Source organism: Hibiscus syriacus, unplaced genomic scaffold, assembly GCF_006381635.1.
Source record: "Hibiscus syriacus cultivar Baekdansim isolate YM2019G1 unplaced genomic scaffold, ASM638163v2 tig00013386_pilon, whole genome shotgun sequence".
NCBI classification, from domain to species: domain Eukaryota; kingdom Viridiplantae; phylum Streptophyta; class Magnoliopsida; order Malvales; family Malvaceae; genus Hibiscus; species Hibiscus syriacus.
This window is the reverse complement of record NW_024062302.1, coordinates 172937-245025: the sequence shown is the minus strand read 5'-3', so window position 1 is coordinate 245025 and position 72089 is coordinate 172937. Positions and strand designations below refer to the sequence as shown.

The following is a 72089-nucleotide window of genomic DNA, read 5'->3' as shown; positions in this document are numbered from 1 at the left end:
CAAAGCAACTGAACTCCACCTTGTTGAACACCAAACTCCTTCACTAAACCAGTAAGCCATAAAGCTTCTTTTGCAGCTTCAGCCGCTGCCATGTACTCAGCTTCAGTTGCAGATAGAGCCACAACAGATTGAATAGTAGACTTCCAACAAATAGGCCCTCTACCAAGAGTAAAGAAATACCATGTCGTAGATCTTCTATTATCCAAGTCACCTGCATAGTCTGAATCCACATATCCTACAACCAAAGGATTATCCCGCTGACTCCCAAAAACAATTCCATGTCCCACAGTACCCTTTAAGTACCGAAAGATCCACTTGACTGCTTCCCAATGTTGCTTACCAGGTTTAGACATGTACTTACAAACTTGACTAACAGCATGAGCTAAATCAGGACGAGTACATACCATCGCATACATCAAGCAGCCAACAACATTAGAATACGGAACCTTTGCCATATCTTCAGCTTCCTTATCTGTCTTAGGGCACTGTTCTGATGAGAGTTTAAAGTGATTCGCCAATGGAGTGCTAACTGGTTTCGCGCTGCTCATCGCAAACCTTTCTAGCATTTTCTCAACATAACCCCGTTGAGATAGCCGCAGTTTCCTTGAGTCTCTGTCCCTGTAAATTTGCATTCCAAGAATTTTCTTTGCAGCAACTAAATCTTTCATATCAAATTCTTGACTCAATAAAGTTTTCAAACCGATAACATCATCCATGTTCTTCGCAGCAATCAACATATCATCAACATACAGTAATAGAAAAATAAAAGAACCATCATCAAGGCTCTTAACATAGACACAACAATCATACTCACATCGGTTGTAGCCAATCTTGATCATATAGGAGTCAAACCGTTTATACCACTGTCTCGGAGACTGTTTCAACCCGTACAAAGATTTCTTCAATCTGCAAACTAAATGCTCGTTTCCAGGTTGAGTGAAACCTTCAGGTTGCCGCATGTAGATCTGCTCCTCTAAATCACCATACAAAAAAGCAGTTTTAACATCCATATGCTCTAAATGCAAATCCCAACTAGCCACCAATGCAAGTACTGCTCGGATTGAAGTGTGCCTGACCACAGGAGAAAAGATTTCATCATAATAAACTCCTTTCTGCTGTGAAAAACCCTTCGCTACCAAACGAGCCTTGAACTTCTCCCCCTCTTTTTCTGTTACTGCTGGTTTCTTCTTATACACCCATTTGCAACCAATCGACTTCTTACCCTCAGGAAGGGGAACTAACTCCCATGTGCGATTGTGATTCAAAGACTCCATCTCCTCAACCATGGTTGCCATCCACTTGTCGTTTTCCTGTGTAACACCCCCAACCCATACCCGACCCGGATATGAGTCAGAGATACTACATTGACTTTAAAACACAACTCTTAACAAGTAATAGTAAAATATTTGTACTTATATTAAGAAAATACAATAATATACATACGGTAATATAAGTTTACCAAAATATTCAGAGCATACACAACTTAACTCTTTAATTACATGCCAACTGCCATTTACATAACAAAATGACCTACTGATTAAGTTGCTTCTGATCTGATGATTGCAGGAGTAATACTGTCAAGCTGCTTCACCTGTCTCGTCTATTTCCTCGGATCCTACGTGTGAAACACTCACACGCTAAGTCATCGACTTAGTGAGGCAATAATAATAAGGCAATTGTAATGAAAATGTCATGATCATATGAGATGAAATGCAAACATGTACTTAATCAATGTAGTATACATCATCAATACCCATACCTGTAAGCGTATGACTGTAACATTTATAAATCTGTATTAATAAGTTTATTGGCCCATGATAGCATATTGAGAACCTAAGGTATTTGAGTAATGTGAGGTTGTGCACTATGCTGTCACCACAGCTCGTATAAATGCACCGAAGTGCCTCGTAGAATTGCACCGAAGTGCCCGTAGAATTGCACCGTAGTGCCATATAATGATGTCCATAAGGACCACATAGAATTCCTTAAGAATCATATACATATACTATGGATCAAGTATGTGTCTTTCAAGACTTCACACAGGTTCCAAAGGATATACATATGTCCTAAAGAACCGAGTATACCCTCTACCCTTGGCATGCCAACTATACCTATAGTTCTCATCTACATAACATGGGCTTTTACATTTCAAGTAGTCTATAACGCGTAGACATGTAAATTCTTACCTTTTCACATAGCTCATAACTTTTCCCACATAGTCAGGTCATATAATGCAATTTTTATGAATTCATATCATGTCTCATAATACCGACTATGCTCATGTACCAAGATATGAAATCTAGACTTATCACAAGTCTAGAATGGAGTATATTTCTATAATCATGCTATGCATATGCACTCACCTATACTTCCTTGCCTTTTCCTCGATCGATTCTACTTGTAGATTGTTCCCGAACTCGAGTAGGCTCGGTATCTACATAAACATAATTTTCAAGATGATCATCAGATGTCTATGTCTTGAAATTAAGCTTTAATAGCTTATTAATTTAAGGAAATTATAGCTTAGTCTTTCTTTCTTTTCTTTCTCTTTTTTTTTCATGGGGGAATCGGTTCCCCCCCTGGGGTATCGATTCCCCACTAACATTCTGGAATTCATATTCGTTGAGGGGGTATCGGTTCCCCCCTGGGGGTATCGATTCCCCTCTAGCATTCTGGAAATCATATTCGTTGAGGGGGTATCGGTTCCCCTTGAATGGGTACCGATTCCCCTAGCCCGAAAATCCTAATTTGAGCTCAGAAATCATCCCCATTTCAGCTCAAACTTACATATTTCACTCTCTTTACTACTCTTAGCTTTCATACACTTACTTTAACTAATTATTATCCATTAAATACCTCTAAAACTTAGAAATCTAATTCTCCATATAGAATTTAAGAATCCAACCCAAATTCCAACTTGTTCTAATTTCAATTCCATGACTTCCTACTTCTTAATTAGCTTATTGACAAGTCAAAAATCTTATTCAAACATCAAAAACTCATCCATATCAAAATTTCATCTAAAAACTCATTTTCCAAATCTATCTCTAAAACACTTATCTTGTTGTTTTAATGTCATATAAGCTTTCCTTTAGCTTATATAACATCCAAACTTTCAATTCCAATCTTAAAAATCAAAGAAACTACCAAGGTTCAGTTTCTTACCTTTACTTGCAAGCTTCACGTTGGAAGAAGGAAGAGAAGAAAAATAAGGAAGAAGGAAGAAGAAAGAAGAAATGAGAGAATTCTGGAACGTGGTTCTAATATAATCCCCAAAGAATATTTAATTAATTCATTTACTCAATTACTCTTTTACCCTCTTAATTCCCCTTCTTTATAATTAAATCCTACACCAAATAATTCAAATAAATCATTACACTCTTCCATCATATTACTTAAATCACCAAATGTTGAAACTTTGCAAATTAATCACTCACCCGACATGGAGGATGTTACAAATCTCTCCCCCTTAAGAAAATTCGTCCTCGAATTTTCATTGCACGAACAAATGAGGGTATTGATGTCGCATATCTTCTTCACGCTCCCATGTTGCTTCTTCTACTTTGTGATTTCTCCATAATACTTTGACCAAAGGAATAATCTTGTTCCTCAATTGTTTAACTTCATGTGCTAAAATTTGAATCGGTTCTTCCTCATAAGTCAAGTCAGGACGAACCTCAATCTCTTCTGGTGTCACGATATGAGAAGGGTCAGATCTATATCTTCGAAGCATTGAAACGTGAAAAACATCATGTATCTTTTCCATCTCAGGTGGTAAAGCTAGTTGATATGCTACAGGTCCTACTCTCTTTACAATCTCATATGGTCCAATAAACCGAGGACTCAATTTTCCTTTCCGACCAAATCTCAACACCTTCTTCCATGGAGACACTTTTAAAAACACTTTATCTCCAACTTGAAATTCAATTTCTTTCCTTTTAAGATCAGAATAGGACTTTTGCCGATCAGAGGCCACTTTGAGGTTATACTGAATTTCTCGAACTTTCTGTTCTACATCTTGAATTAAATCCGGACCAAGAACACTTCGATCTTTGAGTTCATACCAATTTAATGGAGTACGACATTTTCTTCCATATAATGCTTCATAGGGGGCCATCTTTATACTAGACTGATAACTATTGTTGTAAGCGAACTCTGCCAGCGGTAAATACTTTTCCCATGATCCTTTAAATTCCATTATGCACGCTCTCAACATATCTTCCAATATCTGAATAGTTCTCTCTGATTGCCCATCAGTCTGAGGATGAAAAGACGTACTAAAGTTTAAACGAGTCCCCAACGCTCCATGCAAAGATTTCCAGAATCTAGAAGTGAATCGAGGGTCTCGATCAGAGACTATGGAAACAGGTACTCCATGCAATCTAATAACTTCTCTAATATACAACTCTGCATATCTTTCCATAGAGAAATCTGTTCTAACCGGAAGAAAATGCGCAGACTTAGTTAATCGATCAACAATTACCCAGATTGATTCTCTTTTGTTCGGGGTCAAGGGTAACCCCGAAACAAAATCCATCGTAACATTTTCCCATTTCCATTGAGGAATGAAAAGCGGTTGCAATAATCCTGATGGAACTTGATGCTCGGCTTGGACTTGTTGACATATCAAACACTTAGACACAAATTCTGTGATGCTTCGCTTCATCCCTGACCACCAAAATCGATCCTTCAAATCCATATACATCTTGGTTCCACCCGGGTGCATCGTCAATGGACTACAATGAGCCTCTGTCAATATTTCTTTCTTCAAATCTTCATTGTCAGGTATTACAATTCTTCATTTACAATATAGATTTCCATCTGACCTAATCTCAAAGTCTTTAATCTCTTTGTTCTTTACTTGATCAATTCTTTTCAAACACATTTCATCTTTACCTTGCAATTCTCCTATTCGTTCCAACCATGCTGGTTTAAGGGTTACTTCTGCACAAAGACCACCGTCTCCCGTTAAAGATAATCTTGCATCCATAGCTCGTAAAGCTGCAAACGTCTTTCTACTCAAAGCATCTGCTACCACATTAGCCTTTCCGGGATGATAGTCAATTATCACATCATAATCCTTTAAGAACTCTACCCATCTACGTTGCCTCAAATTCAATTATTTTTGAGTCATCAGGTACTTCAGGCTCTTATGATCCGTATATAAGTAACAACGCTCCCCATAAAGATAATGACGCCAAATCCTGAGAGCGAATACTACAGCAGCCATTTCTAGATCATGAGTGGGGTAATTCCTTTCATGTGGTTTCAACTGTCTCGATGCGTACGCTACCACTTTTCCTTCTTGCATTAATACACACCCCAACCCGTTATGGGATGCGTCACTGTATACTACAAAATTCTTGCCAGATTCCGGTTGAACCAATATCGGAGTTTCCGTCAGAATTCTCTTTAAAGCTTCGAAACTTTCTTGACATTCAGAAGTCCAAAAAAATGGTACATTCTTTCTCATTAGCTTTGTTAGAGGCAGCACAATCATCGAAAAATTCTTAACGAATCTTCGATAGTAACCAGCAAGTCCCAGAAAACTCCGAACTTCAGACACATTCTTAGGAACTTCCCAATCCATTATAGCTTTAACCTTTTGAGGGTCTACTCTAATCCCAACTGCCGAGATCACATGCCCCAAGAAAATTACTTCCTTTAACCAGAACTCACATTTGGACAATTTGGCATACAACTTCTTATCTCTTAAAATTTGCAAGACGATCCTCAGATGTGTGCTATGCTCTTCATGGGATTTCGAGTACACCAGTATGTCATCAATAAAGACAACAACAAACTGGTCCAAGTAGGGCTGAAAAATCCTGTTCATAAGATCCATGAAAGCAGCAGGTGCATTCGTTACTCCGAATGGCATTACGATGAATTCATAATGACCATATCTCGTTCTGAAAGCCGTCTTCGGAATATCTTTCTCCTGGATCTTCAATTGATGATAACCCGAACGTAGATCGATCTTCGAAAATACCGAAGCTCCTTTTAGTTGATCAAACAAATCATCAATACGCGGAAGAGGATACTTGTTCTTGATGGTCACCTTATTGAGCTGTCGATAGTCAATGCAAAGGCGCATTGATCCATCCTTCTTTTTAACAAATAACACCGGAGCTCCCCAAGGCGATACACTTGGTTGGATAAATCCTTTCTCTAGCAATTCTTGTAATTGATTCTTTAACTCTTGCAATTCTTTCGGAGCCATTCGATAAGGTGCCATTGCAATCGGAGCTGTTCCCGGCATTATTTCAATTTGGAATTCTACCTCTCTATCCGGAGGTAATCTTGGCAATTCAGCAGGAAAAACATCAGGGAGCTCTCGAACTATTGGAATTTCCTCTAACCTTTTCTCTTGAGCTCTTGAATCAATCACATTTGCAAGAAAACCCTGACATCCTTGTAGCAATAATTTCTTGGCAGACATCACTGATATTACATTTGCTAAAGGATTAAACTTTTCACTGCTCACACTTATCTCTGTTCCTTCTGGACTTTTCAGAGTTACCTTTTTCAATCTGCAACTAACATCTCCATAATAACGGAACAACCAATCCATTCCCAGAATCACTTCAAACTCGTCAAAGGGTAATTCCATCAGATTAGCAGGGAATTCAATTCCCTGAACCTTTATGGGACACCCCTTACAGACTTTATTCACCCGGGCACTATGGCCTAACGGAGTTGTTACTATAATCTCATTACTCGTAGCTTCTAAGGGAATCCCCAACTCCTTTACTAACTTACTTGTAATATAAGAATAATTAGAACCCGGATTAATCAGTACCAATACTAATTTATCATACAACTGAAAAGTACCTGCTATAATATCAGGGTCATCACGATCTTCACTTGTCTTTAGGTTGCATACTCGAGCAGTGGATCGAACTTCAAGTTGAGTAGAGAATTCAGACGGGTTCCTTCCTCTGCCTCTTCCTCGTCCTCTTTGTGAGAAAGAACCCGCTCTTCCAGATGGTGCCGGCTCACCAACAATCAAGGGACAATCCCGGACAAAATGTCCGGCATCTCCGCATCGAAAACAAGTCCCAGCAGCCATACGACAAGCCCCATAATGGTTTTTCCCACAGTGCTCACACTGTTTCCCTTGACCCGGAGTAGATCTCCCAGCACCGGATTCCACTGACTGCGTCTGTCTAGGTCTTGCCTGACTTGCTCCCCTAGCAGACGATGCAACTGATTCTGATCTAGTTTGTGATCGAAATCCCGAGTCTCTTCCCCTTTTTGTTGGTGTTGAACCAGAATAAGTAGTCGTCCTCTTTGATGTCTGAACTCTTGAGTCCCCAAATCTTTCATTCTGAGCCCTTTCAAGAGCTTTTGCACGATTGATCACCTCCTGGAACGAGGACAAGTTTAATACTATCAACATTTCTTTAAGTTTAGGGCGCAAGCCCTCCACGAACCACTCGCAAGCATCTTTTTCAGTAGGTATAAGCTCAGCTGCAAACCTGCTCAGCTTATTAAACTCACATTCATACTCATACACAGAGCGGCTCATCTGCTTCAAATTCATAAATTCCTGCTTCATTTGGCGGATAAACTGATCTCCAATATACTTGTTTTTAAATTCTTTTAAAAACAAAGACCAAGTCAACTGGTCGGTTGACATTCTCATGGTGACGTTCGTCCACCATATCCTCGCCTGACCCCTCAATAAAGATACAGCTCCATCTAATTTCTCCACTTCGGAACAGTAGAGACCATCTAACATGATTTTCAAATCATTCAACCACATCCGCTGACACTGGACCTTCCTCAGCTTCTCCCTTAAATTCGGGAGCTCCTAAACTTCTCAATTCTTTTGCTACATTAATTCTTTGAGTTAGTGGAGTAGGAGGTTGAAGACGCGTCAGAATAGCGTCTAACGTTCTGAAGAACGTATCTTGATCTTGCACAGGCACTCCTTGAGATGCCTGTTCTTCACCTTGCCTGGCCAGGGCAGGTGAATTACTGCTTTCAGCATGCCTATCTTCTCCCGCTTCACTTCGGGAGCTATTATGTCCGGACATCTAATAAGAATAAACACATTGTTCTATTAGCAAAACAGCATATTCATACTATACCAGATCAGAAGTTCTCACTATTTGTTGGCATGTATTCCATTTAAAGACTCTATAGACTCTGGTTTATGCCTAGAATCGGCTAAACCATAGTTCTGATACCATTAAATGTAACACCCCCAACCCATACCCGACCCGGATATGAGTCAGAGATACTACATTGACTTTAAAACACAACTCTTAACAAGTAATAGTAAAATATTTGTACTTATATTAAGAAAATACAATAATATACATACTGTAATATAAGTTTACCAAAATATTCAGAGCATACACAACTTAACTCTTTAATTACATGCCAACTGCCATTTACATAACAAAATGACCTACTGATTAAGTTGCTTCTGATCTGATGATTGCAGGAGTAATACTGTCAAGCTGCTTCACCTGTCTCGTCTATTTCCTCGGATCCTACGTGTGAAACACTCACACGCTAAGTCATCGACTTAGTGAGGCAATAATAATAAGGCAATTGTAATGAAAATGTCATGATCATATGAGATGAAATGCAAACATGTACTTAATCAATGTAGTATACATCATCAATACCCATACCTGTAAGCGTATGACTGTAACATTTATAAATCTGTATTAATAAGTTTATTGGCCCATGATAGCATATTGAGAACCTAAGGTATTTGAGTAATGTGAGGTTGTGCACTATGCTGTCACCACAGCTCGTATAAATGCACCGAAGTGCCCCGTTGAATTGCACCGAAGTGCCCGTAGAATTGCACCGTAGTGCCATATAATGATGTCCATAAGGACCACATAGAATTCCTTAAGAATCATATACATATACTATGGATCAAGTATGTGTCTTTCAAGACTTCACACAGGTTCCAAAGGATATACATATGTCCTAAAGAACCGAGTATACCCTCTACCCTTGGCATGCCAACTATACCTATAGTTCTCATCTACATAACATGGGCTTTTACATTTCAAGTAGTCTATAACGCGTAGACATGTAAATTCTTACCTTTTCACATAGCTCATAACTTTTCCCACATAGTCAGGTCATATAATGCAATTTTTATGAATTCATATCATGTCTCATAATACCGACTATGCTCATGTACCAAGATATGAAATCTAGACTTATCACAAGTCTAGAATGGAGTATATTTCTATAATCATGCTATGCATATGCACTCACCTATACTTCCTTGCCTTTTCCTCGATCGATTCTACTTGTAGATTGTTCCCGAACTCGAGTAGGCTCGGTATCTACATAAACATAATTTTCAAGATGATCATCAGATGTCTATGTCTTGAAATTAAGCTTTAATAGCTTATTAATTTAAGGAAATTATAGCTTAGTCTTTCTTTCTTTTCTTTCTCTTTTTTTTCATGGGGGAATCGGTTCCCCCCCTGGGGTATCGATTCCCCACTAACATTCTGGAATTCATATTCGTTGAGGGGGTATCGGTTCCCCCCTGGGGGTATCGATTCCCCTCTAGCATTCTGGAAATCATATTCGTTGAGGGGGTATCGATTCCCCTTGAATGGGTACCGATTCCCCTAGCCCGAAAATCCTAATTTGAGCTCGGAAATCATCCCATTTCAGCTCAAACTTACATATTTCACTCTCTTTACTACTCTTAGCTTTCATACACTTACTTTAACTAATTATTATCCATTAAATACCTCTAAAACTTAGAAATCTAATTCTCCATATAGAATTTAAGAATCCAACCCAAATTCCAACTTGTTCTAATTTCAATTCCATGACTTCCTACTTCTTAATTAGCTTATTGACAAGTCAAAAATCTTATTCAAACATCAAAAACTCATCCATATCAAAATTTCATCTAAAAACTCATTTTCCAAATCTATCTCTAAAACACTTATCTTGTTGTTTTAATGTCATATAAGCTTTCCTTTAGCTTATATAACATCCAAACTTTCAATTCCAATCTTAAAAATCAAAGAAACTACCAAGGTTCAGTTTCTTACCTTTACTTGCAAGCTTCACGTTGGAAGAAGGAAGAGAAGAAAATAAGGAAGAAGGAAGAAGAAATGAGAGAATTCTGGAACGTGGTTCTAATATAATCCCCAAAGAATATTTAATTAATTCATTTACTCAATTACTCTTTTACCCTCTTAATTCCCCTTCTTTATAATTAAATCCTACACCAAATAATTCAAATAAATCATTACACTCTTCCATCATATTACTTAAATCACCAAATGTTGAAACTTTGCAAATTAATCACTCACCCGACATGGAGGATGTTACATCCTGACTAGTAACGGCATCATGAAAAGTAACCGGATCATCACTGCTAACAATAAGTGCAAAAGATACCAAGTCTTCAAAACCCAATCTGTTCGGAGGCTTTATATTCGTCCGTCTCACCCTGTCTTTGGCGAGACTATAATCCTGCAAATCATCCGTAGTGGAACCACCAGAAGTCGGCTGAGAAGTTTCTGGTTTCTCAACTGGAAACTGCTCGAAATCCACCACTGTCGTGTCTTGCTTCTGCTGCAACATGGACTGTTCATCAAAAACGACATCTCTACTAATCACAACTTTCTTCGCAACTGGATCCCAGAACTTGAATCCTTTGACACCTTTCTTGTAACCCAGAAAAATGCACTCCTTCGATTTTGCATCAAGTTTGGATCTCTCATCAGCAGGTACATGCACATAAGCAGGACAACCAAAAATCCGTAAGTTATCAAAACTAACATCATGACCAGTCCATACCTCTTATGCAACTTTCCCAGCCAGCGATGCCCTTGGCGATCTGTTGATAAGGTAACACGCCATGTTAACAGCCTCAGTCCAGAAGTGTTTGGGAAGCCCCGCATTCAACCGCAAACATCTGGCTCTTTCATTCAACGACCTGTTCATTCGTTTCGCAACACCATTCTGTTGTGGTGTCTTGCGCACTGTAAAATGCCTCTGAATCCCATTCTCCTTATAGAATTGTAGGAACTGTGAATCTGTGTACTCCGTACCATTTTCAGACCGCAAACACTTGATTTTTCGTCCTGTTTGGTTTTCTACCTCAGCTTTCCACAGCTTGAACTTCTCAAAAACTTCAGATTTCTATTTCAAAAAATACACCCAAACTTTCCGTGAAAATCATCAATAAAAGTAACATATTACCTAGATCCACCCAAAGACGATGTCGTGGAAGGCCCCCATACATCAGAATGCACATAATCAAGAATCCCTTGAGTTGTGTGCTTCGCAGTCTTAAAACGGACTTTAGTTTGTTTACCAAGAACACAATGCTTGCAAAAATCGAGCTTACAGCTTTTGACACCATGCAACAAGTTTCTCTTGTGTAATTCTGCCATACCACGTTCACTAAGATGAGCAAGGCGCATATGCCACAATTTTGTCGTATCATCACAGGACTCAACAGAGTGAACTCCACCTGCAACGGTACTCCCTAACAATCTGTAGATATTCCCTGCAGTCATCTTGCCTTTTATCACAGTCAATGCTCCTTTAGCAATCCGAATGGTTTCCCTATCCTCGTCAGCCTTAGGGATAAAATCATTCTTGTGCAAAGTGCCCAAGGAAATCAAATTCTTCTTCAAGTCTGGGATATGTCGAACACCACTCAACGTCCGAACGGAGCCATCGTGCATCTTAATTCTGACAACACCAATACCAACAATATTGCAACATCGATCATCACCCAAATAAACCGAACCAGAATTAACCGTCCTGTATGTCGAAAACCATTCCCTATTTGGCGTGATGTGATAAGAACATCCATAATCAAGAATCCAAGCATCCGACAATTGTGTCGTTGAAATAGAAAGCATATCACCCTCACTGCAATCAGAATTATCATCCTCGACCACGTTCACAGACTTGGATGAGCCATCACGCTTCTCATCAGTCTCTGCTTTTTCAACTTCGGACAGTCTCGCTTCATATGTCCCGCCTCCTTGCACTTGTAACAGTGAATCGTCTTCTTATCCCTGGATTTGGATCTGGAATTCCGCTTCCCGGACCCTGCATTCTCTGGCTTCCGTCCACGATCTCGATTACCCTTGACATATAAGCTATCGGCTTGAGAGCTTTCCCCTGCATTTTTGCTTCCGCTGGTTGTGAGCCAACAAGGCTGCAGTAATCTCCTCAACGTTGATAGTCTCTTTCCCATATGTAAGAGTAGTCACCATGTGTTCGTAAGAGGGAGGCAACGAACACAACATAATCATCGCTCTGTCTTCATCCTCAATTTTTACATCAAGCCGAGCCAGATCAGAAACGATTTGATTGAAGACATTCACGTGTTGCGCCAAATCGTGATCGTCCTGCATCTTCAGCCCATACAGCCGTTGCTTCAGATACAGTTTTGTTGTTAAGGATTTGGACATAAACTGACTTTCCAACTTCCTCCAAATTTCGTCTAGAGACGATAGATGCATGACGTGATACATGACCTCGTCCGCCAAGCATAATCGTATGGTTCCTGCCGCTCGCTGCTGCAATTCTTCCCAATCTTCCTCATCCATCGACGCCGGCTTTGTAGATCGCAAAGCCTTCAAGATCCCTTGTTGCGCCAATAGATCCTTCACCCTCGTTTGCCATAATCCGAAGTTACCATGACCATCGAATTTCGCGACTTCGAATTTTGCTCCTGACATCTGATACCAATTGTTGACGAAAACGGGTAAAGAAAACAAAAGAACACGAGAATTTTACGAGGTTCGACAATGTGCTTACGTCCTCGGTGCCTAGGCGGCGCTAGAAGTTTTATTCAATGATATTTTAGGTCTAGGTTACATCTCTATTTATAATAGAAAACACTGGTACATAATTACAAAATCAACCCTGTACCGTACCACGGGGGCTGCGCCCCTGCACCCCCAACCCACATAATTCGTAACCCCACAACGAGACCTTCTTTATAAGGACAGTTGATGTTCGCTTCGCTCACTCCGCTCCATCTCCTGTCCTCTTTACTGGTATATTTATGAGCCATACCTAACAGTAATTATTGAGATGGAAATATGGGATACATGGAGCAGTATTGTTCAAATAAATCTAGGCAAGTTTCGAGGTCAAAGAGTCCAATTCATGCTCAATATCATGCAATCGTTGAACTAAAACACCGTGAAAAGCTTAGCCAGAGTTACATTTCCCTTTCAGCACGTATTCATGGCCTCAAAAAGGTATATACCATCTTTTATTTTATTTATATATTTATTTATAATCATATATTCCTATTTTCAAAATTAAAAAACATGTTTTGGACTATGTTATCATGCAGACAGACAGGGTTTCAGTTCTTGGAGATGTTATCAAGTACTTGAAACAACTTCAAGATCGAATTAATGTGATTGAGAAACAAGTTGCTAATAAAATGACGTAATCAACCATCTTTGTAAGGAAAAGACAAATTTGTCGAATGAATAGAAAATAAAAAAAGGGAAAAAGACAAATGAGATTAGGGTTTATAATTTTAATTAACGGGAGCAACATATCATAGGAGTAATGTCATCCAACGACGGACGATGACAGAAGGAGTTTAGATTCAAAAAGTTGAAGGTTTCTTGAGTTAGATCTATCACTAGTAGTATGACTTTAAAAAAGAAAAAGAAAAACTCAAATATGTGATTGAAAAGTAAAAAAGGTACATCCCACATTTTTGGTTCGGGATGATTGTCGTCGACGTTAGTCAATGATTAGTTTTCAAAGACGAAGATTCTACTTCAAAGTACATGTTTTGAGTAGTGAAGGAACCATGATATCAACTTAAGGGATAAAATGTAATTAACATTAAAATAAAATATAAGAGAATAAAATCAAAATAAATTAAAATTTAAAGTTTAAGTAGGCTAGTATTTACCCTATATATTTTTTAATTATAAAAAAATTGTGGCCCCGTGGGATGAATCATAGAGTATGAGTGTATGGAAAAGTCGCAAGATGAAAAATGATCCTTAAGAAAATTATATTTCCAATTATAATAAAAAGAATTTTATAGCTAAAGACCTAGGTTTCGTATTGGGGGACGAACTAATAAATAAAAGATTTCATTAGGATAAAAAATATCCATCTCTAATTATCCTTTTAATCCGTATTTCCAGAAGTGGACCATGTCGAACCCAATGCTGAATGTGTTGGTAATGATCTTTCCAAGCAATGCATCCATTTCCCTCGTCGGGGACTCGACCTTTACGTTCGTAAATTCATCGTCACAACAGAGTGCATTTTCCACATTGGCGCCTAGCTCCGTGCTCAATTGCACATGGTTACGATTATCGATGGCTTCAATGGATCTCTGATCACTCTCAAGAATGGCATTGTAGACCTCGGTGCATTTCTCAAGGACGGGAAGAATATGTGTGGGATCCGATGAGAGCTTTGCAATCACTGCCAACGCCTCTTTGGTCTGGTTATCCATTGCTTGAATTCCCGCTTTAAGAACCGAAGAGGTTCGATTGGAGCTTTCTCGTCTAGGAAAGGGGTGGTTATCGTTATGCATTCGACCGGGTCACAGATTTGGTGAAGAGCATGGTTGATGCATCCGTATAACACACTTAATAAATTATCGATACTTCCCAATGTCACGTCGTCGGATGACAACAGACACATCAATTCGGACATGATATCGACCATTTGTTTAAGGACTGGAAAAGTAGGGCTAGAGGCTCGTGGAAGAGATGAAGCGGTATTGATGGAGGTAGAGAAAGAAAAGAGACAAGATATGGAGATGAGGGAAACAATGAAATGGTTGTTCCCCATAGTCTCTTTTTCTTCTCTTGGATGAAGGCAACACAAAAGGAAAGGATCCGCACGAGACGGGTTGAGAAATTAGAACTAATGAATCACTTACAGTATTTTGATTGTGCCTAAAATTAACGTACGGTTAACCCATGAGTTATGTTCGCGCAATCTAATTTTAGCATTTGATTAATTAATTTTATTTTTATTATCACAATTTACTGTGGAGATATCGTACATATGTAACAAGAAAAATGACAAATTAATGGTTATATCCATGAAATATCGTATATTTTTACATATCATAATTTCTATCTCAGTGGTTAAAGAAACGATTATTATTTTCAATGATCTTAAGTTTGAGCACCGACGATTGTATGATTTTTGACCTTATAATTTTCTTGTATTAATTTAAAAAAAAATATATTACTCAACCACCTACCATATTTAATTTATTTTTAACTTAATTTTAACATTAATCAAATTACTTAAAAATTAATTAAATTTGATGATAAATTTACAGTTAAAAGGCATTATTTTTACTTCTCCCATTGTATTAAAGCAGATATACCATGTATAAGACAAATGCATGAAATTGCTGCAATAAAATTGGATTTGAGTTTGAAGCAAAGATTTCAAACAACAATGGTTTCTAATAGTATTTTCATCTCTCTTAATTTTATTTAATATTTGCATTTAAATAATTGGATTACCGTTGAATTTAAGCTAAAAGGTAAATTAGAAAGGATGGGTGAGTAGAATTATATATCCATTCAGATTTCAATAGATGATTAAGTTAAATTTTATTATAATCTAATGATTAAAAATTATTTAATGATTAAATTGAATTAATTAAGAATTATTGTGGGTAAAGATTTTTTTTATTTATCTAGAGTGTATACAATGTGATATATGTTCGAAGACTTTTTATCATTTAATAATGAAAACTCATACTCCTCGCATACGTGGTGCTTAAATCTAAGACTTTAAGGGATAACAACAAGTCCATTAACCATTGAGATCGCTTGATTCGTACATCGATAAAAAAATTTAGTGATCAATTTTATTTTTTCTATAAATATAGACTAGATCTTAATCTTTAAAATTAGGCTTAACGTAAAAATAAATGTCTGAATTATAACATTTATTAACTGAGGTGTCTAAAGAACTTTTTGTTTAAAATATATGTCTAACGTTTTGATGTTACATTTTTAGGTGTCCAAATTGATTGAATTTATAAATAATAAGAGCCAAATGTATAAATATATATCGTTTAAATTTCCACATCATCTCTTCTATCAAATGTTAATGACAAATGATCATATTAACCACGTTTACATAATTAAATGGGTTGATTGACAAAATTGAAAGAAAAAAATAATTAAGTGTTCGTAGGTATAGTTTACCCAAAAAATAAGCCAGAAAACATTTTCGAAAATCATTTTCAGTAAAAATAAAACCAAGTTCAATTGCTTTAATTGGTTGATTTCCAGCGCGCAACTCTTGTTTCGTCTCCATACGATTTCAATTGGATTATCCAGATTCCAGAGTTACCAACACAAGGTAGTATTAGTAGTAGTCTTCAATTTCAAACCCTAAAAAGTCCCCTGCGGCGTTAGGGCTTTTTTTCCCAAGGGACGAAAAAAAAATTCAAACATGTCGAAACGCAAATTCGGATTCGAAGGGTTTGGAATAAACCGTCAAGCTACTTACAACTTCGAGCGATCGCAAGCTCCTCAACGCCTCTACGTTCCTCCCTCCTCTCGTCATGGCCACGACAACTACGAAGATACCGACCTCGACAATATCGATTACGCCGATAATGATACCTTCAAGGAAGCTGATAATAATAACTCAAACAGCAATGCTAACGGAGCTGAAGATGAGGAAGTTGACCCTCTTGACGCGTTTATGCAAGGTATTCAGGAGGATTTGAAAGCGGCGCCACCTCCGGACCCGGAGGTCAAGGCAGATAGGTATAGAGATGATGAAGATGAGGATGATCCTGTGGAGAGCTTTTTGAGGGCGAAGAAGGATGTTGGGTTGACGTTGGCCGCGGATGCTTTACGTGCTGGTTATGATTCGGATGAGGAGGTTTATGCAGCGGCGAAGGCTGTAGATGCGGGTGCATTGGAGTATGATTCCGATGATAATCCAGTGGTTGTGGACAAGAAGAAGATAGAGCCGATTCCGGCTCTTGATCACAGTTCCATTGAGTATGAGCCGTTTAATAAAGATTTTTATGAGGAGAAGGAATCGATTTCAGGTAATTGAAAACCAAATATCAGATGCTTATAAGTTCTAAGCAGCATCCATTCTTTTAGAAAAGAGAATCTACTGGATAAGGTTATCTGAAAATGCTGGGTTGTCCTTGGGTTATTGATTATATTGTGTGGACATAAGATTAGTTGGATACTTATGATCACTTCAGATAAAATATGACTTAGTTGATTACAATATATGCTTAACTATCATAGGCAGCAATTTGTACTTCTATCTATATGCAGCTATTACCTAAGCAACTTCTAAAGTCTAGAAAAATCTGGAATTGAGTATGAAGATTATGTGTTTTAGTTAATTCCTTGGAAGATCATTTTCATAATGTGGAAATAATATACATCATGGCTTGTTTATTCAGTATTGCTTGCTTCTAGTGTGGGACTTTTTCCTTGATAAAGAAAGGGCATATTCTTCATTGAGATGGCTGTGTCTGAAATCTATTTCCATTATCAACTTTTATAGGAATGAGTGAGCAAGAAGCAGCTGAATATCGGAAGAGCTTGGCTATCCGTGTTTCTGGTTTTGATGTCCCAAGACCAATCAAGACATTTGAAGAATGTGGTTTTGCACCAGAATTACTGCGAGCTATTGCAAAACAAGCCTATGAAAAGCCTACCCCTATTCAGTGCCAAGCCTTATCTATTGTTCTTTCTGGGAGAGACATTATTGGTATAGCAAAAACTGGGTCTGGTAAGACTGCTTCTTTTGTGCTTCCTATGATTGTCCACATTATGGATCAGCCTGAACTTCAGAAAGAGGAGGGGCCCATTGGAGTGATATGTGCACCTACCCGTGAACTAGCACACCAAATATACTTGGAAACAAAGAAATTTGCAAAAGCCTATGGATTACGTGCCTGTGCTGTTTATGGTGGAATGTCCAAACTTGATCAATTCAAGGAACTCAAGGCAGGATGTGAGATAGTTGTTGTTACGCCTGGAAGATTGATCGACATGATTAAAATGAAGGCCCTGACAATGGTGAGAACAACTTATTTGGTACTTGATGAGGCTGATCGAATGTTTGACCTTGGTTTTGAACCGCAAATAAGGTCAATTGTTGGCCAAATCAGACCTGATCGCCAGACCTTACTATTTTCTGCAACAATGCCCCGGAAAGTTGAGAAATTGGCGAGGGAGATTCTCAGTGACCCTGTCAGAGTCACAGTTGGTGAGGTGGGAATGGCTAATGAAGATATTACTCAGGTTGTTCATGTAATTCCTTCTGATTCTGAGAAGTTACCTTGGCTTCTAGAGAAGCTACCTGGCATGATTGATGAGGGTGATGTTTTGGTGTTTGCGTCCAAGAAAGCTGCTGTTGATGAGATTGATTCACAGCTCTCTCAGAAGGGTTTTAAGGTTGCCGCCCTTCATGGTGATAAGGTTCAGGCTTCTCGAATGGAAATTTACAAAAGTTTAAATCATCTACCATGTTCTTGTAGCGACTGATGTTGCTGCCCGTGGTCTTGATATCAAGTCAATTAAGTCAGTTGTGAACTTTGATATTGCGAAAGACATGGATATGCATGTGCACCGTATTGGCAGGACAGGTCGTGCTGGCGATAAAGATGGCACTGCATATACTTTGATAACTCAGAAGGAGGCACGATTTGCTGGTGAATTGGTTAATAGTATGATAGCTGCTGGTCAAAATGTTTCGATGGAACTCATGGATCTTGCTATGAAGGTAATTCAATTACTTCAACTAATTTGTTTTGTAGTTAATGGCATTCACTAAAGTTATTAGAAACCAAAAAGACATCTTTTTGGGTGATCTACATTGCTCGCTAACTACAATATCTACTGACGGAAGTATCTTATAAACTTCCATAGTTTTCCTTTATTCTTGAAACTGTAGCTACTGGATATGATATACATGTACTTTAACGTAGTGACATTTACCTTGTCCATAAGTAGGATGGGAGATTCCGGTCCAAGCGTGATGCAAGAAAAGGAGGTATGATTTCTTATGACATGCGAATGCAACTATATGCATATGCTTTTTTGTATGCATCTACAACTCTGTTTAAACTATCATAGTATGTAAATCATCTGATAAAGGGTTTCAATAACCAGTTGTTTACATGCTTTTCCAGAATCTTGATGTTTTCTGTACTTATGGGCGTGTCTTGAACTTACAACAATTGATGTGTGCTATAACATGCAGGTGGGAAGAAAGGCAGAGGAAGGGGTGGTGGGAGTGGTCGAGGTGTTCGCGGTGTTGATTATGGTCTGGGTATTGGATATAATTCAGAATCCAGTAATGCTACATCTCAGCCTGTTCAAAGTCGAAATGCTGCAGTAAATTCTCTGAAAACTGGCATGATGGCACAATTTAGGAATAACTTCGTAGCTGCCTCATCAAACTCTCAAAATCAAGGCTCAAGTAACAGCACAAGCGTCAGGAGACCAACTTTGGCTGGATTTGTATCTGGTGGTACCATAGGTGGAGATGCGAATAGGTCTCAGATGGCCAATTCATTCAGCACCACTCTGTCATCAGGATCAAGTACTTCACAAAATACTGGACAAAACACCAGCCAAAGAAACTCTGAGAGGTTCCTTTTCTTAGTTGATTTTATGCTAGCATTCTGCAGTGTTTCTCTTCTTTTTAATTTTACCATTCCATGCTCAATTAAGCTCATTCCTGGCTTTGTTTTTGCAGTTCAAGAGATAGGCCTAGAGAAAGACGGAGGCCATCTGGATGGGACCGTTAGGCTTTATAATCCATGGCCGATGCTATTTACATAAACAAAAAATTTATGTTCATGTCTTTGAATTAACCTTGTCTGTATTCTTATCATGCTTAGTAAGTCCTGTTTCTGTTGTCTGTTCAATCCATCCATCCATCCATTGTCTGTTCAGTATTCAGTTCAATTTCTGATATTTCCATCCATCCATAATTTTTTGTGTCAAGCATAACTTTGACATCCTACAAACAATTTTTTACTTGTATCCCGTTGGCAATTAAGGGGGGTAATTGTAGACAGCTGTTGCCCATATGGTATAGAGAGATCCTCGTATAAAATTATGGCCGACTGTATCTCCTCTCTTTTATCTGAAATGCATGATTAACAACTCGTACAATATGGGAACCTGTTAGAAAACTGGAGAATAATTCAATAAACTTACAATCAATGGTAGCTTACCAATAATATTTGAAAATTCCAGACCACAAGCAACTTCGAGAGATCTTTTTCCTCACAAATCTAACCAAGAATATTCAAGTAAATCTTGCCATGTGTTTCCTTCTTTCTAATAAATAACCCGAAGTAACCGTTAGTCCTTACAGAGGTTACAATAAGGGATATACATTAACGGGTAAACTATACTAGTTATCATTGAACTTTAGATGGTGTATAGTTTATATCACTGAATTTCAATTGCTTTAATTATGATATTAATGTTCATTTTAATTTATATCAATGAACCGTAAACTCAATAACGATGCAATGACAAGGTTGAAGATTTTGTCAACATCAACACTGCACCAAAACAACGTCATTCTCAACTTCTATATTGGAGTTGCGCATGTAAATTACATCTCCTCCACTTTATTCTACTTTCTAAATTACAAATACAGTGTCCACTACCATATCAAAATAGATTCGGAAACAGAAAATAAAGGAAAATGCTAGAGGGTTAGATAGGTGGAAAAAAGGACTGCCGAACCAGACAAATAAACAAGGAGCTTGGCCAATATACCACTACCATGACATGAAATCTGAAGCTCAAACGAAGAATGCACCATATCTTCTGAACCATTTTAATGATGGTGTGATAGAAACTCTGTTCGCATAATTTCCTTATGTTTGATTTTAGATGCTTTGTTTCAGAGTTGCACTGCGGATCTCTATAGAAGATTTAGGTCGATAATGCTCATCTGTGTCCACCTCTTCAATTTCCTGGGCAAAATTAGAACACATTCGATATAACTTTAACAGATAACCAGGTTGAAAATAGGATCATGTGGGAACATTTTAAATGCATCCAACTATGAGTAATGATTACCAAATTTAGGAAAAAAATAAACAACTTTGCTTGTTCCCCTTAATGACCTTCCTGAAGACAATAAGCTTCTCGTTTAGATCTGGGATTGGTGCAGTTGTAATGAAAAGCTCAAATCCTTTATCAATATGCGTTGCCTTAGAAGTTCCGAGCATGAATGCTTCATGCTTCAAACTGGTTGGGCATCAGAGAATGTAAGTTACAACAAAAAGCATCTACTGCCAACCTTTAGTCAGGTCGGTAAATCAATGAAGTAAAGAGGACAATAAGAGTGATTGAGTTATTAATTGTACACTACTAACCTTGTATCGAGTTGGCTGTATTGTTTTCCTTTCAAAGTCTAGTCCTCTACAGCTCCCAACTTATCACTATCACCAACCTGAATCACATAATGCTTTATCACATGGCGAAAAAGCATTCCATTGAAGCGTCCTCTCTGACTGCATATCAATCGATTCAGTTGCGCATCATGTTCGAGGAAAGGGAATATATTTTAAAAGAAAAGAATGACATTCAGGCACAGGCTAGCCTGCCTATTCCGTGATTAAATAAACCATGAAACAAATAACATTCTGTTTTATTACTTAGATAAGACACTAAAATTGTGGCTGAACTTGACTTACCACTGAACCTAAACTAAACGAGCCCACACCTATTCCATTAAACGAATTTTCCAATTCAAATCAAACTCTGAGAATGACTCTTAAGAATTAAAACTATAGTGATAAATTCCGTGCCTTCTTGAGAGAGAGATTATGCATAATACTCAACCAACAAAATCAACACTACAAATAGAATTATGGAAGATTACAGCCTGTAATTCAGCAATAAAACTGAAATTTGACTGAGAAAAATAATTCAAAACTATTCTTGATTCTTTCAAAGCACGAACTGTTCAGCTCTAACTACGATATATTTTCCAGTTCAAATATTGATCACATGGAATTTTATGATAGTTATAGTCTTATAGATAAAGAAAATCATTATTTTAAGTAAAAATAACACTGATTCCAATACTACCATAAATCAAGAAATTGATCAACAAATTCAGGAGAACTGTCCTTGAAGAGCTCCACTGTTATAAAGCCTTTAGTGGTATCTAAAATCTAGTCAATGGATAAAACTCATTTCAAATAGGTATTAAATGTAAAGCCTAAAAGTAAGATAAATTAATAATTGAACATATCAGCTAAATTTCATTCATTACCAAAAGTATCTGTCAAGATAGTAAGATACAATTGGAAAAACTCAAAGGAATAACATATCAAGATGCCTTATTGAGAGATATGCTAATGAATATGTTTTGTTAATTGGCGATGCAACCAAGAACATGATAAAATAATTTCTTTTGAAATGTCTTTAGATGAAGTCACCTACGTAATATAGACAAGCGCCTGCAAGGTGAAGAAAAACATACTTGCAAGCTGGTTAAACAAAGGATATTTGCATTGGATATAGAACCGCGTTATAAATTAATCATCTAGGGTCAATATTGTTTCCCAGAGCTAAGCACAGCACATTCCAGATCAGTATTACAAAAAGGTAGACATTATTCACAGATGCATAGTATATTAACTAGGGAAGAGATTAGCAAGTAAAAGAACCTACAGCGAATCCTGGGAGACCAGATTTCTTGGAATCCATGGAAGAGTTGTCACCCTACCAAATACAAGCGGCCATGGTCATTAGAGAGTATATAAAGTTAGAAACAATAATAACAAACAGGTAAAATGCCTCATAAAATAAGGATGTGCACACAAGAACATAGAAAAGTTGCCTTCAAATGTTCTTAAAAGATGATATATTGATAATGGGCATGGAGTTGAGTATTCTATTGATACAAACAAAACAAAGACTTATAAAAAATACGCGACCATGAGGATCAAAAAGGCCATTTCAGAATAATAAGTAAGATTCTCAAGTAGTCAAGTGGGTACCTCGATAACTGATTGCTTGTTCTCTATATGCATTTTTGACCTAAAGAAAAGGAAACTGGGTCAAATTTCAATGACTAATTCTTTGAATTAAGGCTGATATTTATTTACTGAATAATAAATATTAGCCAATTTATTCTCTACAAGCAACTTCATTTTTAAATGCACTGCTCTACAATTAGCAAGCCATGCAGTAAATTACATGAATCAACAAAGCGTGCACATAACAAAGTTTAAAAGCATTGCAGCACCAAATCCCCACTCCCGTCGGCCAAATTGAACGAACCTTTGAGTCCAATGTCTGTAGGAGGCATAGAAAAAAAACACAATCGAAACAACAATTAAGACATTATAATTGTTGCAAGACTTATTCGAGATGGCCCTTTCTTCCTTTTGCTTTGTTGTAGCAGAGCTTGTGGTTTGATCCTCGCCATCACCTCAGAACTTCAGCTCAAACAATAAAACCCTGAATTTAGAAACAAAAACTCGAGTCAAATCCTAGAGCCAATAAACTCATTACTAAGCTACTAGCTATGAAGCAGTAAATAAACCACATTTTTTAGTTCAAGATATGTACAGAAATATATTTTACCGAGTGTACGAAAATCCACATATTTTGGATAATAAGAGTGTAATGCATGATCTCCCAAATATATAAAAAGGCTAGGAACAAATTGAGTATACTCGTGACGCTCATCCTGGAATCCGCGAAACATAGATTTAACATCTTTTATTGCTCTACTTGGCAGATTTAGAACAACAGATATAAGAGATGCCCAATCGGTTGAACTTAAATTCCAGTCACCAAAAAATAGGCCAAAGCTACGAGAAATTTCCAAAGTTTATAGTATTAAAATCAAGGCTGAAGTTGAACACTCGAAGATCTAAGAGTTGAAAATTGAAATATACGAAAACTTACGAAAAGAAAATATAAAGGATGACTCCTAACTTGAATTTTTCATCCAGATGTAAATAAAAACTCTAGAACAGAGAATTATCTCTGAGAAAAGCAGGAATTGGAAGAAAACAGTTATGAAACCGTTAAGTTCAAATCGGTTAACTACAAATCAAGGGGGAGAGGAAATACCTGTGATTTAGCGTTAGTCTCGTCGACAAAGAGTAAGAAATGAAAAGGGGAAATGAGAGTTTTTGTTACTTTTTTCTGGTCTTTGAAGTTGATCTCTTTCGTGTAAGCACAGGGAAGATCCAGCTAAGGCGTTTATGATTCTTCCGGTGTTCTAATTTCAATTTAGAAATTTTCCAAGCTTTATAGTTACAAAATTAAGGGTAAAATATACAAATGGTCCTCAACTATAGGGCATTACTTTTTTAAGCACACCAACTATTAAAATTTATAAATCGATCCCCCAATAATGTTTTATTGAGTCATACAACTATTAAAAATTATAAAATGATCATTAGACTATTCATATTAAATTTATGTAATAATCATAAATATAATATTGAAGAATTTTATTATTATTCTTATAAAATGAAAATAAAGATTAAAAAAAAGCACTTATCACACTCATCGCCTAGCTGCTTTTTCTTCTTTTGTTTCCTATCCGAAATAAATATAGTTTTACATTTAAGTCATCAATTTTCATACTAATAAATATACCAAGAAAATCAACAAATGATTCCTCGTTGCCACGAGCTGTTAGGCAATGGAGTCGGGGAACAAGTCTTAAATGTCTTCAAATGGTCTCCCGAAGCAGATAGATAATTTCATAAGAATCTCACATCCTCTTCCTGTTGTTCCAGGACAATGGTGGCAAGAGCAAGCATATATGCTGATGACCTAAGGTTCCTAACAAGCACATTTATCTCCTTCCTCCTACGCTTCACTGCCATCTCCTTCCACTACTTTTCTCTCAGACAAGCAAGCAGGCTGCCTCACAGTATGCCACTGCTGTCGGCTTTTTGCTGCATATATAAAATGAAAATCACTTTGCAAAACCAGAGATGATCTATAAAAAATTTACATAGTTGATACTGAACGGTATCTAAATTTAAAATTGGAAAAAAAACATGAACAAACCTCCCTCTAACAAATCCAGTGGTGACAAAACCGACTGGCCACCAATGATATTCTATAGAAGCAGGGTCATCTGGTTCCTGGAGTTCCCACTTACCAGAAGGTTGTTCTTTAAAGTACGACCCCACGGCAGAATTAGGCATTTCAAGTCCACCTTCAACGCTGTCTATGCTGCAAAATATCCAAATTCAACCGATTCATATTGCAGATAATGTAAATTTATCAATTCGATGCAAAGATGTGTCAAAGAAAAATCAAGTCACTCTTATCATATTAAAAGTGGATGATACTTGCAACCAGAGAAAAGGATTGCATAATAGCTTGTTTGCCACATGGTTACGGTCATGCCTTTTAAATTAAGAATCACTTCGAATATACACATATTTATTAAATGACTACCTGGATGTCCACATTGATATGTCGGCAAGAGATGGTGCACATATAACAGCTCCTTCTTCAGAAACACCCTCCTTGTACGCATGTAGATGAACCCTCACAAAACATAACTTATGGCTGTAGCTAATTTGCGCAGTCCCATTTTGGCCTTTTTCCATCATGCTCTTGTCCTTCATAACCTTAGCAAGACTCGAGTTTCTATTTTGCAATTGAGGAAATAAAAGTAAATGTTCACCCCGAATGTCATTCAAGATGTCAGTGAGCACACTGGATGTCCTTGCTACAATGCCATCAAATGAATTATGAGATCTGAATGATGTTACATCACTTCTTTCACAACTTGAAGTACCAACTATATTTTCACCACTTGAAACTTGAGCTGCTTTGTTTACCCTCATGGTTAGCTTGTCAAAAGCAGCATGTACAACATTCCAAGGTGATGGAATTGGAATTCTGAAAGGTCGTACAGATGGAGGACGCCGCTCTGCATTTTCCTTAGAGGCAGTAGCTTCAATTTCATTCAATGATAAGTATGAATGGCAGTCAGGGAAATCTGAGGGAAAATAAGGCAATCCAATCTGCAAAAAAAAAAAAAAAGAGGGGGGGGGGGATTAACATCCAGGGTTGGATAAGTCGGCATTTCAGGATTCTCGGAACCACACACTTACTTCACCAGCAATCCAGTGTTTTTCCCTCAGCCCTATCACATGGGCCCCTTTGGAGACGAAAAAATTCCAGAAGACCCTATTCCAACTTACAGGTAGTATAACAGACCATCTGCAACCAAGAATGAGGGAAGAAAAATCATTGATGAGTTCCAAGACATTTCTGGATCAAGAAATTTTCAAAGAAAATATTTGGCCTCCATAATGACAAACAAAAATAAGATCATACGGATAAGAAAATTGGCAAATCCTGGCAGATCTATCAAGGTAAATCTAAAGCAGCATAGAAATGTCACTATCCATCAAATTTGGAGAAGTAAATTTCTTACTAGAAATAACGAATATTTGGGGGGAGAGGAACAAAGTAGTTACCCAATAGGAGAGCCCTTCTTGTTATTATTTTTTAGAAGCAAAATAGGGCAAGAACGCGAGCACTGCACCTTGTTTGAAGTTTTCGGGTGTCCTGATTTTGGATCATCAAGGCAAAAGAAATCCATCCGCTGCTGATGCTTTTCCATACAAAGTTCATTTTCTTCCTCTGGAGGATCTATTCTACTGCTCGCATCCCACAAGTTCTTGTCAGATAAAATTTCATTTCCTTCAGGTTTTGGACATGAGAGTGAACCTAACACTTCATTCTTATCTAAATTTTCAGTTAAATTAACACAGTCACTGGCTCCAACTTCTAGCACATCAATGATTGAATCTGGCTCACGAAAATCTGAGGTCTCTTTAGTAGGCAGTAAACGAGGATCCTTGATAATAAAAGATAGAATTGCAAAAGAAGGAATATGTTCCTCGTTTTGAAATTCATCACTGTCCTTCTCAGCTGAACACTTTTGCAGTTGCCAGGAATTATCCACTATGCTGCAAGGGCAATCATCAGCTCATTTCGATTTCTTATCTTAGTTCAAAACCAGAATCTACCCCAAATAACTAACCATGAGACAGGACGAACAGTCTTCTGAAGAAGTTTAAATGCCTTGCACCCAATTAATTCCAAGTTTGCAAGCTGACCCTCACGTGAAAAACAGTTAATGGTGATGACTCTATCAATCATCTGGAAAATAATTAAAAACTCAGCATGTAACACAATAATAGCACGTGACACGTATAAGTCTTTCTTTTTAATGTCTATGTGATACCAAATGAAATAGCTTCCTCACACTCATGAGCTTCACGAGATAGACTATCATAGTATCATTTAAACATTCTTACAAAGTTAAAAGATGGATGATTTACCAATTTCTCACAAGCACATTTAAGAGCATCATGACCCTCACTAAAAGCTGAGGCATGGATCCAAACCCAAAGTTGGCGAAAGCAATAACTATAGTTGATTCTACACGGTTCATTACGTTCAACAACATCAAGGCAGTTATTATTGTCATCTTCTTTCCTCTGCCGGTGACGATGCCACATATATGTTACAGGTGCGATTGGCCGCGAATGAGGTGCTCCAACATGATGAAGCTGAAAAAAAAAAGCAAGTAAATTAGTATCAATATTTCTTAATCATAAGAAAAGGTGCAAGTGTGACTTACCATAGCAGTTCCGTAAGTAATACCAGAAAGAACAGAACCAGAATCGCCATCAGATTTAACTGATATAGAAGGAACCATAACCATATCTAATATTGCCACTAAAGAATTCTGGAGATAGATGGGAAATAATAAAGTAAAATGTCTGTAAATTATTACTAAAATCAACTAAAAGGAACACAACGAGAAAAGAGAAGCGCCTGCCTCTGGACCTTCCAGTTGAACAGCAAGATTATAGCTTGCATCATGGAGAAGCATTCCCTGATTGAACCACCTCAAAACTGCCCTCGATCCCCTTCCTCTATATCATATAAACAAGGGAATTTCAAATGAAAAATTGTAAAAATTTGGCCTTTTTTTCTACATAATTAAAACGCTTAAACGATTAAGTTATATACCTGCCCTGCAATCCTAAGGGAAGGTAAAACCCCCACCGTTTAGCCATTGTAAACCGCTTCGCGTGCCAAACATGCGTTCTCAACCTCTTGGTACCATCACCTGAAGTAACGAAACCGCTTTCGGGATTCTTTTTAAGCTCCATTCTGCGACGAAGGCGGCGTGGAAGGGGAGATTCGTTCTTCTTCTGCTCCGTCTCTAAACCCGAAACATTGCTTTTATCAACCTTAGTCAATCTCTGCCTCTTCCTGTTTCTTTTCTTGGAAGCTTGATTGTCGAATGCTGTAGTCCTCCTCCTCTTGTTTCTACGAGACCTAAAATCGTTATTGAGTCGAGCTGACACAGCTGAGTGAAGTGACTCGAGCTCGTCGGCTCTGGAATCTGCGAATTTTTGTAAGTTGATTTTGCGCCGGGGTAGAGACGCTGATGCTCGAGATATTTTGCTCCCTTCGCCCGCCATTGTAGGAAGCTTTAAAAGATATGAATCACGAACCTAAGATTTAGCCAAGAATTCAAAACTATTTTTAGTTTTTTCGGGTAATAAAAGGAACACCTTTAAGATAATATTTAAAATTAAGCCCTGATCAGGGTTTATGGTTTTTGCTTTTGGAGCGACTATGTTGAAGCTCGTTCTACAAGAGAATAATCAAATTACACGATACACTTTCTGCTTGTCTTAAACGCAGCGCCTCGTTTGATTATTTCTTGGCAAAAACATCCTACTCCTTAGCCGAAGAGTACCCGGTTTGGGCCTCGAAGACTAAATTTTAAGGGCTTTTCTTTATAGACTTAAACTAAAAATATTCTAGCTTATGCTTTTTTAACTTTAATTACTTTAATTATTTTTTAGTTAAGATGTTTTTTTTTAAATTATTCTAAATATTTATTTTTTAATCAAAATAAATATTTAAATTCTTATGTTAGGTTAACGTTTTATTGGTTGAAAGACTTTTTTATTAAAATATTTTTAATGTGTTTTACTTATCAAATTTTCGTAACGTCAACAAAAACTTCAGATACTAACATCTTTGAAATCATTTTTTATTGAGATTGTTTTCTATAACGTGTACTCTTTATCTTTGATGTGACTTTTAACATAAAAATATATCGTTTACGACTTATTAACAAGTATGATGACCCAAGGGCTAACATCAATCACCATATAACCAAAATTTTATACTTTGAGGAAATATTAAGGTGTCGTTTGGTTAGCATGAATCCTTTGGAGTTAGGGAGAATTGAAATCCAATTTCATCACTTTCTCATGTTTGGTTCAAGTTTTTCAAGAGAAATGGAATATATCATGGCTTCAACTTTTCATCAAATGAGGGAAAGTGAATTCCATTCATTCTATGATGGAATTCAATTCCCTTGTTGGAGGGAATTGAAATTTGATCATACTACCCTCATCAATCTTTTAGTAACTTATTCGTATATTGAATAAAAATATTTTTTTTTTATTTCGGGTCAGGTCGGATTTCTAATTCATATATTCGGGTCGGGTCGGGTGAAACTTTATTTTGGTCGGATCGGGTCGGGTTTTTTAAGTGTGATATTCGAGTCAGGTCGAGTTCGGGTTTAGGGTGAAAAATACCCGACCTGAAATTATATATAATTTTACCTTATATATTTAGGAATAATTACAATAATACCCCTCTATATATAATTTTTTTCAATTAAGTCACTGTTTTTAATGAATAAAAATATTTTTTTTATTATTTCAGGTCGGGTCGGGTCGGATTTCTAATTCATATATTCGGATCGGGTCAGGTGAAATTTTATTTTGGTCGGGTCAGGTCGGTTTTTTAAGTGTGCTATTCGGGTTCGGGTTTAGGGTCAAAAATACCCGACCTAACCCAAAAAATATATAATTTTACCTTATATATTTAGAAATAATTACAATAATATCCCTCTCTATATATATATTTTCCAATTAAGTCACTGTTTTTATTGAATAAAAATAATTTTTTTATTATTTCGGGTAGGGTTTCTAATTCATATATTCGGGTCGGGTCGGGTGAAACTTTATTTTGGTCGGGTCGGATCTCGGATGGAGGTTCCCTTGTTCTCAGGTCGGGTCAGGTGGACCAAAAACCCGGGTCGGTGGACCAAAAACCCGACCCAACCCGACCCATGACCATCCCTAATTGGAATGGTTTTAACTTATGATGTTTATCAGTATGATTTTTATAATTTATTGAAATGAATAATCAATCAATAAAATTAAAATTTATTTTTTAAAAATTTTTATAATATATTGCTACATGTAATTTATAAAACAAACTAAAATTAAGCAAAAAAAACAAGAAGGGTAATTCTGTCATTTTATATTACTAAAATCAAATTCATCTGACATGTCTCCGAACCAAACAGAATATGGAATTGGATTCCAATTCAATTTCCTGTCAACCAAACAGAATATGGAATTGGATTCCAATTCAATTTCCTGTCAACCAAACAGAATATGGAATTGGATTATAATTCCTAACAGATTCCAATTCCCTAAAAAACATTCCAGCGAACCAAACGCCACCTAAGGGAAAAATTATTTTTTTCTCAATTCTCATATACATTATTAATCTTCACTCCCACGTGGCCACGTCACATTCTTCCTCTCACATATTCCAATCACAAAAACAACAACAACAACAACGAAACTCTATTCTCATATGCAATGGGGTAAAAGAGAGGTGGAGTAGTAGGCTGCTCCTAACGTCTGGTAGAGAGCAACTTCCGTGGAAGACCTCCGGCAGTCATAAAAATTACAAATAAAGATAAAATGCAATGCATGTATAAATAAATAAATAAATACATAGTTGATCGTTTTTTTTATTTTTATAAGCAGTCTTCTTATGCGCGTCTGTAATGGGAAGTAATCCCTGCATAAAAATCTCTGCAATATAGACAGAAACGTAAGATCCGACTAAATTTAAAAAGATGAAACATGAAGAGAATGATACACAGGAGTCAACGATAGCAAGCTACGAGAATGAGTAAAGTCAAATGTGTTAAAACCTAAACTAAGACAGCACTACTCCGCTATCCTAGATCTAAGCCTTCATAAATTCCAATGACAGAAACGTGAAGAAAGTATAAGTTAGGGAAATTACTACAAATGCATTAAAAAGAGGACATAGATGTTATAATCTATGACTGTGATCCGCACTACTCGGCTACCTTGGTCTTAAGTCTCCATACTTTCCTATCAGAGGTCATGTCCTCGGTAAGAGCTAAATCCTTCAAATCAGATCTCAAACAGTCTTCCCACTTCCGCCTTGGTCGTCCTCTCCTTCTGGCACCGTCGACTGTAATCAACTCTACACTCTTTACCTAAATAAAATAGATAGAACCATCAACGATCGACTTAACACATTTATTTTTATCAACAATAATAATTAATTTTAATTTATTTAAATACCTTAATAAATGTAATAACTTATTAGATAATAATTTTTAATTTTTAATTTAATTTAACATGAGGATCCCGGAAACATAAGATTAAAGGCATTATTACTATTAGATGAAAGTGATTTACTGATAATTTTAATTCTAATAACTAGAGGATAAGAATTGTCTTTAAAAATAAAATAGTATTTTAAAGATACACGGGATTAAAATTTGAGTTACATAAACTTTTTGAACTCATAATTAAAAAATAAATATTTAAATATATTAACATATAAAAATATTTAATCTTAATTAATAAACATTAATGATAAATATTAACCTAATGAAATTTAACATTAGTGTATAGTGTATAAGTTGATTCATTGGATATAGAAATAATATAAAAAAGTTAAAGAATACTCATTTTAGCTTTTATCCTACATTGTCAAGAAACATAATATAATCTATGCCTATATAAACTAATATCATTAGACTTTCAATTTATGAAACTAATATGTATTAAATTATATTGTTGGTTTCTATAATTTTATTTTTTATTTTTTAAAAATATATATTTTAAAATATATATTTTAAAATTTGACGTGATAATATAATCATGAAAAACGATTCCCTTGAAAAAGTGTTTTCCCAATTGCGCTATAAGATGCGCCAATTTGAGAAAATGGTGAGGTAATATTATAATATTTTGATGATTTTTTTTTGGTAAGAACACCCCGCCCCGAAGCATGAATTTTTCTCGATTTCAGGGTGTTAACATTTGGCGGCGGTTAATCGGTTATTGTAGATTTTTTCTCCTGCTTTGTACTTCTTATCAAGGTTTTAAATTGCGGTCGCAGTTACGTTTTCGGTTATTTTGGATTTACGGCCGTCGCGATGCTATTGCAGTCGTAACTCGGACGGCTACAAAATCATTATATCACGGACGAAATTATGATTACGGATCGTTTTTTTAAACCCTGCTTCTTACCTCACTGGCTGTCGAACAATTCACAAGATGACCTTAAACGATATGTTGACGGGATCAGTCATCAGTATAGATATGTTGACGGGATCAGTCATCATAGATTGGCGTTTCATTTTAAACACTTAAATTAGGGTTCATCACTCCCAAAAACATAAATCTTTGCCCTTCTCTGTTTTGGGTGAACCGGAAGAAAGCCGTCAAAAAGGGATGATTCAGATTTCGAGATTGTGCGTGAATCTAATAAAACCAAAGATGAAAAGGTGATTTGTTTCGCATTAGATTCACGCACAAACCCGTAATCTGTCTTTTCATTTCACTTCGTCATCTTTCTTTCTTTATCGTATTTTCAGTTTGTTATCTGTCAATATCTTTATTTCTTTTTCCCCATTGAATTGTCGGATTCAGGTCTCTAATTTTGGAGAATAAAAAGGAGACAAATATTGTTTCCGTTGATTTTTCAAGCCCTGCCTGCCGAGTTGAAGAAGCAGCAACTCTCTAAAGTTTCAAGGTACAATTGTCAAATATTCCTGGATTTGGTCTTTAATGTTCGTTTGAAAATCAGATTTAACCAAACTATTTTTAATAGGAAAAAGGGTAAAAAGATTGGTGATTGAGGATTGGATTATTGATTAGACTTTCCTAGCACTTGTATCCAGCAAAACACCATATTCTTTCAATGCAAATTAGGTATTTGAACTTGTTAAAAATCTTCGATATTTTAGTTTCGTCCTTTTCTACTCTTGCTTCGTTAATTAGATACGACTCTGAATATCCTTTTCATCCTCCTGGCTGAAAAATACATTTTATTTGAAAGTTGGCACAAGTAAAAAGAAGTGGCCTTCATTCGTTTTAGCTATGTGACCATTCAAAAGCTTGATGACCAGCATGTGTGTCAAAAATTTTGGTGCCATGAAATCATGGTACAAGTGGTTTTGGACGAAAATTTGTTGGTTGTACCTGTGGGATTGCAGTGTGAAATATATATAGGATGGTGCAAAACAGCTTCATTGAAGCCGTGCCGGGCATTGTAAACTAAACCAACGAGTACTTTGCTTGAAAGTTGGTTGTATTTTGACTGCAATCGATGGGAAATATATAGGAACTGTTTGAACAAGCTTCATTGAAGAAGTGCCGAGGATTCAAACCTAAATCCTGAACAGAAATCAATACTTGCAGTATGTTGTATGAATTTGAAAACCGACCTCATATGCTTCTCCTTTCCAAATGCTCAACACTCTAACGTCCATTTGATACTTTTTGAAAATTATAATAAAAAATAAACAATTCTAGGAGAAGGATTGTACATCTACGGAGGGGGGCCATATTGACAAGGATATTTGATGGTCTATTTACTATTTCATGAGATCGATTATTGTCTCGAAAACCCTAAAGGAAGTAGAATTCTGGAACACTTGTATTCAGTGTTCTCTGTTCTTAATTTGTTTAGCCTTCGACCAAATGGCTACCAACTGCAATGTGCTGTAAATTGATAAAGTAGTAATACCTTTGTCCATCTTTGGTAACATCAAAGTTCTTTAACTCTTTCAGTCCATCTTGTACCTCTTCAACTTAGCCTTCTGTTAGATGCCATTTATCGGCAGCATTCACAGTTTTTATGCTGAGCTGATTGTTCTGATTTTTATAATAGAATTATATTACCAATATAGAACTCAATTTAATGTGATCAGCATGTATGACTTGGTTGAAATTGGTAAGTTTAGCTCCTATCCTTGGCTTGAGTAATTTTACCCAAACTTACCTTTGATATTAAATATGGTATTTTGAATCCCACATATTAAACGAAAAACACTTACAAATTTGTAATTATTTTACTTGAAAATTGAAGTACTTTTCCTTGTAAGGAATAAGATATACTAACAGCTCTGTTTTTTCCATTTTGGATTGCTGTCACCCTTTTATGGTATTAGTGGTTTTTACTTTTCATATCATACATTTTGCAACACCTATGCTTAGTCATCTAGTGCAGATTTAATGCAAGCTCTGTAAATGTTTTGTATTAATTACAGATTCTTTTCCAAGCTTAGTGCAAATATAAAAGCAATTAATTAATGGTTCTGAAAATGACAATAAGAAATTTTCTTCCATTACCATTTATAGACTTGCTGGAAATTGCTTAAATATGAATTTGTAGTAGGATTTCCGCAAGAGCTGACGTTTGATATTTGGTCTCTATAGTTTGCATCCTCCAGGATTTGCTACATGCCTTATTTTGTTGAACAAGAAGAAAGATGAACATGTCCGGTGGTGGATGATTTTTAGCAAACGTTGCTCATCACATGATTCTCTATTATTGGCCCTTGGACCTGACATGAAATTGAACGAGTCATTCATGCTTAATGAATGTTATGAATTATTTGTTGCCTCCCTAAATATCTTCGGGAATCTAGGGTATTAGGCGCTCTCAGACGTCACGAGCTCAACATTTTGGGTTATTTCTCTCCTCATTCATAAAGCTTGGCTTAGTTATTGGTATCAATCCTGGTTTCATTATGAAAATTGACCTTCTGGTAATAGTGAAACCTGAATTATTTTATCAAAAAAGGATTTAATCCAGTTCTCCAGTGCATGTAAACATGAGCCAAGTCGTCTTTAGATTTTTCAACTCTATTAGAAGCTACTTCCATATTCTTTTATGCATCAGCAGTACTAGTTTCAGTGTTACCTGACGATTGAAGAAATTTAGAAAAGAAAAAGTGGGTCAAGGAGACCCGACTTTCTCTAGAAAATGATTTGTATGGCCTGGCGAAGTAGAACCATAGCGTAAAGGTTCAGACAGGACATAATCTTTCTATCATGATATTATTCATATCAGGTAACATTCCCAATGTATATCAAACGCGTTATTGTGGGGCCATTAAAATTGTAACAGGGATATATCAAATTAATTAGTTTTTTAAAATTTGGAAGAACAGGATGATGGATTCAAAGTTAAAACTTGGCATAAAACCAGAGTTGAAATTTAGTAGCAGAAGAGCGTTGTAAATTCCTTGATGTTGATGATGAAGAAGAAGAAATCGAAAGCCCACATGTTTCAGTGGAGATTGAACAAGACTTGATCGAGATGAACACGTTCTAGTTGAGAAAATTGAATGTGGGAAGACTCGATTCAGACCGACATTCTGGTAAGCTGTCAGAACCCAAATTTCCAATTAAATGTGTCGGCACCTACCAAATTTGAAAGAATGTAAGTAGCTACTAAAGCAATCGATCACAGACTATTGAACCGGCTTATGTAGGGGTGTCGACTAGCCAAGTCGACTTCGAGTATTGCTGAGCTCGACTCGACTCAAAAACTCACGAGTTTAAAATTTTTAAACTCGACTCGAACTCGAAATCTTGAACTGAAACTCGTGAGTAGCTCGAAAAGTCTCGAAATGAAAAAAAAAATCTTAAACTTAACTAGATTGAAGTCTCAAACTCAAACTTGAACTTTAAATACATGAAATTATTACTGTGTTTTTTTAAATCAACACATAAATGTTAATATTATTAATAATTTGTTTTTTAAAAAAAATAAAATCTTAATATATTATATTTTCGAGATGCTCACGAGCTTTTTGAGTCGGGTATCAAGTAGCTCGTTTCGGCTTGTTAAGAATTCGAGTCGAGTCCATTCGATCCGAGTATTTATCGAGCCTTGACCGAGTCGATCTCGAGTAGCTCGCGATCAGTCTCGTCTCATGTATAATCCTAGGCTTACGTAGTTAATGTAATCGATAAATTCCCAGATTTTGTAAAACCAACAATCGTGCGTCTGGGAAATCTGAAAACGGGTTCCAAGAAAGAAGCACCAAACTACTAAGTCAATGTTCTTCACTGTCGGTAAATTCATGGTAACATGTTGGAGCTTGGCTGCCCACTGTTCCACATTTGAACTTACTATTGAATCAACTAGTGCCGGATTCAATGTTTCATAAAGCATCATGCTCATGTTTTTCTTTCCCCCGACTCTGAACAGTCTTTATCATTAGACACACACATGCAGACAGTAGAGGAAGATCATAGGATTCCCATACCCATCAAAAAGATCTATTCAGCCAAATTAAATTTTTGGAGACTGTCTTTTTCTCTTTAGCTCCTCCTCTCTATTCCAAACAGATATTAGTCACTCGTCGATACTATTTTTTTATTGCTGAGAATGCCATTGCCAAAACCCCCTTTTTTTGTTGCTTTGACTTGGCCATGTGCGTCCTCTCTCACCTCGGTCTCATCCGCTGATGGGGTCAACAGTCGGAAGCTATCATATATTATTTTTTTATGATTCACGAGTTATTACACATAAATAGGAGCTTGAGAGAACTATAGATTTGTTAAACCTAACAAATCTGGTAATGGAAAAGGATAAGTTCACGACTTCCTTTTCAAGTTAGCAGACGCAGTGATAAAAAATATTATATTCTAAAAAATAATATATATATATATATATATATAATATACAATTTATTTTTTTAGCTAATGGCTCGCCGAAAATGGTGGGTAATTACCAACTTATTTGTCATTTTATGCATAAATCAACTTATTATTAAATGCTATATTATAGTTGTAAACCTATAACTTGTCATCACATGAGTACAAAAATGTGTGAGGCAAATATTTTTTGTGTTATTTTGTATTTTAAATCCTAACACGTTGCTTAAATTGACAGTTTGTATTAGAAAAAATAATAATTCAACTATAATTAAGATTTTAAAAGCACCAAGCACGGGAAATAATAGGCGATAAATTTCTTAATTAAAAGAAGAAGAAGAAATAAAATGGTTGTTTTCTAAATTTAAAGGACAAAAATATCATTAAACCTTATTTATTATTACATCAAATAATAATAAAACTCCCTGCCCTCCGAAAGAATATTCCGATGCCGCGTACAAATTTGACCTCCTTTGGCCTTCCATTTCCGAAAGAATAAACTGTATACGCCAAATCCTTTTGCATGATTCGAAGAATGAAGAGTTTTTGATTGGATGCATTAATGATGAATCCCCTGTTTACTATTCTTCATTTTATAAATTATGTTTAGAACTCTTATCTTTTAATAAAATTATTTTCTAAATTCGAATTTAACTTCGTTAATTAAAATAGTTTTATCATTCCATTAACCTTTGTCATAAAGTATAAGTAACATTAAAATATCAAAATAAGTCTTTAAATTATTACATGTAACCACTTTAAGTATCAAAATTATGTTTTGATTAAAATAAGTCTCTAAACTATTTTTTTTATCAAAATAAGTCTTTAAATTATTACATGTAACCACTTTAAGTACTTCAACTATTTTTTGGTCAAAATATTTTGTGTGAAGTGTCAACATTTTATTTGCCGAAAACATTTTTCTAAATGAAAAAAAATGATAGGACTTAAATTGATTAAACATGATAGCTGAAGTATTTAGTTTTATCAAAAAGTAATTTAAGGGCTTAAAACAAAAAGATGACACAATTTAAGGACTTATAATTTTAGATCCTCACGAAATAATGATCCGTATGATTTTTCTTTTCTTTATATAGTTATAATTGGTATTAGTATTATATTACCTAGAATGTCAATAATTACGTATAGAGAAGTAAGCTCAGATTCCCTTTTTATTTTCAAAAGAACCCTGGGAACTTGAATTGAGGTTTAATATTAAAGGTCTCTTCCTAAACTCACCCACTTCGATGGGAAAAAATGAAAATCATGAGATTGTGTTACTCTAAATTGTTATTATTTTAATAAACGTCTTGAACGGTCCAATTAAAACAATGATACCAAATCTCGTTACGTGATAGGATCAAAGGAGATGGCATGAAACGTAAACATATATTTTGGGAAAATCTCTTGTGGGACATTCTTAACATACGTCTAAAGAAAGAAGTTATCGATTTTACTATTATTTTTATATAAAATCGATAAAAAATTATCGGAAACATTATTATTTATATTAGTTTTATTATTATTAGACGTTTTACCGGTTTTATTAATATATCTGGTAAAGCGCTACCTAAAACATTATTTTTTCTATCTGTTTTGTTATTACTGGACACTTTATCGAAAATGTTAAAAAATATTAATATTTTAGTTATAAATAATAATTTTTAGATAATTTTTTACCGATTTTATTAAAAAAAATAATAATAAAAAATAATAACACTTTTCTTTAGGCGTATACTAGGGCTGCCGCACGGTACAACTTATTATATATTTTCTTATGGCCCAAAAAAGCCGAACTCAAGGAACAATCAAAGGCACGTCCTTCCTGGTGTCATCATCTTCATGCAAATTTCACCCGTTGAAATATGTTATTATTTTATAAGATAAAATTTAAAAATGGTCATTAAATTATAATTAAAATTTAAGTTTACTCTTAATTTTAATTGAAATAATTTCACCACTAATTTTATAGGGTAAAATTTACAAATGGTCATTAAATTATGTCAAAATTATCCTTTTGAACATTTAACTTTTAGAAGATACTTAATGAATATTAAATTTTAACTTTTTTACAAAATAGTCACAAAACCATTAAGAAATATCTCATTTGACCCTTCAATTATAATTAAAAATTTAATTTTACTCTTAATTTTAATTGAAAAAATTTTTATTAGGTTCGTTGAATTGAAAATAAAATAGTTATAGATAAAATAAATATAATCTTTTAAATTTATATTAAAAATATTAAATTTTTACCATACAAAATAAAAATTATTTGATATGATATTATAAAATTATGGATGTATGATTTTTAAATTAAATTTAAATTTGTTAAATAAAATTTAAAAATTTAAATGCTCAAATCACATTATAAAAAATAATTTTATTATTTGATAATATCAATTTTTGGATGTCGAAAATTATAAACTTTATGATTCATTAGTTTAATAAAAAAAATATAGGACGAATGAATGAAAGTTCCCCCTTCCTGATTTAATTAATAAGAATTACATTAATGCATACGTTATCTTATCTTCTTAAACGGAATTCACAACCGTACACGTGGCCCTTTTCTTATTAACATATACTGATATAGCCTACAAGATTACATGTTAACTAGATATATATTTTATTTAACAATGTGTTTAAGGGGTCCGCAGTTAAAAATCACGAATGAAATACAAAAGTGAGATCCGTTCACACTGCGAACTAGTTTAAAGCCGATCAAAGATGTACCCATGAATGACAACCGGTACTGTTCAACTTCCGTACAAGTATTTGACCTACAGTTGCCCGTCGATCATTTATTAGTTCTCTCTCTCTCTCTCTCTCTCTCGTCTAATTCTTCCAAGCTATCTTCTTCTGAAATTCTCTTCTATTTCTTTCTCTCGCTAAACAACACTTCTCTCTCTCTCTCTGCCGAGTGCAAGTTTTTTTCTTGGATAAACAAAAACTGGAGTATTTGATTGATAGATGGAGAGAAAAGAGGGTGTAAAGATCGAAGATGTACTGGGAAAACTCATCGTATTCTGAGTACGCAGTGAATAATTTCCCATTAAAAAGTATATTTGATTTGTGTAGCAGCGAAGACATGAAGGTCCGCTCTTTAGGGTTTATGGACTTGCTGGGTGTTCAAGACTTGATCGGTCCTCCCTTCTTGGAGATCATGGCAGCACAGCAGGTTTCCACTCCTCCTTCCAAGAAGATCGACTCTGCCGAGGTTATTAATCAGCCCGCGACTCCTAACTTTTCCTCCATTTCAACTGCATCAAGTGAGGCTGTTAATGACGAACCAGTTAAAGAAGATGACCGAGAAGAAAACCAGCAAAAAACCAAGAAACAGTGAGTTCAACTCTTTCTCTTTCTATAAACCTTTTTTCTTACTATTTACTCTTTTTTCGTGTGGGAGAGACCACTAAAGACACGAAGATGGATCCTTTTATTTCTATGTTTGAGCCTGTGTTTCTGTTTACCGCCAAACGAGTCTCATTTTTGGAACTAATTTGGAAAAGAAGTGAGGGTTTTGTTGTCCATCAATGTGATTGGAAGCTGATGGAGATGTTCTTTTGGCGTTTCTGGGTTTAGGTTGAAACCCAAGAAGACAAACCAGAAGAGACAGAGAGAACCGAGATTCGCGTTCATGACAAAGAGCGAGGTTGATCATTTGGAAGATGGGTACAGATGGAGAAAGTACGGCCAGAAAGCTGTAAAAAACAGCTCCTTTCCTAGGTACCAACTCCCAATGTTCAAACTTTTAACCTATTTTAGTTCCCTCATTCGGTATGCTATTCTTTTCACCAATTTAGATAAAATCTCAGATAATGAGTTTACACTGTTTTAATTCTCCAAGGAGTTATTATCGTTGCACCGCCTCCTCATGTAATGTGAAGAAAAGAGTCGAGCGATCTTTCAGTGATCCAAGCATTGTGGTCACCACTTACGAAGGCCAACACACTCACCTCAGCCCGATCATGCCTCGTCCGAGTCTTTGTGGTTCTCATCTGAGTTCACCCATGTCAGCTTTTGGCATGCCAATGCAAAGAACTCCAGCTCACTATCAGCAATCATCATCATCATCAACAACCATTTACCGATAATATTGGTTCCATGAATGCCCGTTTTCTTCATGAGAAGCGTATTTGCACCTCAGTGCCAGGACCGCCTTTGCTTAAAGATCATGGCCTTCTTCAGGACATTCTACCTTCCCATATGCTGAAAGAGGAGTAGACTAGAACACCAATTACCTTTACATGTAGTTCTCTCACTTGGGGTGTGAAGAAGGTACAGAGAAATGATCAGTTCACTGGTATAGTAATTTTCTTGATGGCAAGTGCTGGTTCCTCTTCAAACAAACCACGATGAATATTGCTATATATATAACTTGGACTTGGTTTTTTTTCTTCTTCTTTTTTTGCCTCATTTGGTGGCTCTGGATATGTAGAGATTATGCAGCAGGGAAATTGCTTCTTTCTTCTTTAATTCTTCTGACCCCTTGTTTGTCCTATACCTTTTGTCTTTGTTATTTATCAAACGAATCTGTTGCTCGAGGGAAAGGGTTCATCAGAGAAAACAATTAATGTGGAAGCTTAGAAAGCTTTCTATTTGTCCGGGAATCATCGAAACCCCGATTGTTCGTATAGCACTAATGACACCTGCACATTTAGTGGGGGGCAGATGGAACAATAACTCAACTAGGCCTCATTGATCGACTTGCATAATAACTCGCATCCTTTTCTTGCGTCTACATCTCAAAGATTCGGTTCATTGAATGATATTATGGGTGTATTATTTATATGTCTACTGGCCATATGAATACTGTTAAAAGAATAATATGGTCGACAGTGGAAAGTGATTATTGGGAAAGATATGGTAATCAATGCACAAGGGAAAATCAACTACCTCCTCCGTTTTTTTAGGGGTAAATTACATATTTGGTCATTCACCTATTATTTAGTTTTTGTTTTAGTTAACTATTTTTTTTTTAAATTATATCTAACGGTTTAGCATTTTTTTAATCATCATCGTTCAAAGAAATGTTGATGTGATATATTTTTATATTATTTTTCAATATCGAAGTGACATTTATTTTGGTTTCATGTTAATATCATTGTTTATTTTTTTCCCGGTAAGTGACCAAAACAAAAACTAAGTAATAAATGGGTGACCAAATAGTTAGTTTATTCTTTTTTTTCTTTCTTTCTGTGTAGAGTAAATAATAACCTCGAGGCTGTTATTAGTCAATAAAATCCAATCCGTGATTCCAAGGGCCTACCACCGCCAGCCCAGGGCTAGGACCGTGATAACATGTAATGATGTCCAGTTTTTAACCAATACCTTTCGGCTATCTAAGTTATAGTGTCATCCTTGGGCTACAATTGATTCGTTGGTGGAAACATGACGTTGCCTAATGTTCAGCTTAATAATAAGCTTCTAGGAAATTCTTATGTTGTAAGAACCTAAAAGACGAGGAAAGAATATATCAGTGAAAATTGAGTTCGTTTTTGATATTGTCCAAATTATGTCAAGAATCTTGCCGCATAAGATGTTTCTCTCTGGCTTTGGGTAATTCAGATGCAATCTTGGGATTTTAGTTCCGGTGATATAGGCAAACGAAACTTATCATTCTCAATCACCCTATTACAGCCTTTAGTGTTTGAATATGTGATTTTTAAGAATAACAACGATTTATTTAACTATAGAGGTAAGTGGTCCGTGCCTTCTCCTTTAACGATTTGTGTTGAATATCAACAGTACCGGAAATCTGAAAGGCCTAACAAGGTCATTGTCACCTGTCCATATTCGAATGGTGCGAAGCTCCACCTTTGAGATGATCAACAATTTCACGATTCATGAATGGTGCCAAAAAAAAACCAGACATTATTCTATGTTAAATGCAAGATCAGTTTTTTTGGAAATTCCAAAAGACCCATGCTTATTTCACCTGTCCATATTCAAAGACCGGGACGTTCTACTTTCCATAATCTTATTTATGTTCATTCATGCATCGGATAATATATATATATATATATGATTTACCTGTGAAAATTCCATATTCAGTGTTATTTGTTTCATGTTCCTTCTCAAAGATGACTGTTACCAATGTCACTAGTTGTGAATCGGATGTCGATCGCCACATTCAAAACTTCCTGTCTGACAGGAACAATTCATGGAAAGTGATCGGCTTAGACATTGAACGGACATTTGTTCAAGATTCACATGAAACCGAAGAAAATTCAAAAAAGAAAAGCCGAGTGGCAATTTTGGAACTCTGTGATGGCTTTACTTGTCTTGTAATCCAGCTTCCTTATCTGGACTTCATACCCAATTCTCTCCTCAATTTCCTTCAACTACCAGATTTTACATTTGTGGGAATTGGGATCAAAGAAACCGTCGCCAAGTTAGAGGAAGAGTATGGACTTGGATGCAAGAACGCTGTGGAGTTGGGACAGTTGGCCGCCAGCGTAATGCGAAACCCTAACTTAGCCGCCTGTGGGGTGGGCGCTTTGGCTAATGTGATTATTCCACTGCAGCTTAGCAAACATACCTCCGTTGTATTTAGTGACTGGGGTCGGAAAAATCTTAACAAGGACCAGCTTAAAGTTGCAACGGCTAATGCTTATGCCTTCTTCAAGATCGGGGCCGAGTTATTGTCTCGTTCAGACTAATTTAAGTGCAAGCTCAGCTAGAAATGGTGGCCTGCTTGGATCAATTTAGCATAGGCAGTCTTCTTTTAGCTAAAGAATGGTGAAACTACTTGTCTTTATACTGCAATGCTCTGTAATCCAATTGAAAACGAATAATATTTTACTATGATATTACACTGGACACATGATTTTTATATCATGGGGTGAATTTATTATTTTCTGAATGCTACATGTTAACGGTCGCATATCGGTAGACCAGCGTGTTTCTGATTCAATTCTAGAGGAAGAAACTGCGAAAATTGCCAGATGATGAGGAAACATAGGTGAAATTGCCAATGTGGTATATTTCATGTCATATAAAATGGATCTTCTTGATCTTTTTGTAAACGAATCTAAAGGTTTATACTTGCAGAACATTACAGGATATGTCAACACATTCTCCGTTTGATGATGAGAAATGTATAAATATAATTAAAAGATCTCGATTTCTTTAAAAAATCGAATTGAGTTGAATTGTTTGAGTTATTCGAGTTGATGAATACACATTTTATGACTCAAACTTAACTTGAATTTTTTTTCCGATTCGAGTAAAGTACTTTATGAAATTCGAGTCGAGTTGAGTTGAATTGTTTGAGTTTCTATACACATCTTTTGGATATGTCTACATTCTCTGTTTGATGATGAGAAATGTATAAATATAATTAAAAAATATTGTATTCTTTACTATTCTATGGTATATGTATTGCCTCCCCGAATTGCCTTTGATTCAAAGCACATAGCTTCTCAAACTTCTGTGTGGGAGTATATTTATGTTCTGTTCTAAACCATGCTAGAAAATTATGTGTGGCTTCAAGTGGAACAACTAAAAATATATACAAAAAGAAGAAATGAACATTATCCTCTCCTTCCCTTTTAGAATTATTCTAACTAAAAAGAATCATGTCTACTTGAATATCATCAAAACGTGGCCTTCTTGACATTGTTGATATTGGTTAATGAGTTGTTTGAAGTGTTTAAGTACAGTTGTTTTCCAACTGGGATATTCAATGTGCCCCGCTTACTCTGCAGCAAACTGCTTCGAATGGCCACCTTTTCTGTCAATGCCACCGTTCTAACTGGGTAATGATCATTGTGTTGGGAAATAAACCAAGTACAAGTAATTTTCCTATAACCAGATTAGTGAGAATGCAAAACAAAAGCGGAAAAATAATACCCGAAATTGATAACGGAGTTCAGCCAATTGTGCTTATGTCTCCGGACTGCTGCAAATCTTTTACTAAGAGAGAAAATTTACAGGTGTTTACAAAACACTCACTACTCACAAGAAAACTCTCTAGTATTGGGAGAAAGAAATGATTTTTGGGATGGTTTTGAAGCTAAATGAGCTAGGGTATTTATAGTTGAAACTTAAGGACTTAATCTTGTAAATACCCTAAAACCTAGGGATTAATTGTGATTATCCCATAATCATTTTTCAACAAACATCTACCAAACTTTGAAAAACTATTTTTCAAATAAACATTTACCAAACTTTGAAAACCATTTTCAAAGAAACATTTACCAAACTTTGAAAATCATTTTTTCAAAGTTGGTTACCAAACTTGAAAACCATTTTAATACTTTCAACAATCTCCCACTTGAAGACTGATTTTAATCTGTCTTCACACCTCGATCTATGCAACAACTTTTCTAGTCTTGTTACTCTAGCATGCCAACTGAAGTTGAACACAACTTCAGTTTGTCTGTAGTCACCGTCTTTGTCAACATATCTGCCAGATTTTGAGCTCCACTGATTTTTTCAAGTTTCAAAATCTCATCTTCCAGAAGAGACCGGATAAAATGATATTGCAATTGTATGTGCTTTGTCCTGGAATGAAAAGACGGATTCTTTGTTAGATGTATAACACTTTGACTGTCGCAATACAAGACATTATTTTCTTGTTTCTTGCCTAACTCTTCCAAGAAACTTTGGAGTCAAACCATCTCCTTGCTAGCTTCCGTAACAGCGACATATTCTGCTTCAGTTGTGGAGAGAGCAAATATCTTCTGTAGTTGAGAAACCCAACTCACTACGGTTCCTCCTAGAGTATAGACATACCCTGTAGTGCTCCTTCTGATGTCAACATTTCCGGCTAAGTTAACATCTACATAGCCTGTCAGTATCGTATCTCCACCTTTGAAACAAAGTGCTTTGTTTGTGGTACCCCGCAGATATCTGAGGATCCATTTGACTGCTTCCCAGTGTACCTTGCCCGGATTATTCATGTACCTGCTAACAGCTCCCACTGCTTGAGCAATATCTGGTCTGGTACAAACCATGGCATACATCAGACTTCCAATCGCTGAGACGTACGACACCTTCACCATGTGTGCACGTTCTTCCTCCGTCTTTGGTGACTGTTCTTTGGAGAGTCTAAAATGAACACCTAAAGGTGTACTTACTGGTTTAGCATCTTGCATGTTGAACCTGGAGAATACTTTGTTGATGTACTCAGCCTGTGATAATATCAAAGTCACTGACTTTGTGTCTCTCTTGATCCTCATCCCAAGAATCTGCTTTGCAGCGCCCAGATCCTTCATAGCAAACTGCTTTGACAATTTTTGCTTCAAGTTTATAATCTCTTGCATGTCTGAGCCTGCAACGAGCATGTCATCAAAGTACAACAATAAAATAATGAAGCTATTGTCGAACCTCTTGATGTAGCAACAATGATCTGCTTGGCATCTGGTAAAACCACTGCTACTCATGAAACTATCGAACTTCTTGTACCACTGTCTAGGAGCTTGTTTTAAACCATACAAGCTCTTCTTCAACCTGCATACCAGGTTTTTCTTGTCTGCCTCTATGAAGCCTTCTGGCTGCCTCATATAGATTTCTTCCTCCAAATCACCATGAAGGAAAGCTGTCTTTACATCTAACTGCTCAAGATGTAAATTCTCTACAGCTACAATTTTCAACACCAGTATGATTGTAGACAGTTTCACGATTGGAGAGAAAATTTCATTGTAGTCAATACCTTCTTTTTGCTGAAAACCTTTGACAACCAATCTCGCTTTGTAGCGTTTGCTCCCATCGTGCTCTTCTTTGATCCTGTAAATCCACTTGTTGTGAAGCGCTTTCTTGCCTGGTGGTAATTCAGCTAATTTCCACGTCTGATTTGACAAAAGCGAGTCCATCTCATCTTTCATGGAAGACTCTCACTTGACTGAATCCTCCACTTGCATTGCTTCATCATAGCACTCTGGTTCACCATTGTCATTCAGCAACAAGTAGTGCAAAGAAGGAGAATATCGTTGGGTTGGTTTAGGAATTCTGGAGGAGCGTCTTAGTTCCGGTGTGCCTGGTTCTTCTTGAACTGCTTCAGGACTGATCTGAACATCATTTCCAGAAATCTCCTCAAACTCAGTAAATTCCTTTGTTTCAGCTTTGGTATTGGAGCTGCTTGATTCTACAGTTGACCTGTCTTTGAACATCACATTCTCATTGAAAATGACATCTCTGCTTCTAATGATCTTCCGATTTTCATAGTCTCAAAACCGGTAACCGAACTCATCACCGCCGTAACCAACAAAGGCACATTTGTTGGACTTAGCATCAAGTTTACTTCTTTCAGCAGAGTCTATGTGTACATAAGAAATACAACCAAACACTCTTAAGTGTGAAAGGTTTATTTCTTTCTTGCTCTAAACTTCCTTTGGTATTCTGCCATCCAAAGGAACTGAGGGCCCACGGTTGATCAGGTAAGCTGCAATGTTAATAGCTTCAGCCCATAGAAATTTGGGCAATCTGGCATGTATCCTCATGCTTCTGGCACGTTCATTCAGAGTTCTGTTCATGCGCTCTGCTACGCCATTCTGCTGCGGTGTCATGGGAACTGTTGTCTCCATCTTGATCCCATTATTTGCGCAAAAATCTCTGAATCTCCTATTTCTGTACTCTCCTCCATTGTCAGACCTCAACCGCTTGACTTTCATACCATTCTCATTTTCCACCATGGCCTTCCATTTTCTGAAGGTATCAAAGACTTCTGATTTTTTCTTCAGAAAATAAACCCACACCTTCCTTATAGAATCATCGATGAAGGTGACATAATATAATGAGCCTGCAAGAGATGGAACTGGAGATGGTCCCCATACATCAGTATGAACTAACTCTAACTTTTCAGCCTTGGGTGTCTTGCCAATCTTTGCAAAACTGACTTTCTTTTGTTTGCCGAAGATGCAATCCTCGCATAGTCCGACATCTACATTCTTTAGATCCGGCAGCTTCCCTTTTGACAGAAGTATCTTCATTCATTTCTCGCTCATATGACCAAGCCTTTGGTGCCATAGGTTTGATTTTCCATCAACATCTGCTATTGCAATGATATTCTCTAAATTTGATGTTACATAGCGAGTACCAGTCTTCTTACCACGAGCAATGACGAGTGCTCCTTTGGTAATCTTCCATTCACATCCTGAAAAGGTTGTATTGTATCCTTCTCCATCAAGTTGTCCTACAGAAATCAAATTTCTTTTGAGACCAGGAATATGTCTCACTCCTGTCAGCTTCCAGGTGGTCTGGTTTGGCAGCTTTAGTCGGATGTCTCCTTTTCCGACGATCTTCAAGGTTTCATCATCAGCAAGATGAACCTTCCCAAAATCACCACTGACATAGTTCTCTATGATTTCTTGGCATGACGTGGAGTGGAAAGATGCCCCTGAATCCAAAATCCATGATTCAATCTGACTGTTGACGCTTAAAATCATAGCATCACCTGTCTCCTCCGTCATGTTGGCAGATTCCTGTGCGCCGGTATTTTTCTTCGGTGCTCGGCAATCTCTTTTGAAGTGGCCCTTCTTGCCGCAATTATAACAGGTAAAATCTTTATTTCTTGTTCTTGATTTTCCCCTTCTGGATTTCGATCTGTCACGATTTGAATTTCTTTATGAAGTTCTCCCTCTGGACTCCGTGTGCAAGGCTGAGGAGGTTGATGCTTCACCCGATTCTCTCCGTCGAATTTCTTCGCTCAGTACCAGATCCCGAACATCGTCGAATTTTAATTTGTTGTTTCCCGACGAACTGTTGACTGCTGTAACAGTAGCATTCCAACTGTCTTGTAAAGATGATAAGAGAATTAAAGCTCGAACTTCATCATCAAATTCAATTTCCACTGAACTCAACTGGGTTGTGATTGTGTTGAGTTCATTTAGGTGTTGTGCCACCGATGCCCCTTCCGTCATCCGCAAATTAAATAATCGCCTCATCAAATGAACTTTGTTTGAGGCCGATGGCTTCTCATACATACTAGAGAGAGCTGTCATAAGACCCGCCGTGGTCTTTTCCTTTGCTATGTTGAAAGCAACATTGCGGGATAACGTCATTCGGATAACTCCGAGGGCTTGTCTGTCGAGAAGAGCCCAGTTTTCATTCTTCATGCCCTCTGGTTGTTTTCCTGAGAGGGGTTGATATAGATTTTTCTGGTATAGAAAATCTTCAATTTGCATCTTCCAAAATCCAAAGTCCGCACCATCGAACTTTTCAATTTTCACCTTCCCTTCGTCTGCAGCCATCGCTCCCACTCGAATCTGGCTTCGTTTGGATCGTTTCTGACAATTTCTACGAACCGTCGTGTATTAGAACACCTCCGTCGACAAACTCGTATCGCCGACTGAATTTCACTATTCATGAAATTTACTATTCACGTGAATAGTAACCCGAATAGTAACCTCGCAAAAAATTGACAGAATTTACAACCAAAAGCTCTGATACCAGTTGTTGGGAAATAAATCAAGTACAAGTAATTTTCCTATAACCAGATTAGTGAGAATGCAAAATAAAAGCGGAAAAATAATACCCGAAATTGATAACGGAGTTCAGCCAATTGTGCTTACGTCTCCGGACTGCTGTAGATCTTTTACTAAGAGAGAAAATTTACAGGTGTTTACAAAACACTCACTACTCACAAGAAAACTCTCTAGTATTGGGAGAAAGAAATGATTTTTGGGATGGTTTTGAAGCTAAATGAGCTAGGGTATTTATAGTTGAAACTTAAGGACTTAATCTTGTAAATACCCTAAAACCTAGGGATTAATTATGATTATCCCATTATTATTTTTCAACAAACATCTACCAAACTTTGAAAAACTATTTTTCAAAGAAACATTTACCAAACTTTGAAAACCATTTTCAAAGGAACATTTACCAAACTTTGAAAATCATTTTTTTAAAGTTGATTACCAAACTTGAAAACCATTTTAATACTTTCAACACATTGATTATTGGCATTTTGCTTTTGTAGGCTAAACCAGCTAATCTTGTTGATCAGCTTTGTCTCTACTACTTTTATTTGACCTCCATTTCTCTTTTCTAATGCAGAAGGCTAAGAAGAAGCATAAAGTTGGTTCAGTTGCCAGTATTTTCACAGGTTTTGACGGCAGGTACATATAGCCAATGGTAAATGTGTGCTGGTTTGATAATTTGTTTAAAATAATGTGATACATAATTTTCAGCGAAGGAGGGAAATTTAGAGATTGCAGAAAAAATTAATGAAGGAGAAGCTAAAACAAAGGAAGTTGATATGCCTATCATCTCTGGATTAACAGCGAAGTTCACAAAGACTTTATGCGATGAAAAATCTTTTCAGATAAGGGATCTTCTTAAAAGTGTAAATGATTCAATCATATATAAAAGCATGGTAAGCAACATTGTAGTAGTCTCTGGCCAAGATAAACCTGCTATTAAATTTGAAGTGACTTGAATTTTTAGTAGGAACAGAGTGTTGAAAGTGTTTAATATTGCACCCAATGGTCATCTGAACATCTATTTTGAACATTCACCGGTATTGTTCTCAAGTGCTTATAAAAGTTGAACAATTTATCAGTGAGTGTGGTTTTAGACTTGGTTTCTGAAAATATGCACAAGTAAACTTTTTTGTTGTTGTAAGCTATTCTCAACCCCTGAAAATCAAATGTTGTTGCATCCATTTTCTTGCAACTCCCCACCCTCTGTAAACCCGAGTTCCTCTTTTTATGTTTTTTTTCTTGTGAGCAAAGTGTGTAGATGTGCTACTGGTATAGTGGAAATGGTTGATAGAAAGTAAACAACAATATTTGATTTTTTTTATAATTAATGCCTATTTAACCGTTCTTAGCTCATTTTGCTGATTTTTTATTTTTATTTTCTTGAGCTTGCTGTTGTATCAAACATGGAATAAGAACCCCCTTTAGTGACTTCATACGTATATCTTCCTGTGATACTTCTTTCAACTGCTGGTCTAACTGATATAGGAAATAAGGGAGCATAAAGTTGGTGTAAATCAAAACGGGGAGAAGGGAAGGCCACGCAAATCAGTAGCTACAACTCCGAAAGCTTTTGTTTCCGGTATATGATACTTTAAGCTCTAGCTCTTTTATGAGTGCACATGTAACTTACTGTTATGATTTCTAGATAAGGAGCAAAATGGGGCTGGAGGTGTTGCTGATAAAAACGTTGTTAAAGACTACAACTAATGAAGCTGGCAGGTAAATGAGGCAGTCTGTTCTTTAGGAAGCATTGGGGTAGAGACACTTCCAATGTTTTAACCATAGTTTATGAGTGACTATTTTATTAAATGAAATTTCCGAGTAGTTTACGAAATGATTGTAGAAGAATTATAGTTGAAGCATTGGGCTAGTGATTCGCATGACAGAAGGGGAAAGTTTTGTAGCTTGGGGATGAGAGACAGGAGGGTGATGTTGGGAGGAAATTTAATGCATGTTTTCAATCAGTTTTTTTTTTTACTTCTTTTTCTGTCATTTACCTGAATTATAAGTTAAATATAATTAATTCCGTGTATCGGAGTATGTTTTATTCTTTTGTAGTTTATGGTTGCTCACTTTATATATTGTAAACTAACTGATGAGAACCAGCCTCTCTCAACATGGATAGTAGCAATTCAGTCTTCAGGTGATGAAAATTCAAGTAAGCTGCTTCATCAGATTTGTAAATCCTCATTTTCTTTGGTTGGTCATTTCCCCTTTTTTAACGGTTGTCTAATGTGTACAGAATGTAGATCATGCTTTGGTTTGTATATTTATGAAATTGTTGACTATGCTTGTTTTTGTTCTAGGACTTCCCTCTGGTAAGCTTGTCAAGGAATGCGATGAGGATAGAGGACTGGTTGATGTTCCGGTTGAATCTCCTGCTATGGAAGCAAGAATTGGAAGCCTATTGGAAGACGATCATATGTTGCCTTTTGTAAAGAAATCTAGTCTCTTGCAAACAATTGAATCTATGGATGTCTTCCAAACTCTGCCCAAAAAACCATATTTTCAACCATTGGCTGAAAACAAAGAGGAGTTTCGTGAAGGATCAGCAATTGGTATCATGGTAACCTTTGCCAGTTTGTTCGAGAAGATATCGGCGTTGCGTTTTGATGATCCTAGAGATACATTTGATAACATTTTTTATAGTCTTAGTTATATGGAGAAGCATGCATTTGTTGTAACAGTGCTTCGAGATCGCTTGAATAAATTACTATCAATCAAGGAAGGCCAAGGACAGCATACAGGAGAGAGAGAAAATACTGAAAGGGAGATAATTGAGAATACAGAGGAGATAACTAAATTGGTTGAAGAGATGGAAGAGATTGAAAAGAAAATTACCGAGTTACAAGAACAGCGTGCCGTCATACAGTCGGAGGAGGAGGCTAAAAATCTTAAAATCGCTGGTTTGAAGTTGCATGTTGATGTTCTAAATGAACAGGTTCAGAACAATTTGCGTGATTTTAAAAAATTAGCTACTGCCCCTTGGAAGTCGCCATGATCATCGGGTACGATATGCATGGTTTATTGTTCATAATGGTAAGACTCCTGATGATGATTATTGTAGTTAAATACACGGATTCGACTGTAGGCATTTAGAAATTGGTAGATCAGTAAAGGTTATTTTGATTCTTTGATCTCAACGTAATTGTAGTTTCTTGCACATAGCTTATGATCTTTGGGGTCAGTATGTTTTTATTAGGCAAAAATGGACCTGTTTTTAAACGAGGCTTAGGAAGGATTTTGAACACTTATTGGGGACGGGATGGAAAGAACTATTATCACGGGAAACAGGAGTCATGATGATGGCTTGAGGACGATCAAGACTGCAACTGTTGGTAAGCTGAATCTTTGTAGTTTTAGATGGAAGATAAATACATTTTTCTTCTTATTATTCATTCTTGAATCATGAATGTGTGCAATGCAGAGATAACAGGTGATGGATTTGTTGCTTCGGGTGTAACTTTCCAGAATGTTGCTGGACCAGAAAAGAAACAGACGGAGGCGTCGTTAGTTAAAGCCAGTTACGTGGCGTTTTACAAGTGTAGAATAATTGCATTCCGGGATACTCTTTATGCTAAAAGAGGGTATCAGTTTTTTAGGGAATCCTAGATTTATGGGACTGTGGATTTCATTTTTGGTGATGCAACGGCTGTGTTCCAACGTTGCAACATATTCGCTGGGAAGCCACTCGAGGGACAATCGGACACTGTCACCACCAGTCCAGGAGGCTTCGTGATCCACAACTGCATGATTAGAGCAACTTCAGAATTGATTGCATCTCAGTATCTTGTAAAAACATACTTGGGTAGGCCTTGGAAAGATTTTTCTAGAACTATTGTGGTGCAGACTTACCTCGATAGGAGCATCGATCCTCGGGGATGGATGGAATACGATAACAGAAGCTCTCACTTGGATTTATATTATGCCGAATACGATAGCAGAGGTCCAGAATCCGGCACACATGATAGAGTGAAATGGAAAGGATTCAGGGTGATTGACTCCGTTAATGCTTCTCAATTTACAGTCGGGAAATTTATCGATGGTGACAAGTGGATTCAAGCGAGAGTTCCATATAATTCGAATCTCGATGGTGACACATGGACTCCAGTTACTGCAGGTCCATATGATAAAGATCTCATATACTTGCCTGATTCTCTCGGACAGTGTTAAAGTCCTTACACTGCTTTTCATCATTTTGATGGCAACATTAGCAATTTAACTTCAAGAAAGAATACATATACCATAGAATAGTAAAGAATACGAGATTCTTTTAATTATATTTATACATTTCTCTTCAACAACTAATTATAAAGAACATTATAATATGAAAAGGATGTGAAGAAATATGTATATCTTATATGGTTAGAAAAAAATCAAGAAATTAGAACCTATCTATATAATAATACTATCAATAATTACAATTAAATGTGTATAGAAACTCGAACAATTCAACTCAACTCGACTAGAATTTCATAAAGTACTCGACTCGAATCGAAAAAAATCCAAATTAAATTTGAGTCATAAAATGTGTATTCATCAACTCGAATAACTCAAAAAATTTCGACTCGACTCGACTAATCGGATGCTCATGCTCACCCCTTAACCAACTAACGCGACACAACCTCGTTTACAGTCGATTGAAACTCATTATGCAACTCAGCCCTTGAACTAAATTCGACCACATAATTTAGTGAGTAAATAGATGGTCTAGCTTTCGTTTTAGTTTATTATACGATAATAATAACTCTGTGTGAAGTCGTTCAACGGTCATTGACTAAAGTAAATGACGTGATCAGAACTCCTTACATGGCACCGATTGCATGAACATATTTAGCGCCCAAGTAAGTAAATAGTTCACCAAACCCATTTCTTCCCCGCCAACCAAATGACGAATTGATTCACAGTCCTTCCTTCCGGAAATAATATTTGGGTTTACTTGCATTAATATCGTTGGTTGGCCAAATTCATAAGCATAGATAAGGAGATACTGATTTTCATATTAGGGGATAATAGGCTGAGCAGCTAATTAGAAGCCTTTGATAATATATTCATGAGAGCAAAAGCATGGCGTCTTTAATTTTGTTAATGAAAGCGCTTATGATGAGATGCCAGAATCATGATCTTTTGTCGAACCAGGTCGACAAGGAAGCTGACAATGACGCTGACCGTTTCGCCATAAATCAAGGGTTCCATAACTGCATTTTGATGACTCCGTGCAAGGAGCTAGAACACGACGACGATGCCGGCACTTGGAAAATAGCTCCTCATCGTTGCATTTGGCCTTGAATTCAAAACCCGTATGGTGTTTTATTTCTGTTTCTACTTTTTTTCCTTTTGCCCCTCTTGCATTACTATCAGTAAAGAATAAGTGTATGCTATTGTATACTTGTATGTAATTAAGGATATGAATCACGGGCAGGAAGTAATAGTAGTAAGAAATTTATACAATTTAGATAATTTTATAGTTTATTTTTTGTCCCTTAATATTTTATAAACTGATAATCCTTAATTAAAATTTTACAAGTTTATGTATTAATATAAAATTTTATATCCATCCCTAGTTATTTGTTATATAACGAGGCATTTAGGGATGGACCGAGGGTTACTGTAGGATACAACCTAGAAATTTAAAATTTTATTGTATTTTAGATATTTTCTTTATATTTTATCTGAATTATTTAATTTCACACCCTAAAATTTTAATATAATTTTTCATGTTCACACCAGGTAAATTCATGCGTCCGTTCCTAAACGCATTGGTTCTTGAACCGGGGAATAATTGAAGCATGCTGATTTATTTTTACTGATGAAGACTAGTAAAGAGTAAAGGTATGATCCAAGCTCGTGACACTAAGGTTGTTAGTATTGTACTTGTATAAGGACTATATTGAAAATATACTTTAAAATATGAAGACAAAATATTACATTATTTAAAATATTATACTCCTTTATTAGTGTGTGCCGATATTGGTTAATATTAATTAAATAAATTAAAACAATTAAATTACATTGGATTTTAAACTCAAAACACGAAGATGGATCCATGTTTGGATCCTGTTCCAATTTTGTTTTTTACTTCAACAAATTCCGTGCTCAAGGATGGACCAATGAAACAATGGATGGAGGCAATCATGCCCTAAAAAATTTAATTATCATATATATTTAAATATTTTATTTTTATTTTTTGTTGACTATATTTTACCTCCTAAAATTTCATAAATTCATATTCTTTTAAAATTTTATGAATTTGTCTACAATATAAAATTTTGTGTCGTCTATGTTGGTGTTCACAAAATTTATAATCAAATAAATATAAAAAATAAAGTTTGGTAAAGTTTGTGTAGGAAATCAAAGGAGCGGCCATCTTGCTAACGTAAGGGGTGACAGCATTTTGATAGAAGAAGAAAGACCATTTTCAGCCCACATTCCAATTTTTAAAACCCCACTAAAACGTTTACTTGGAAGGAATTAGCATCCGGAAAGGCGTTTCCATTCTAATTTCAATTTTGTTAATTATTACATACTATCCTGTGATCAGGCTTAACCCTACAAGAGTCAAGCCTAGCACCAATGGATGCCTGTCTATTGTTTAATTTTTTTTGGCTTTCTGTGATCAGCTCATTTGGCTTTTAAAATACGTATGTTACATGTATGCGGTATGCCCGTCTTACGCTCTTAATACACTTCCTTTATTCATTCAAGATTTTCGTGGACGGATTATCTTCCATATTTCCATTCTATTTTATTGACGTTTGTGAATAAAAATAGATTTTTAAAAGATTTATGTGATTGAGTTACAAGTTTTAGAGTTTTACATTCTCTTATATGTTATTTTCTCTTGAATATCCCTACTAAACTTATGTAATTGTCAAAATCAAATCTATCGTTAAATAATTATATCTATTCAGAATTTCAGTTTAAAAATAGTAATGATGGTCTTAAACTTAATACTAACACTTTTTCTCGAAATTCTATTAGATATTTTTGAGATTTTTGAACGAGAGAACATTGATTGTCTATAATTCTTTCTTAAACCAACGAAATTGGGGAAAAAATCATCAATAATCTTCAAAACCTAAAAGTTATCATCAACAACGTTTATAATTATTTTATTTATATTTACATTTTCAATGAATTATATGGTGGAAAATGTGAATGGGAATTATGATATGCAACATGCATCCCATATGTTTGATGAAAAAATAAACAAAACCTGAGAAGAATATTAGATTCATTGAAGTAATGATCGCCAATGGGAATTAGAAGTTGACCGGTAGACTGTTGGAACTGGATATCATTTCAAGGGTTTCGGGGTGAAAATCAAATAAAAAAATTAACTCATTTCCCCCACTCTGAGGAAGGCAGCGAGCACAGCAGGGGGAAGTTTAGGTTAGAGACCCCTTCTGTTTTTCCAATTTTAAATTAACCAAATCAATGCCTTCATCATTGATTGACCAAGGTGCATTTTCTAGATTCTCTAAGTTGCAGCAGTCACGAGATGTAATTTTTATGCTTGGATAAACATAAAGAAGGATCCACGTCATTTGTCTCCCCTGATTTTTTTTTCACTTTTTGGATGTAAATGAACGGAGTTTAAACGAATAAAATTATATTAATGTGTTCGTTTTTATTTTAAATGTGTTCATATTTTATTTATATTCATTTATTTATTTTTGAAATTGCTTTATCCATTTAACATTCATGAATAATGTCCATGAATATGGTGAAATTATGCCACTAGTTTTTCAGCTCCTTAGGCTTCATAGTTTGAACTCTAAAATTTATAATGTGTTTAATTTAATACATACTTTCATAAATATTTAAAATATGAAAAAGGAAAAGGAGAACCGGATAAATGAGTTTATAAATGAGTCGATAAACAAACTTATAAACAAATTAATTAATAAACTTATTCGTAAATATAAACAAATCAAATACATTTTTATCCATATTCATTTGTTTAGTTAAATATAAAAAATAAAATATATTTAATTCAATAAATGAACATAAACAATATTGTATGGACGGTTAACAAACAATTTACACCCTAGCTTTGTCTTTGGAGGGGAGTTCTCCATGCCACGCTCTCACCCAAATTGTTTAAACCGTACATTTGTCTTACCATATAACAACATTATAAAACGAAAGCACGCATACGTGTGTATTTAAGATATTTTTCATCAAGAAACTGTGTATTTTTAACGTAGTAAAGTTTAAAATTCAACACGAACTAAACTATGAATGTTGGAACATGAAAACCCAAAGAACAGGGCAGACGATATCTTTGCTCAGAACCCTGTAATCACTGCATATCCCTATCCCTATAAACCTTGATTTGGGTAGTGTGGATCATTTACATTCCAAAAGCAACCGTCTTTAGTGGTGTTAGCCGAAGTATAGTTTCTATATTCATAATCTCAGTCATCAGATAACAGTATGGCGACAATGTTTTCGAGAATATAATGAAATCTGATGCGTCACTGAAGCGAATTCCTGTCATTAGAGGACCTCATCATGAAGCTGTTGCTGTAAAAACCAAATATTCTCTTCATTCCACACCGTCTCCATCGACGACTCCCATGCCTCAGCTGCCGTGTTTTCGAAACCCGACCCGTTTCGTATGTTATTGGGGTAGTTCGGAACGCTTTGTGGATTGTAACAATCTGTCAGGTCCGTGACGGAAGAGACTTGGGAGTCCGACGAAGTGCCGGATAATTCGGGCAAGAAACTTGGGTCAACCTGGACCGAACCAGACTCAATTGTTATGTTGGTTATGGTGGGCGGTTGACCTGACGTTGACTGTGATGAAGCACGGATCCGTTCGATCAAACGGGGGATCCAAACGTAACGCATGGCGTCCTTGAATTGTTTGCTGTTGACGTCGCATTTAAGCTGCTTGGCCTGTTTCTGGACTCTTGTTCTCCAATAGTTCTTTATTTCATTGTCTGTCCTTCCAGGCAAGTGTTGTGCAATTTTCGACCACCTTCAAAGTAAGCTAAAATTAGCTAAAATCATTCATAATTCCATCTGTTAATTGAATTTCAGGAACAAAGAAGAAGAAGAAGAAACCTGTTACCCCAACGAGAATGGAGTTCAAGAATCAGAAGCTGCTCTTCGAGGCTGATGTTCCCTCGTTTGATTTCTGGTCGCATATAGTTCAGCCATCTCAATCTGCAGCTTTTTCCAGTTCTTCTTAATCCTGTAAACCCATTTCACATCACAATGTGCCGAACTACGAATGACAAGCTAAAAATTCTGGGTTTCTATGAAACTAAATATTAACCTGAATAGCGAGCAACAGAGTTCCAGCGACCTTCGCCATGGATATTGACGTACGCCTTAAGCACTGAGTCCTCTTCTTCAGTCCATGGACCTTTCCTTCCATCCATCTCTTCTTCACTTTTTGAATTATCGTATCTGAAACTTTTCTTGTAAACATCCATTTTTTCAACTACAAAAGAGCCCAAGATGAAACTCTAAGCTGAGAGAGAGAGAGAGAGATTTAAATTAGTGTTGAAGATGGTACATAAGATGAGCTTATATAGAGGGTGGCAACGATGGGATTAAGACCAACTTTAAAACTAAACAATAATTATTTATTGAAGAACTCAACAGGACGACCCACGAGATTAATCATAGTAATATAATCCCAACTGATTAAGTTAATAGCAGCAAATTATACTATTTTATTGAACCCATTTGTGGGTTTTTATTTATTTATTTATTTTGGTATTTGACTGTCTGACTTTTCCATATCCCTTTCACGCGCCGATTTGGACAAAATATTTGAACGTGAATGGTGAAGCTGAACCATTAAGACCAAAGAGACGGGCAAATTGCAAATAGGAAAGGTTAAAGTTTGTTTATTATTTACGTGCCTAATATTTTCACTTTGATGTTCCGATACGGTGGTTTTGCAACATGTAAAAGTACCACTTTTTTCACATTCGAAATCAAAATTATATTTTAGAAACGGACATGAAATTTCCATATTTTTCAATGTTCTTTCCACTTAACCAACCAAGTGTCAAATGATCAGCCTCTTGGAAACTAAATACAAGATTTGGTTTGCTGTTTATAAGACAAATGGCTTTGCAAAGGAAATGTTGTTTGCTTGTGTAACCTGTACCGAGTTAGGTGAAGTAGGCTAGTAAGGAAGAATTTTAGTCTTCACAGAGCAAAAGGAAGTCAATTTGGTAATTGGTGGAGGATTGCGACATGTGTAAAGTGTCTTTCATTAATGAATTGAAAGCTGAAATGGAGGAAAATTCAAGCAAATTTCATACATCTTTTCTGCAAATGGTGTGCTGACAGAAGGAAAAGCAGAAGTTGCCTAAGTTTTGAACATGGAGCAATCCCCTCCAAGTCAATCAAATTTCCCTCAAATAAAATATACTATTGTTTTTGAAAAATAACCACAAATTGCGTTGATAAATTGATGAGATTTTGGTGGTAATTAGTGTGGTTCTTCAAAATAGAAGTTTCGTGCACTGAAATTTTGTTTCAACCTTCTTCTCTTCTACGGGCAAGGTATTTACCGGCCATCAACAACAACAAATGAATAAAATTGGAAACCAACTTATTATAGTAATATAAATGTTATCTCCTTTTGACATAAGAATTGAATTAAATAATAGAGTTCCTTAGATCAAATGTCACTAAGTCATAGTTCCAAATAAATAATTTAAACTCCCCTTACTGGATACATGCATGGTAATATCCCATCGCAATTTAAAAATCTTATGTGGGCTTACCAAAAGGGAGGATAAAGATTATGGTCAAATGAAAAAAAAAGAAAAAAGAAACAGTGATGTATAGATCATTATAATTACATATCTCTTCTCATATTCAAAAAAGTTGCAGCAAGTGATGCCATTACTCGGCTGATATTTGACCATTAATATTGAGAAAAGAACAGTGATGTTCTTGTTCATAGCATTAACTACAAGACAGAGCCAGCTGACGTTCAATCTCAAACAAATAAAACGAAGCCCAATAAGAGCAAGGGAAGGGACCTTCTTCAGGGTTTTGGGACACTCCATTATAGGCAAGTGGACTGAGACAAAGGGAAGCAATTTAGCTGGCAATGGACTGGGTCCTTAATTGGGTCAAACTTTCCATACAATTAGAAATTTAGCTGACATTCCCCCCTTTTTTTTATTAATATTAAGTAGAGAGTTATTACATTTCTAAAGCAAATATTAAGATTCAAACTCACACAAGATTTAATCATTCAGCCAATTAATAGATCTAGTAATTTTTCCTATCTTTTTTAAATTTTGCTTTTGCATTTTTATCTAACGTGATTTTGTTGTTAGTTTGATTTAGTTCTTTGGGGCTGGTAATGGTGAAGGGTGCAGTTTAAGTTGGTTCAAGATTTAACGGGGGTAGTAAAACTGTAAAATGGGTATTGATAGATTCAATTAAGGGCTAATAGAAGTAGATGTGGGAGATGAGTTTTATAATGGGTAAAGGTATAGTTTAGGTTGGTTTAAGGTTTAATGAGACTAATAAGTGGGGCAGGGTGATTTCGTTTTAAGGGTTAATTGAGGTAGATGAGAGAGCTAAAGGCAAAGGGTAATGTAGGTAGATTTGGGTTTCGACTTTCGATTGTAGCTGTGAATGTGGTGGCGGTGATTATCGATTTTAGGGCTTTATAGGATAATGGCTGAGAAAGAAGGTGGTGAGGCAGTGGCCGTTTGGATAGGGCATATGAGCCGGGTCGATGAGTGGAGCTCGGTTTCATGGTTGGTGTCAGGCTTTGGTTAAGGTGTGAATGGTGGTGTGTTTCGAGTGAGAGTGAAGGTGAGGTGTGAAGGTGAAGGTGAAGGTGAGAGATTTATCTCTCTCTCTCTCTCTCTCTGTAAAGCCTACGTGACACAAATACTAATAAAAAATATCATGATATAGCAAAATATAATAAAAAAGAGTCATGCCATCTCATCTTTTATGATTTAGTGTGAACAATTCACAAGTTTAGTGATTAAATTAAAAATAAATAAATTTCAATGACCAAAATAAGAGTAGGTTGAAAGTCAAGTGATGAAAGATTGATTTTACCCCATATACAAAATACGTAAACTATATGTTATTTTTTTTAAAATATATATATAAACAAATTAATATAACGCGTAAATATCAAGAGTTAAATTTATTATTACGTTAATAAAAAATATATAAAATTGACGGAAAATATTATTATCGTGATTAATTATTCTTAATGGCCCACTTTTAAAATTGTCATCAGTACTACATTGATCTAGTTCTTTTGGAGATGCCTACTTGTTAAAATCTGAAACCGCATTCTTGTTTGGCATATATCCTACGAAGAACTACGAGCAACTTAACCATAATTTAGAGATACAAATAGGTTTGGCGACAAATGTTTTAATTTCTAACGTAGCCTTTAAGAATCAACTTGAGAAACAAGCTGGGCCTTGCGGTCCACATTTTCTCGTGTAAAATGAGGATGTACGATGATTGGATGTTGGACTTGGGAGTGGATATCGATTTCCGTGGAGTTGTTGTCTGAGAAGTGGACAGATCTATAGTGTTTCATAATTTGTATAAATTATTTCATCGTCAAAGTCACAAATTTTAAAATAAATTTTAAATAATTATTCATTTTTTATTTCTATGTAAGATTCAGATAAATCGAAATCATTTAATAATTTTTTTATAATTTGATCCCTACTTGAAAGCAAGCTTCGGCTTGCAATTCGGAGGGGAAGGAAACATATCAACCCGCAATTCATAACAAAAAGAGGCGATTGCCCACATTCATTTATTTTTCCGACCAATAACTAAATAAATAATAGCATCATACCTAAAATTTTAGGATAAATTATATATTTAATCACTTAATTTTTATTGTGATTTTATTTATGTCACCCAATTTTATCATTCTTTATTATACCGTCCGACCTTCAATTTTTTAAAAAAAATCAAAATCGTTAATTATGTAATTACAACAACAAAACATTATGTTTTGAGAAGTTTGATCTATATTTCACATATATTCTTCTTCATGTTCAACGTCATTTTTTTTATCATCGTCGATCATTATTTATGATGTAACAGTTTTAAAATATTTATTTCTCTCTTCTTTCGTCCTCTCAATTTGATTTTTCTTGAAATAAATAAAACTTAAGTAAAAAAATTTGAGATTATCTTGATTTAGTATGCAATCTCCATAGTCTAATTATCATAGAATCAATATATATTCTTTTTCTCATCCTCAATTTCTTCACTATTTAGATTTCGAAGAAAATACTTTCATGTAAGTAATAAAATGAAGTTAAAAAATATAAGATAAATGTCTTTGGGTTTTTTTTTTTTTTTTGCATAAATTTGCCCCAAGACTAAACAAGTTAGAAACTTAAAGACTAGGTGGAAAAAAATCAAAGTTGGGTAGTAGAGTATTTTTTGAAATTGGATGGCCAAAACAAAAGTGCAATAGAAATTGAGCGACTAAATGTGTAATTTACTTTTAGTTTTGTGAAAATTTATTATTTTATTTATACCCTCCCAATACTAGTATATATCAATCAGGTCTTTGAAACCATTCGTTCTATCTGACGCCATTGAATTTGTAATCTGATGTGGGGTGTTAACAAGGTAAATAAAATAAAATAAAATAAAATAAAATAAAAGAGTAAATCACTTTAGATACCACTAAATTTTAATGTTTATCTTTATTTTATCACTAACCTTTAAATTGATACAATTGTAGCATTGAACTATAGTATGGAGTTATGATTTAACTATACCAGGGGCGTTAATCCATTAACAATAAGATGGCATGGTGGTTTGACTCTTAAATAGTGTTGATGTGGAAGTTTAAAAATAATTTTTTATTCTACTTTATATTGTCATTAAAGTTAAAGTTTTTCACTCATTTTTAGCTCTTACATCTTTCACGGCGTCCTAGACACCGATAAACTTGTATCATTCTCATTGGTCACTCTATCTATTGATTTTCTCAAAACATCTCTAAATCTCATAAATTAAACGTGATATAACTTAAACATTTATTTTATAATAAACTTGATATCATTAAAACATATTTACTTTTTTTTAAATACATTCATACCTCACAAGTGTTCAAATTTAAATTTAAAAATAATTTTTAAAATATCAATCTTCAACGTTTATTTTAAAGATATAATGAACATAATTTTAGGACGGCATTATCAATAATGCTAAAGGAGTCACGTTAGTGCCGAGACATTGCACCAATCTAGGTGCACCTACCAACTATATTATTGTTCACATTACTTAAAAAATCAATCTTAGCTATTAAAAATAAGAGTAAACTATGCATTTATACCTAAATTATCAGTTTTTGTTCATTTTAATACCTAAACTTTCAATGTTTTTTTAAAAAATATATTCAAAGTTTAGTTTTTTGTTATATTTTAGTATCTCTGTTAAAAATTTAACATTTAGTTTTGAAATAAATTGAAAGTTTAGGTACTAAAATGAACCAAAACTGATAATTTATGTATTAAACGCGTTAAGTTTTTAACGGTATGGTATTCAAATGAAATAAAAACCAACTATTAGATATGGTTTTGAAAAAAAAATAAAAGTTTAGGTACTAAAATGAACTAAAGCTATAATTTATATACTAAATGTGTAATTTATCCTAAAAAATAATTTAAAAAGATAAAAGAAGGTAATGAATCCGCGATCAAACTGGACAATTATTAGGCTTTGATCCGACCGATAAACAATTTTTAAATACAAATATTCCGACATGTGCTTCTCGTTTTGAATCATTATATATATATTTTACTTTTGATTTCCTATATCTCGACTGAATTGATTTAAGGCAAAATTTTGACAGAATGGCAACATATATTAACCAGAAGATTCTATCCTAATTAAGGCCTGAGGACAATATTATTTTTATTAACAAAGAAATTTAATTAAATCAAGATTGGAAATCGTTTAATTTATTAAAAAAGCCCTACAGATTTCAGTTTAGTGATTGAGATGTGAGAGCTATACTAATTAATATCAAATATAAATAAAAAAGGGTTGATTAGAAGCTAAAAAGATATTTTTAAAAGAAAAGGAAAGATAAATATATTTGACAATGAGGATTTAGAAATACTTTTGAGGATATATATTATTTTTTAGATCTACGGTTTGATAAGGAGTGCATCTTGCTACAATTTTTGTCTTGAAAAATATTAGCTCAACCTTCAAATTTAATTTTTGGGTTAAATACTCCATTTATATATGAATTATATCAGATTTGGAGTTCATGTTTTCTGTCGTTAACGGATTCACCTACTTTCATCATGTAAGTGACGTGGAACCATACGACCACTGACACGTGGCATTTGAAAAAAAAAATCACTAAAATGACACCTGTTGTGATCGTAGGGTTCCACATCACCTTCTGAGATGGAAGTGGGTCAATTTGTTAACGTCAGAAAACATCATGTATGAAATCGAGAATTTATAAACAATATGTATGAAACTGAGAATTTGTTATAGTTCATGTATGAATGGGGTATTTATCCCTTATTTTTTTAGATTTTCATTATTTATTTTAAATTTTTGACTGCATTCTTTCTTAATGTGTGAGACTTAAATATTCAATTTTCTTTAAAGAAACTTATTATTATTTAGGGTAAACTACATGATAAACCTATTTTGATATAACAAATTTAAGGGCAAAATGTTTTTTTTTGGACTTGATTGAATTTATTTAAAGTTTTCAAAAATAATTAAAAGTACATAAAACTTGAATTTGATCACAAAATAACTTTTCTGGGTAAGCAAACCGATAATGGTCTTACATTATCGATATCTCATTAACTGTAACATCCTAATCCAGTGCGACCCGAAGATCCATGAATTACGATGCCACACGGAACCATCGAAATGGTCAACTCTAAAATTTCTTTGAAAACAATTGTTAACATCACAATAAATTACACTTGCAACGGAAATCAAATCCAACGTTTACAAAGTATAGGAGTCCTCCAAAATACGTACAACATAACCATAGAGTTTAAAAATCCAAAATAGAGTTATAACATGATTATACAAGGTTTATACTGAATACATGCCCTCTAAAATAAATTCAAGTCATACATTGCTAATCTTCTGGTTTGGAATGTACGAATGCGAAAGTCTCCTCAGTGATCCCCTCCACTAACCTGCACACGAAAACACATTCCATACACTGAGCTCACAAGCTCAATGCCATGAAAAGAACTAAACGATACTAAATGCATTCACTACATGAACATGTTGGTATGCAGAGTCATAAACATGCATAAGTACATATCAAATATGAGATAGGCCAAGTAATGTGATCAAAGGAATTACGTGCATCTCAGACAACACACTAACTTATCTAGAACGTGATAGCTTCGGGGTAATGAATTTCATAAGGAGAAGAGGATATTAAGGTTAATGATGGGGTAAATGAATATAAATGAGGATTTGAAAGGAGTTGAAATATGACACAATTAAATTAGAATGAAGTAATTTTCGTGCATAAATTGGAATTATGGGCTAGTGTGCATCGGTACACATTCAACATATATCGATGCATCAAGGATAAATTTCCAGAAATTATTCAATGTGTATCGATGCACAGGAAGCGTATCGATGCACCCCTGGAAACATCGAATGCCATGAGTGCATCGATACACTATAGTGTGTATCGATACACTTCAAAGAGAAAATGGAAATATATATTTCCTTTAATTTAAGAAACGAAAGATTAAAGTATGTTGTTTGAAATACTGATAAGTATTAATACATGATTGTGTAGACATCGATTAAAAGCAAAGTTCGGATGGGTCGTCAGAGTAAGATTCAAGAGAGAACAAGAGTTGGTATTGTCAAGTAGCTAAGGTGAGTACGTGATAATAAGTGTAAGTTATGCTATGGAATTAAGACTTGCGATAAGTCTATTTCCTATATTAGAATGCATGAATTTATGATTATAAGTATGTAAACGACATGATTTGTATGTATGCACAATTATGTGTTGATATGTTCTTATATGAAATGATATGAACTATATAAGTATATTAAATAGGGATAAACAATATGATTGTGAATTAGGCTAAAACATGATTGTGAGATAATTTAAGTGAACTAGTATAATAAAATTACATGATTAACTAAGAAGTGAAATAAGATAAATAACATTGACTATAGAATACTATAAGAATAATATATAAATTAAGAGACATAGACATAAGTGATTATATGAAGGTGTAAAATAAGTTATATTGGAAAGTTTACATGATTAAAGGAAACTAGGATATGAGGTAAAGGGTAAAGATTTATGAAGTCATATGAGAAGATTTTAGGTGCTATGTGGAACTGAGCTAAGTAAATATATTAAGCTAGTATATCAATGATGTGAATAAAGGATAGATGTTAATAAGTTGGGATATATATATATATATATATATATATATATATATATATATATATATATATATATATATATATATATATATGAGTTAGGAGAATGTTATATGATCTATAGAAGGATAAGTTAGGAAACTACATGTGAAATGAAATGAGTACATGTGTATCTGTGATGTAATGTGTGATTATATGAAAATATGACATGAACTATGAGATAATAAATGACATGATTTCATGTATAAGGTTATATGTTATTCTATGTGATATATGATGTATATATGAACATATGTGAACAAGATATAACATGCATGTTTACATGAACATATGTGAACAAGATATGACATGCATGTTTACATGAACACATGAGAAATAATATAAGTTATATGATACGATTTATATGATTATATGCACATGTGATATATGTTATATGATATGGACCTATGTGACTACGTGAGAAAGAATATATGTCTATGAGAAGACATAAGAATAAGGTTTAAGCTATGTGACATGTGAATATGAATCATATGAAAATGTTCTACATGTAAGTGAACTATGTGCCGATATGAATATGTGATAAATATGAAAGATAATGCCCATGTTATGTGTCATGAGATCTAGAGGTATAGTTGGCATACCAAGAGTCAAGGGTCTACGCGGTCCTTCGGGGACATATACAGAGGTCTTTCGGGACAAATACATAGGTCATTCGGGACAAATTTCACATGCTCCTAGTGGGACCCCATACGAGTTATGATGACAACATAAGTGCACAACCTCAATGTACTCACATACCTTGAGTTCTCAGTAATGTGCATGTGCCTATAAAAGATATAAAAAGTGTTTGCATGAATTATATGATGGTATATGTGCATGTATGCATTTTGATATATGAAATGTTTTATGATTTTTATTATATGTTTTTATATGTCTCACTAAGTCAACGACTTAGAGTGTAATTGTTTCATACGTAGGTTTCGAGAAGAGGAAGATTCAATAAAAGTTATGCAAGACAGGTCAGTTTCTCCTTTCCAAAGATTAGATCAAAAAAGAAATGAATAGTTTGTATTATGTATTTACTGATTGTGGTTGGCATGTAAATAAAGGTTTGAATCCTATATGTTCTAATCGGTTTTGTAAAATCATATGATTGAGTTTTGTAATGTTTTAAACATATATATGTAAATGGTAACTTTATACTGATGAAAGCTTAATTTTTATGAGTTTTATATAAATTGAGTGGAAGTTACTGTAGCAGTGCATTGGTACACTGTAGCAATGCATCGATACACTATAGCAGTGCATCGATACACAATTTATATTGGATTTTTTGTGCATCGGTACACTGTAGCACTGTTCACAGTAATGTTCATTACTATTCACGATATTATTCATACCGTATAGTACTATTCATACAATATAGTACTATTTATAAAAACATTTATTTCCTTAAATTTGTTATAATGAAACATAATTCAATGGTATATTATCGTATTTTCTTAATATAAGTCCAAAAGTTTTATTTTTTTGTAAGAATGTTGTTTTAAAAAGTCAATGTGACATCTCGGACTCGTATCCGGGTCAGGTACGGGTTGGGGTGTTACACTTCTAACTCGTAATTCGGGGCATTACATTAATATTACCGATAATGTTCTTGTAGTATCGATACCAAAGATAAAAGAGGTACTGATACTCTCATGGCAGTACCGATATTGTCTTATGTTTTCAAATGTGTTCAAATTCTAGTAAGCAATAATAGTGTAACACCCTCAACCCATACTCGACCCGGATATGAGTCCAAGATGTCACATTGACTAAACAAAACAATACTCTTAAAAAAATGATAAAACATTTGAAATTATATTATTAACATATAATAATATACATATGTTAATACAAATTTATCAAAATACTCAGAGCATACACAACTTGACCCTTTGATTACATGCCAACATTAATTTACATAACAAAAGGACCTACTGATTAAGTTGCCTCTGATATGATAGTTACAGGAGTACTGTTATCCAGCTGCTTAACCTGTCTCGTTTATTTTCTCGGATCATACGTGTGAAACACTCACACGCTAAGTCATCGACTTAGTAAGGCAATATAATAATAATGACAACAAAGAAATGTAATGGAAATGCCATAATAAAATGGAATGAGATGAAATCAAATACTTAACCATGTTGTTTATATCACCATGATCTTTACATGTAAGCATAATATATTAACATTCATGAATTCGTATTAATAAGATTATTGGCCCATGATACCATACTGAGAACCTAAGGTATATGAGTACTGTGAGGTTGTGCACTATACTGTCACCACAGCTCGTATAAATGCATCGAAGTGCCACTTAGAATTGCACCGAAGTGCCGCGTAGAATTACACCGTAGTGCCACATAAGATTGTCCCTAAGGACCACGTATATAATTCCTTAAGAATCATATACATATGCCAAGGATCAAGTATGTGTCTCAAAAGACCTCACACATGTTCTAAAGAATACATATATGTCCCGAAGGACCGCGTAGACCCTCTACTCTTGGCATGCCAACTATACCTATAGTTCTCATCTACATAACATGGGCTTTTCCCAAATTACATAATATATATCACATAGACATATCATTTCCTTACCTTCATCACATTGCTCATATAACTTTGCATACATATTCATTTAAAACATGCTACCCAATGCACATAGTATGAATTCATATCGTGACTCACAATATGAAATGAATCATGCATCAATGTATTGAATATAGACTTCTCACAAGTCTAGAACTAATTATATCATTATAATCATGTTATGTATATGCACTCACCTATATTTCATTGCTTTTTCCTCAATCGATCATACTAGGCAATTATTCTGGAACTTGTTTAGTCTCTGTATCTACATAGTAATTCATTGATACTTTTCAGTATACTAATTAATATATTCTAAACGATCATTTCTTGGCTAAAAGAAAAGTCATTTTCATCTTTTAATGAAGGTATGCATCGATGCACTACACCATGTATCGATGCATCCCTTGACGGGTGTATCGATGCACTATCTATGCATCGATATATAAATCCCATTCGATGTTTGTATTTAAGGGGGTGCATCGATGCACTACTTGTGCATCGATACACTGATGCCATTCGATGTTTTTATTTTAAATTAGTGCATCGATACACCTTGAACAATTTATGGGATTTATCCTTGATGCATCGGTACACATTGAATGTGCATTGATGCACATAGCCCAGAAATGTTATTTTGAGCACGAAAATCTCTTTATAATCCTCTCAACACTTCATAATTTACCTCATTTTAGATCTCTAACTTGCATACACTTAAACTAATTATTATCCATTCAATACTTCTAAAACTTAGAAATTCAATCCTCCATATGGAATTTAAGAATCTCACTCAATTTCCAACATGTTCTAATTTTAATTCTAACACTTCCTATTCCTTAATTAGCTTGATGACAAGTCAAATCCCACTTCTAATTCTTATTATGAACTTTATTCCAAGATTTCACTTTTCTACTTCCTTTCTTTAATCATTCCTAACTCCATCATCTTTTGATTTTAAGATAACCTAAGCTTTCCTTAAGCTTAGTTATCATCCAATGATCAATAAGCAACCTTAAATTCATCAAGAATTTGATTAACAAGAAAACTCACCTTTTGCTTGGCTTCACAATGGAGAAGAAGAATGAAGAAGAAGAGAAGTCTGGAAACTTTTATTCTCTCCAATAGCTTCCACGTGGATATAAAATATCCTCAATTAATATTTAATCATTTCCCTTATTAAAAGACTCATTTACCCCTTTAGTTCCTCCTTCTTTGTTAATTGATCATACACAAAACATTTAAATTAATTCTTTAAACTTTTCAATTTATCCAATTTGGTCACTGAATTTTTAAATCTCATAATTTAATCACTAACCCGGTATGGAGGATGTTACAAATAGTATCGATACTCATTCAACCCAACGGTCTTTAACAACTAGTTTTGTTTAAATGTTATTAGGGCAGTACCTATACTCTCATCCCGAGTATCGATACTTCATGTTCTGAGCAATTTATTTTTGCATAAAATTAATCCCTAACGGCTCCAAAACATCTCTAGTGGCTAGAAACATTCACAAACACATTGCAACAAATAAAAAGAAGTTGATGACACTTGAAGAAGGTTACACAACACCTATCCAAGCATTGATAGAAAAGATTTTCACTCTTTATTTTTCTTTTCTCTTGTACATAATGTTTTTGTGAGCATAATTTATAAACCCTAAACCCTATCTTTTATAAGTTTTCTTGTTTACATTTCTTTTATCCTTTTTGAAAAAAGAGTTTTGGTTCTAGTTTAACCATTGAAAACTAGGGATTTGTTAAATGTTACTCTTAAGCCTAGAAAAAAAAATTAGTGAATTTGTTAGAAAGCCATAGTGTGGAACTAAGGTAGTGGATGCAAACTTCATTTGAGGAAGTTGAACCACTCTAAAAACTTGTGCAAATTTTCATATCCTTTCTCTCCATACCCAAAATTTTCAATTAGCCAATTCACCCCCTCTTGGCAACTTATTTGGTTGATCGATAAAGCAACATTAAATCGTAACATTACACAAATAGTACTCCAACCGTAGGATGTTGCTTTGTTGAGTCACTGATTATTAAAAGTTACAAAATGATCCATCGATTATAGGGTGTTGTTTTGTTGAGTCTCCCGACTATTAAAAGTTACAAAATGGTCATCCAATTATTCATATGTTCCAAATTTGTCCATTTCCGTTAAAAATTTGGTGGTCATCTAAGCTAAACGTTAATATGTTGACTATGATATGATAATAATTCGAAAATTGTTTCAGCTGTATTTTATGATGTACTCTCTATTTTTATTGTTGTAGAATTAGTGCTAGAAAATTATGTTGTTGTGTTAGTGCTTGAAAGCAACGACAGTGTTAATAGTTATCATTAAAATATGATTTTATTGTATCAACATTTTAACATACAATTTAGACGACATTAATCTTTTAAGATAAAATGATGAGTTTAAAACATATAAATAGTCAGATGATCATTTTGTAACTTTTAATCGTCAAGGGAGTCAACAAAATAACATCATATAATCGGAAGGTCATTTTATAACTTTTAAAAGTCAAGAGATTCAAGAAAGCAATGCCCTATAATCGGGGATCATTTGTGTATTGTACTCTATTATTTGTAAGGATTTGATAGGTGTAACTTTCTATAAAATTTGTAGAACTTTTATTTTTTGGCCTATGTATTTTTTTCTTTTCATTTTGGTCTATGTAGTGTAAAATACATTGTATTTTATAATTTTTCTCTCTATTTATGATGTAATCCAAAGTTTAAAATTTAAATTCCCTCTCCTG

At 35.1% G+C, this 72089-nt stretch overlaps 6 protein-coding genes and 3 pseudogenes across 6 annotated transcripts; 5 read left to right on the top strand and 4 right to left on the bottom strand.

Annotated features, from left to right (window-relative positions):
• Positions 1–14131: 14131 nt before the first annotated feature.
• On the bottom strand, positions 14132–14554 carry LOC120206147. Its single transcript, XM_039205879.1, has one exon. It carries the CDS (start codon positions 14552–14554, stop codon positions 14132–14134), a length of 423 nt encoding a protein of 140 aa, XP_039061810.1.
• Positions 14555–16273: 1719 nt separating this feature from the next.
• Positions 16274–19909, top strand: LOC120206203 (annotated as a pseudogene).
• Positions 19910–20605: 696 nt separating this feature from the next.
• Positions 20606–24239, bottom strand: LOC120206202 (annotated as a pseudogene).
• A 287-nt stretch (positions 24240–24526) lies between these two features.
• LOC120206201 (ribonucleases P/MRP protein subunit POP1-like) lies at positions 24527–28669 on the bottom strand. The gene is made up of 10 exons (XM_039205919.1): positions 28053–28669; positions 27859–27955; positions 27658–27765; positions 27356–27586; positions 27055–27173; positions 26486–26980; positions 26117–26225; positions 25452–26026; positions 25056–25223; positions 24527–24940 (listed from the first exon to the last, which is right to left on the bottom strand). Exons 1-10 carry the CDS (start codon positions 28508–28510, stop codon positions 24889–24891), a joined length of 2412 nt encoding a protein of 803 aa, XP_039061850.1. The 5' UTR covers positions 28511–28669; the 3' UTR covers positions 24527–24888.
• An 11060-nt stretch (positions 28670–39729) lies between these two features.
• On the top strand, positions 39730–41249 carry LOC120206200 (annotated as a pseudogene).
• Positions 41250–42936: 1687 nt separating this feature from the next.
• Positions 42937–43524, top strand: LOC120206146 (protein RISC-INTERACTING CLEARING 3'-5' EXORIBONUCLEASE 1-like). Its single transcript, XM_039205878.1, has one exon. The coding sequence runs from the start codon at positions 42937–42939 to the stop codon at positions 43513–43515; it is 579 nt and encodes a 192-aa protein (XP_039061809.1). The 3' UTR covers positions 43516–43524.
• Positions 43525–49846: 6322 nt separating this feature from the next.
• Positions 49847–52335, top strand: LOC120206145 (DUF724 domain-containing protein 7-like). Its single transcript, XM_039205877.1, has 6 exons — positions 49847–49901; positions 49987–50171; positions 50764–50857; positions 50924–50964; positions 51337–51436; positions 51585–52335. Exons 1-6 carry the CDS (start codon positions 49847–49849, stop codon positions 52277–52279), a joined length of 1170 nt encoding a protein of 389 aa, XP_039061808.1. The 3' UTR covers positions 52280–52335.
• A 208-nt stretch (positions 52336–52543) lies between these two features.
• On the top strand, positions 52544–53451 carry LOC120206144 (probable pectinesterase/pectinesterase inhibitor 41). Its single transcript, XM_039205876.1, has 3 exons — positions 52544–52616; positions 52706–52791; positions 52891–53451. The coding sequence occupies exons 1-3, from the start codon at positions 52544–52546 to the stop codon at positions 53449–53451; spliced, it is 720 nt and encodes a 239-aa protein (XP_039061807.1).
• A 4228-nt stretch (positions 53452–57679) lies between these two features.
• Positions 57680–58773, bottom strand: LOC120206198 (transcription factor MYB78-like). The gene is made up of 3 exons (XM_039205917.1): positions 58565–58773; positions 58351–58480; positions 57680–58264 (listed from the first exon to the last, which is right to left on the bottom strand). The coding sequence occupies exons 1-3, from the start codon at positions 58722–58724 to the stop codon at positions 57781–57783; spliced, it is 774 nt and encodes a 257-aa protein (XP_039061848.1). The 5' UTR covers positions 58725–58773; the 3' UTR covers positions 57680–57780.
• Between the last annotated feature and the right edge of the window lie 13316 nt (positions 58774–72089).

Bases quoted from the DNA above. Each gene is read 5' to 3' on its own strand.
- LOC120206147 (XM_039205879.1), bottom strand. From the start codon at position 14,554: ATGCATAACGATAACCACCCCTTTCCTAGACGAGAAAGCTCCAATCGA.
- LOC120206201 (XM_039205919.1), bottom strand. From the start codon at position 28,510: ATGGCGGGCGAAGGGAGCAAAATATCTCGAGCATCAGCGTCTCTACCC. The intron at 27,766-27,858 runs GCAGGCGCTTCT...ATCTATCTCCAG, and splicing joins TTCAACTGGAAGGTCCAGAG to AATTCTTTAGTGGCAATATT. The intron at 26,981-27,054 runs GTTAGTTATTTG...TTGCCCTTGCAG, and splicing joins ACTGTTCGTCCTGTCTCATG to CATAGTGGATAATTCCTGGC.
- LOC120206146 (XM_039205878.1), top strand. From the start codon at position 42,937: ATGACTGTTACCAATGTCACTAGTTGTGAATCGGATGTCGATCGCCAC.
- LOC120206145 (XM_039205877.1), top strand. From the start codon at position 49,847: ATGCAGAAGGCTAAGAAGAAGCATAAAGTTGGTTCAGTTGCCAGTATT. The intron at 50,858-50,923 runs GTATATGATACT...TATGATTTCTAG, and splicing joins TCCGAAAGCTTTTGTTTCCG to ATAAGGAGCAAAATGGGGCT. The intron at 51,437-51,584 runs GTAAGCTGCTTC...TTTTTGTTCTAG, and splicing joins TTCAGGTGATGAAAATTCAA to GACTTCCCTCTGGTAAGCTT.
- LOC120206144 (XM_039205876.1), top strand. From the start codon at position 52,544: ATGGAAAGAACTATTATCACGGGAAACAGGAGTCATGATGATGGCTTG. The intron at 52,617-52,705 runs GTAAGCTGAATC...TGTGCAATGCAG, and splicing joins GATCAAGACTGCAACTGTTG to AGATAACAGGTGATGGATTT. The intron at 52,792-52,890 runs GTTAAAGCCAGT...AGGGAATCCTAG, and splicing joins AACAGACGGAGGCGTCGTTA to ATTTATGGGACTGTGGATTT.
- LOC120206198 (XM_039205917.1), bottom strand. From the start codon at position 58,724: ATGGATGTTTACAAGAAAAGTTTCAGATACGATAATTCAAAAAGTGAA. The intron at 58,481-58,564 runs GTTAATATTTAG...ATGGGTTTACAG, and splicing joins CTCTGTTGCTCGCTATTCAG to GATTAAGAAGAACTGGAAAA. The intron at 58,265-58,350 runs GTTTCTTCTTCT...CTTACTTTGAAG, and splicing joins CATTCTCGTTGGGGTAACAG to GTGGTCGAAAATTGCACAAC.